Source organism: Camellia sinensis, chromosome 15 (genome assembly GCF_055761805.1).
Source record: "Camellia sinensis isolate YWXY chromosome 15, ASM5576180v1, whole genome shotgun sequence".
Taxonomy (NCBI): Eukaryota; Viridiplantae; Streptophyta; class Magnoliopsida; order Ericales; family Theaceae; genus Camellia; species Camellia sinensis.
In genome coordinates this window covers 91682996-91755084 of record NC_138975.1, presented here as the reverse complement: position 1 = coordinate 91755084, position 72089 = coordinate 91682996, and the positions used below count along the sequence as shown (strand labels likewise).

The window sequence follows — 72089 nt, the reverse complement described above, 5'->3', positions numbered from 1 at the left end:
GTTTATGAATCTCTTGGGTTGGATTATTCTCCTTATTTTGAGGGCATTACAACTTGGTATCAGAGCTGTCACGACCCCATTCCGCCCCTAGTAGAATGGTGTCGTGATGGCCAGTAATCCGAGATTACCGAAGGCCAACTTTCAAAATTCACACACAATCAGAGTATTACATATGAGCAATATATATAAATCTAATTAGTCCATAAGAGCTGTGCATAAGTCAAATGAAATGGCATACATCTTTACATAGCTTTACAACTTGATTATAAGCAAAATAAAATACATATTACATCTTGACTAAAAGGCTTCTCAAGCCGACATATACAAAATATATGAAATACAACTAAGAAGCATAATCTTCCAGATTGCTTACATCCTCACTACCGACATAACATACATACAAAACACACATCTCGGCGTAGCCGACTTCTTGCTTGTTACCTACATATATATAAAGGGAGGGTGAGCTTGGATACTCAGTGAATGGTATAAATAATAAAGGTTTTAAATGAATGATAACTGAGATCTTTGCAAAACATACATATCATAGCTTGTACAAAACATGGGATGAATCTAGTTCATCAACCTTGATCTTACAAAACTTACTTACTTACTTTGGATGTTAATAACATCTACATGATACAAGGGATGACATTCCGGACTTACAAAACCCACGCGGTAAACCGTCAGTGGCAAAACAAGGGAATAATCAACCTGAAATCGATTAGACAAACACCCACACAAGGCTGTCGGTGGGGCCATCCGTTCATAGACCGTCGGTGGGGCCATCCGTTCTTAGACCGTCGATGGCAGAGATCTCTCATGCTTAGTACTGCGAAAGTTTGGAGTCCTCCAGCACAAGGGACTTTAGTACTGCGAAAGTTTAGAGTCCTCCAGCACAAGGGACTTTCCAGGAATGTCATCAAAACAAAACTTACTTGATACATAAACATAGGGATAATCATTCATGCTTAACAAATACTTTCAAAACAAAGCAAAGCAAAGCCTTTATCAAAACGTATAACATAGCTTTATTAAAAATACCACTCACTTAGCTCTTCGGACGTCGGGATCAAGGCAAAGGTCCAAGTCCTACAAACACATGGCAAAGTCTACTGAATGCACTTCTCAAAACAAGTCTTACATGCATGCAAATGATCTCGGAAAACATGCTGGAAGTCAAAACACTGTTTTACATGTCAGGAAGACATACTGGGTACCAACCAGGTCTTTGCCGAGGTCCCATACCTCCTGGCCGAGGTGTGGTTACCTAGGCTTCGGCGTGCGGCTACATGCCGAGGTGCGCACAAGACAAACTAAAGGTGTAAGTGATCATGCAAGGTAGGCCAAGGTGAGATACGATGCTTGGCCTAAGTGTGAGGTCTAGGTAAGAGTGATCTCGGCGACTACACTTAGGGAAGTGAGATCTGGAGATCTGGGTTTCCACCCGTGAAGAACATGAAGAACATGAATGCTAAAATCATAACTTCTTTATTACAAAATCTGGGATTTCATGCTATGAGTTCGAAAACATGGACCGGGTACCCATACTTGAAGATCATATGGAAACAAACACAAAAACATGGATCTTGGCATGAGCTTTCGGATCAAAACATGACTTTTCTTGAAGAACACATGAATACTATTTTCTCTTTCTAAAACCGAACTTCAAAGCAATGCATGGCTTACAAATCATATTCAATCATGCAATGCAATAACATGAACATAAAGAACAACATGCGCAGATCAAGAATCTAACCTTAGAACACGGATCTAACGGTTCGATCTCTAGGGATCAAGCTTGGAAATCTACTCCTCTCTCAAGAACTCCTCTTCCTCTCCTAGAGCTTCTCTCTCCTCTTCAAAACAAGGGTATAGCAAATGATAGGTTTCTCTCTCTGCCAGCTGATTTAACACTCAGCTCGGACACGTGACAACGGCTGGTTGGTTCTCCTAAAAAAGGTGATAGATTGACAAGACATGTGTAAGACAAAACGTATCTAACAAGCTACCCGACAAGGCACTTCGGCAAGTGATGACATCGGCTAAGGACAAAGCTTCGGCAACTAAGGTGGCAATGACCTCGGCTAGGAAGGATAACACTTGACTAAGCTGTGCCATACCTCGGCCTAGATGTGCCACACCTCGGTCTAGGTCATACCACTCTAGGACAAGATCACTTAGGTGCAAAGGTAACATCTCGGCCTAGATAATACACATCTCGGCCTTGGTGATGAACACCTCGGCCTAAATAATGACATCTCGACCAATATGTCAGGGTGAAGGTGGAGGTCAAACAAAGTGGTTCCAAGATAATTCTAGACTGAAGATGACCTCGGCTTAGAATGATCTAGGCTTAACATAACTTAGGCTTGAGACACCAATGAGGGAACAAAACATGCATACAACACTTAGACAAATCACATGAGCACAAAACAAGGCAAGATTCATGAATGCAAACTTAACAAGACCACATGATGTGAATGCACATGAACATGACTAAGCCATAAATGTGGGTTGTTACAAGAGCGTACCGGGTTTGAATACTTTTAGTACGTGGGAAGTGGTTAGTACCACAATAGGTTTGTCTCGCTTGTTAGAGACTTAAGTATGATGTTATGTGTTTATATGATAATATGCTTATGTGATTATATGGGTATGGAATTTAATTTCTAGGATGTTGATCGGGTCCATGGGTTTCTGGGAGTCTTGTTGGAAAGGCACTTGATTACTGCCGTTTCTAACTGGAACTCTAGCGACGCCATGGGACGGTCATTATCCGAAAATGAAGTTCGTATGTGCTTATGTGATTACATGCTTATGTAGAGTGAATTACAGTTGTCCATCGAATTAGGACGCGAGTGAGATAGCTTCGGCATATTTGTAAATGTGCTAATCTCTTTTTGTTACCTTTATTAGGATGTTAGGACGAGGTCGTGGTGGTAGGTGTGGTAGGCCTAGGAGGCACGAGATGCCTATACCAGATGAGATTTTGGCGCAGGAGGAAGGAGTTGGTCAGGCCAATGTGGTCGAGCCAGTAGGTCAACAGGCCATGAGCGCCTTAGCCCGCGAAATGGCAGGAGCATTGAGAGATTCCATGGACATTCTCAGGGCTGAGAATTAAGTCCAGGCCCATGTAGCTGAAACAGGGTCATTGTTCTTGAAGAGGGAGTTCTTCCGATCGAATCTGGACGAGTTTTGGGTGATCCCAAGGAGCCACTGAAGGCTGACGAGTGGTTGGAGCAGATGGTGAAGACGCTTGAGATGTTCGGCATCGAAGATGGAGGTTTAAGGGTGACCTTGGCGCCCTTCCAGTTGAAGGAAGACGCGGGTCAATGGTGAAAGTATGTATGGGGGCGCATTGGAGGAACTTGGAAGCCTTCGTTGACGCTTTCCAGGAGAAGTTTTTGCCTCCCACGGTGAGAGAGAAGTTGAGGGATCAATTCTCCAAGTTGGTGCAGTTGAATACACCAGTGGCTGAGTTTGAGGCCACCTTTACTAGCTTGTCTAGGTTTGCACCGGAGTTAGTGGCGATTGAGAAACGCCATTGTTCGGAGTTCGAAAAGAGATTGAGGACCAGACTCATATTTAGAGTTGTCGGGTCCATGATTAGGGACTATGGGCACCTTGTGGAGGCTGCAGCCCATCTTGAGACTATTATGCATGCAAAGGAGGAGAGGATGAGGGGCTCTAAGAGAAGTCAGGATGGCTAGGGAGACAGTAAGAGGCATAGGGGTTCTATCCCCCAGCAGTCCCAAGGGGCACACTCAAGGTCTACCTTTCCAGTACCGAGGTCGGGTTCTGGGAGAGGTGGTTAGGGAGACATTACTTGTTTCAAATGTGGTCAGTTGGGCCACAAGTCTCCAGCTTGCCCATAGAGGGGAGGAGGGCAGCGAACAGCTTCATCTTCGGCTCGTTCTCAGGGCCAGAGTCAGGGCAAAGGCCAGCCGTTCACTTGTTATCAGTGTGGGCAGGTGGGGCACTTAAAGAGGTTTTGCCCATAGTTGGGTGGAACACCTAGTGCGTCTGGTTCGAGGCAGACACAGAGTCACCAGCCAGCGCAGTCAATACAGGCCTCGAGGGCTAATCAGAGAGCCTTTTCAGCTCAGTCAGTGCAGCAGTCTTATGCTCCGAGGGGTGAGCAGGTAGATCAAAGACCTACGGGGAGCGTGTATACTATTACTGCGCCAAATCTTGTACTGGCTCCATCTGTTATGAGAGGTACCTTTTTGTTTTGTAATTCGGTTGTTAATGTGTTAATTGATACAGGTGCATCCCATTCCTTTATTTCTTCTGCATTTGCATCTGTTTTGGGTTTGGAGGTGGCATAGTTAGTATCTCCTATTTGTATAGAATCACCTATTGGTAGTGAGGTTATTCTGAAGCAGGGGTGTCGGGGTTTTGACATCGAGGTTGCAGGTCGTCAATTACCTTTTGCATATGTTTTGCTTGATATGACTAGTTTCGATGTTATTTTAGGTATGGACTGGTTATCGTCATACCGGGCTATTACAGATTGTTACCGTCATAAGGTTACTGTATGTACCTTGAGCGGTGATTGCTTTTATTTCTTGGGGGACCGGGTGGATAGAGTCATATCACCGGTGTATGATCCGCGTGGGCGGAGTGAACTTAGTTGTCTTCTTGCTAGCTTTTTGAGTAGTGAGTATGATGAAGTTCGAGTTGAGTTGCCAAGAGCGGTTTGTGAGTACTTGGATGTCTTTCCCGAGGTTCTTATTAGTTTACCACCCCACCGAGAGATCGAGTTCTCTATTGATCTAGTGCTTGGCACGGCACCTATTTCCATGGTACCGTATCGTTTTGCACCAGCAGAGTTGAGCGAGTTGAAAACTCAACTCCAGGAACTACTAGATAAGGGCTTTATTCGCCCTAGTACTTTGCCTTAGGGAGCACCGGCCCTCTTTGCTAAAAAGAAAGATGGAGCTTTGCGACTTTGTATTGACTACCGAAAGTTGAACCGGGTTACGGTTAAGAACAAATATCCTATGCCTCGTATAGATGACCTGTTTGATCAGTTGAAAGGGCCACGTGGTTTTTCCAAGATAGACCCAAGATCGGGCTATCATCAGTTGAGAGAGAGGAAGATATCCCGAAGACGGCATTCTGTACGCGGTATGACCACTACGAGTTTCTTGTTATGCCTTTTGGGCTAACCAATGCCCCAACTGTGTTTATGGACTTGATGAACCAAATCTTTCGAGAGTTCTTAGACCGCTTTGTAGTCGTCTTTGTGGATGACATTTTGATTTATTCACCTTCTGAGGAGGATCACGAGGAACACTTGCGAGTAGTGCTTGAGTTGCTTAGAGCCCATAAGTTGTATGCTAAGTTTGGGAAGTGTGAGTTTTGGCTAAAAGAAGTTATGTTTTTAGGCGATGTGGTATCTGGGGAATAGGTGACTGTAGATTCATCCAAGATAGAGGCAGTGCAGGATTGGGCACAGCCTAATAATGCTTTTGATATCCGTAGTTTCTTGGGTCTAGCTGGGTATTACCGTTGGTTTGAAAAGGATTTCTCCAGATTAGCTTCGCCTTTGACTAGATTAACGAGGAAAGGGGTCAAATTTATGTGGAGTGAGACTTGTGAAAAGTCGTTCCAAGAGCTTAAAGTTAGGCTAACCACTACTCCAGTATTGATTATTCTGGAGAGGGGTTTGGGCTATTCTGTGTATTGTGATGCTGTAGACCGCCCGAGCTCCGCTCCCCGCGCGAGGGCGCGAATTGGGTTCTTAGCTACTACAGTTCAAACTCCTGTCATGATTCTGAATCTAATCTCACAAAGTGCAATGTAAGATTGATAAATCACCAAAGAGTCCAAATCCGGCAATTGGTTTTGAAAAATCAATTTTGAATCGAAAAGCGCCAAACATGGACTGCTTTGCCAGATTTCAGAGTCGCCACCTAAATATTTTGTTTGGAAAATTTAAGAAACCCTGACTCGTGCCTAAGGCCACGTGTCCGTCATCACCAAAGTTGCCTCGGCTCGGGAACTTAGGTACGAGAGGGGAAGGTCCTGAATGAGCACCCACGTTCGCCCGATCAAAGATCGGCCTCTACTAACATGATATGATGTTTTTGAAAACACATGCGTTCTTATTCCGATTTATTAATCTAACTTACTATGTGATGCGCACAACACACAAGTATAGACTAAATCACCCGATTTGGAATCTCATGTTCGTTTTTGAAAATGGTTTGGAGTTGCTACTCGCAAGTAGGCTAAGTCGCGGATTTGCCACCCTCAAATGGGCTTAAAACATGACAATTTGCCACTTCAAGTGGGCTTAAAACTCGCATTTCGATGAATTGTTCCAATTCAAACAATAAAGCCTTCATCCATAAGCATTCATGCAATTATAGCAATTAAATAGCCTCATGGCAATCATGCTAACATGGCAACATACACATCTCATACAATATGCTAAAGCGTAAAGACTCACCGAGTACTCCGAGCCAAAACAGAAAACTAGTTAGTAATCGATGCATGATTCTAGCTATGTTAAAATGCCTAATGTAACACATGCAAAAATGCAACTAAGTAAGCTCGGCTATCTAAGATGGCATATAAGTTGCAATACTTGATAACATGCTGTTGAACACGTATTCAAGAAAGTGTATTGAAATACAATGCAGTTTGTATGATGCGTCGAGCTCGGTGCATGCAAGACAAATGAATGAATGCAAACATGCGAAGCATAAGGTATGCTAATTGAGATATGCCCTAAACTAACCATCGAAAGTTGATAAGTAAAAAGGAGAAAGAAATGGGGTTGGAAGACATACATCACACACATGCACCCTTATTACAACTTTGCCCTCTCGACGGAGGGTCTGAATAATAAGCTAAGCTAAATCTAAGCTAAGCTAACAACTAATCTAATTTTGCTAATTAGACTAATTATTACACAACATAAATTGAATAACTAGCTACAACTAATTACTAATCATTACAACACTTTAATTAATTAACAAATTAACTAATCATGGTAACTAACTAAGCGTGTGAGGTATGTGAACTAGGCTGCCACAGCTCTGCCTTGAACAATGAAGGATGCATGCTCTCGATTGCCTTGCTTAGAAATCCATTACTATGCCCGGAATTGCCTCTGTTTGCATTTGATTTGTTCTTTGAAAAGTACACAAACCTCCAGATTGCTTCTGCTCCAACATGGGGACCTCCTGGTGGGCTGCCCACTAGAAAAGGTGGCTGTAGACCACTTGTAGACCAGAAAAACTGACTGTAGACCACTTGTAGACCAAAAAAATTGGCTATAGACCAGAAAAACTGGCTGTAGACCAGAAAATTTGCCAAACTCCAGTTTTGCTGCAGCAGAGAACAACAAGGGGCATAGCAGTGTATTTGCAAGATATGTGTGCACAACCACTCTCCCTATCATTTTTCAAGTTCAAAGGAGTGCGGTACTTGACTCTCGGGCCACCAACCGAGCATCGCAATGCACGATGGCCGAGAAGCCAGGTTTGCACAATTCAATGTTAATGAATGCACAAATAACACATAAGGGCCTCCACCTCTATCAGGCTTGATCAAGAGGGTCAGCGACCGAGAAATGAGACGCGTTTCATCACTTCAAGTATGAAACGTCCCTCGTTTCTCATGTTTGGATCAACATCCGATCCAAACACAATGAATGCAACACACATGCAAACAATCATGCTTATCTATCAATGCTAGCAATGCATGCACAAGGTTCTAACATATGAACAATGCATGCATGGCATGTTCGGAGGCCAAGAACATCCTAGCAAGTAAAGAGCATCATACAAGAGGCATGCAATACAATGCTCAATGGACTTAAACCAACCCCAAATAGACCTCATGCATGCCCAAACAATGGCCAAAATGCACTAAAATGATGGCATGAAAGGCAAGATAATGGTGCTCGTGTAATGGCTCATCAACAAGGCATAAGGCCACAATTCTCAAACACATTGAAGTAGTGGAAAATGCGAGAGTGTGGCAATGAAATATACTCTGAAATCATGTAAGAAATGATGCCAAATCATCCAAACAACACAAGCATAGCATCCTAAGGACCTTGAATCATTAGGCTAGTCAAAGCTATTGCACTACAACCATGCATAACAAATCCCATATGACCCAATCTACTCAAAAGAGAGCTGAGGCATGCTAAAACATAGGATCAAAAGGAAAGCAAAACATGTTCATTCATTGGCTTACAAACAAGGCATAATGCATAACCCTCAAAAGCAATGAAAGAGTGGTAAACATGGGAGTATAGCAAAGACAAAAGCTCTAAAATCACATTCCAAATGATGCCATATCATGCATATATCACAAATAAGGCATGCTAAGAGGCTAAAAGCTTAAGGCTAGCAAAGGCACTTGTACCATGGCCATATCAAGCAAGCCTCAAAGGGCCAAGGTGACTCAAAACAGTCCCAAGGCAGGTCAAAACAATGCCAAAAACATGCTTGAACATAGCCAACACATGCTAGAATGGGTGGCATAAGGCATAAAGCATAAAGCATGACGCATGCAAGGCCAAAGAGTGGGATTACACTACACATACCAAAACCAAGCATGAGGTGACTTCACCAACAAAAATTAGAGTTGTAATATGGCAAAATAACACCAAAAACATGCTGAGATGATAGCCCAAAAGCTTAGGCAAACATGCATACGTATTGGCTCATAAACGAGGCATGAGGCTCAACTTCTCAAAAGTGATGAAAGAGCGATACAGATGAGAGTATGACAGTGAAACATGCTCTGAAATCACATACAAAATGATGCCAAGGCATGCAAACAACTCGAGCAAGGCATGCTAGAAGCCTTAGACAATACGCTAGTGAAGGCATTTGCACTATAGCTATACAAAACATGAGCCATATGACCAAGAAAACCCAAAACAATCCTAAAACATCCTAAATGAAGTTCTAAAACATGCTTGAAATAAGCTAAGAATGGCTAGACTTAGAGGCCAAAACAATAGCACATGTTAGGCAATTTAGCACAATTGCACTACAAGCATAAAAAACAAAGCTCGAATGATCAAACTAGCTCAAAAAAGAGTTCAAGCGTGCTAAAATATGAGCAAAAACATGCTGGAGTGGAGCCTACATATGCTAGATTAATAGGCTAAACCACCAAGTAAGCTAGGCTAGCATGCAAGTTTACACTACAAGTGTATAAAGCATGCAAGAGGTGACCAAACCAGCCCAAAACAGAGTTATGGAATGTCCTAAAAGTCACAAAAAGGTGCTTGAACTAAGCTTAAAAGAAGGAGAAATACATGCTCTTTTGATGGGACATCAACACAAGTAAACAAAAGAAGATGAGGGGGGACAACCCCCTCCTATTTGAGGCCTCAAAACCACCTTTTGACCACTGAAATTCCTCTGGAATTTAGTGGTTTAAAGGCCAAAAAAAGTTGGTTTGAAAGGTGGTGAAAGATGGCTCAAAAGGCTTTACAAGCCAAGGAGCAAAAGGGAGGAAAACCCCCTAGCCAAACAAGGCATAAACCAACACTTTTAGGACTGAAAAAAAGAGGAAAAATAAGGGTTTTTGTAGTTCAACACCACCCCAAAACAGCCCCAAAGTAGTTGAAAATTATAGTAAAATAATAGTGCACAAAGAGCTTGAAAGGTTAGACTTTTACCTCTTGAAGCATAGCAGCAAGAACAGCCCCAATTCTTAGCTAAAATCACCTTTTGGAGCTCAAACAAAGTCCCAAAGAATCTTAGCCCAATGGTGGTTAAGTTTGATAGAGGGTCTCTTTGCAAAAGTGCAGGGGATTCTAAGCTTAAGGCTTAAAACAAGAAGAGTGAGAGGCTTCTAAAGGGAGGGGCTGGAATTTTTGCTCTTCAAAATTCTAGAGAGAGAGACTTTAGAGAGAGAGGCTCTCCAAACTTGCCAACCCTTTCAAAAAGATGAGATATAGCTCAATATATAGCAATATATGAGCATTGGTCGAAATATCTCAATTTAGAAATATCCAGGACAACCTGGAACAGCTGGAGCAAAATATCTGTAGATTCTAGACTTTCTAGAAATTTTTGGTCAACCGACCACCTCAACTGGTCGACCGACCACTTTTTCTAGTCTGCAATGATCATTTTTGGTAGGCATATGGTCGGCACGCTCCATTTGTGGTCGGCACACTCCCTTAGTGCTCTGCAGCAAAAATCAGTCCTGGTCCCCAACTTGAAGCAAGCATAACTCCTTCATCTGGATGCCTTTTGTGATAACCCTGTTTTGTATTATGCTAATTGGTCCTTATTATGAATGTGATTATGTGTTTGATATGATTCTGTGTGCCATTTATGTGAAAATATGTGATTTTGAATTTCTATCTGTTCACCGTAGGAATATTTATTTGATTATCTGTTTTGGAATTTAAATTGAAGGCCTTATCGGCCACAAAATCCGAAATTGATTACGCCATTGTGATTAGCATAATTTTTAGAGCCTATGGTGAAACTTAATTGAAAATTGATTCGGATCAGATTAAATAGATTAAATTAATGAATTAAGTGCTCAATTATTTTATATTAAAATAATGTGATTTAGAGGCGCTATATATGGGCCATTACATATTCAATATTTCTCTTTTATTCAATTTGGCTGATGAGAAAAGAGAGAGGGTCGGCTAGAGAGAGAGAAAGAAGAGAATTGTGTGTTTGGGCTCAAGTTTGGGAAATTGGAAGGTTGAACTCAAGGTTCAACTAGAATTTGAGAAGATTAAAGCCTCTAGGTAAGTAATTCATGGATGTTAACTTGTAATTTTGTAAATTTAAGGTTGAATAATGATCAAGAGCATGAATTAAATTGGTTATGATGAATTTGAGTTGGTTTTGTTGAATTGGAAGCCAATAGATGCATACATGTAGGAAATTGCTATGTATTTCCATGTTTGAGCTTGAAATACATGATCCATGTTGAATCTCTGATTGAAGTTCATGTTTTTAACCACCTCTTCATCATTTAAGTTGAGAATGAGGGTTATATCTCACATGCATGTACAATTCATAAGAGTATAAGCTTTGAATGCATGAGTTTGTTATGTTGGGTATAAGTTTGGTGTAAATTGGGTCATGCATGTGATTAATTTGTGAAATTGAGCTTCATAATGTAATGAATTGGGTGTTAGATCATGTTAGTACAAGTATATGTGAAGTTTGGGTCATAAAATGCGAGATATGTTGATTTGAATGTTGAATTTGAGCTCAAGAACATTGCTGGAAAACCCAGAAGTTTCGATGTCCGCTCGAGTGGGGGAACCGCTGCTCGAGCGGGAAATACGAACTCCCAGCATAATTTGCAGACATGGTGTCCGCTCGAGTGGGGAAGTTCACGCTCGAGCGGGGAGCCATGTAGTGAGGTTTTCAGCTCAAGCGCCCGACTTCACGCTCGAGCATAAATTTGATGTATCCAGTACTTTTGCAGACCTCATGGGTCTGCTCGAGCGGGGACCCTTGTTTCTGAAATTTTGTAATTAGGTTATGTGTTTCATTTTCCGTTCTCTTTCATTTCTAAGCACTCTTAGGCATGCATTGAACATTGTAAATGAGTTAAAAGGATAAGAAAGAATCCTAAAGAGGAATATATGTGAATTAAGAACGGATTGAACTATTTATGACCCATTGTGTTCATGGAATGTGTAGGGTCGAGCTCCAGGGCAAATCATTCGGCCGATCACTGTGAGTAATATCTTAATAAAGATATTTGAAGTAGGTTATTTTTCCTATTGCTTACTTCTATGTAAGTCTTATAAGTCTGTTTATCTGACTGGTGGACAAATGTTTGCTATGCCAAATGATAGAATGAATGGGCCAAAGGTCAGTATGATCTGAATGATAGAATGAATGGGCCAGAGGCCAGTATGATCTGAATGATAGAATGAATGTGCCAGAGGCCAGTATGATCTAAATGATGGAATGAATGGGCTAGAGGCCAGTATGATCTGAATGAAAGTATGATTGGGCCAAAGGCCAGTTTGACATGAAAGAATAATTGGGCCAAAGGCCAGTTTGATATGAAAGAATGAATGGGCCGAAGGCCAGTTTGACATGAATGAACGAATGGGCCAGAGGCCGTATGACACGAATTGGGCCCGAGGCCGTATGATGTGTTTGGAACCGCAGTCACTTGACCTGCATTTATATATATATATGCTAGATAGAATATGAATTGGGCCCAAGGCCGTTTGAAGCACGTTGTTCTAAAAACCGTTTGTGTAACTTCTTTATTTGATATTATTCACTGGGCTTTTGCTCACGCTCATTCATGTATTTGTAGGTGAGCCAAGAGAGGTCCAAACCCAGCCTCAGTGAAGTTTGTGTGGAACAACCGAAGTTTGAAGAGTCAGCCCTTATGTAATGCCCTCAAAATAATAACATTAAACCCATCAAATAAGACATGCATTTACATATAAACTAACCACATTCTTTTATTCATTAGAGTTCCATTACATAAGTATTACATGTTAACATCAAAACAAAATGCCCTACGGGCTTACAGCTTTCCAAGTTAACACTTGGTTACAACAAAAGAGTACTAACTCGTTTACACATAAAGCCCTTGGCTTGAAGTTACATGTAATACATCAAAAGTAAAACGACAAAACATGTCCGCCTCTAGCCTCCCAAGCTATGTCCTTGGAGGTGGCATGCTTCCTGCACCTGAAAATGATATTCCCATATAGGGTGAGCCACAGCCCAGTAGAAATACACTAAACCAACCATGAACAATGACTAAAATATTAGCAATTGATAGATGGCCAACACTGATACAATCACATAAATCACATATTTATGTCATACGACTTATGAGTCCAAGTTTCCTTTCATTTTCCCTTTTTCAACGGATAGGCATATAAGCACTAACCACATTCTCGACAGATATGTATAACAACAATATCCACATTCTCAGATAAGCAAATAAGCTATATCCATATTCTACAACAGATATGTATAACCACAATATCCACAGATAAGCATATGAGCTATATCCACACATCACAAAGATAAGCATATAAGCTCTATCTTCACTTCTAGACAAGCATATGAGCTGTATCTACGGAGTTCATCCCCTATCTTCTCCCAACACTAACCGGTTTAGAGGTACATCCCCTATCTTCCCCTAAACCGCGGAGTACCCCTATCTCCTCCTCTACACATAACGTATATAAACACATTGGTTCTATATACAATCATCCAATACATACAGTTAATGTATTCTATCAACCGTCAAGTTCCATGACACATTTCATTGATTAGTTTCAGTTTGCCTAATCATCATGCATTGTCTACAACAATCACGACTATCCTCCACCGATAGCCCAAAGCAGTTATTTCTAAACAGAAAATAAATGCACAATGGATATTCAATCAACATTTCATTTCTTCATTCTTTTCAATTAATTATCCCAATTAATTAAACAATGTAATTAGGTCAATTCCCATAATTAACATTTCAACCCTTAGGTCCCATTTTCATCAATGATTCAACAATCATTCCATTTCTCTATGCCAAACATGCATCTAGGTTTATTATGAATAAAACCCCAACTTTTGTAAAATTACACAAAAGCCCCAAACTTTCACAAAATTACCAAACCAAGCCCAACATCTCAAAATACCAAAATTTAAAGACAAAATCCATAGAGAGGAGTAGGATATCCCTACCTCAAAGTTTTAGCCAAAAAGGAGATGAAGACTCGAAGATCAACGTGCTCCAAATCCAAACTTTTTCAGATTAAATCGAAGCTCTCAACACCCTCTATCTTTTTAACAAAGGCCCTAGGCTAGATTCACACCCTAAGGAGATCAAATCATAGAGAGAGTGTAAGTTTAAGGAGAGAGAGTGTCGGATTAAGGGTTTTGGATCAAAAAGAAAGTGAAAAAGTGATGTTTTAGACGCTGCTGTCTGCTGATATAAAACACTCTCGCTCGAGTGAAGGCTTGGTCGCTCGAGCGACCAGACACAGAAAACTCTCGCTCGAGCCAAGAAGTTCTCGATCGAGCGAAGAAAAACCCAGACCGCTCGAGCGAAGGAAGCTCGCTCGAGCCAAGAAAGACAGCTCTCAGGTCCAGAACCAGGTGCAACCGCTCGCTCGAGCGAGCCACTCTGGCTCGACCCACCAGACACGAACCCCACTCTCGCTCGAGCGACCAACTCCTCGCTCGAGCGAAGGTCCAAAATTCTGGGCAGCAACACTAGGCTCCCGAACACAACCAACCTGCAACAAACCTGCCCAACACATCCTATAACTCAAATATGAAGAAAAAGGAATGTAAACACGATAAGAAACAACTACCAACATCCACGGACACATGTCCGGATCACTGTACGACAAGGGTAAACCCGGGATCGGTATAACCTCCCCCCCTTAAAGAATTTCGCCCCCGAAATTAAGCACAAGTTTTCAAAACAAGTTTTTCTCCATTTTAGACAATGTTACATTTTAACATTCAACAATTCGACCCATTACCGGTCACCCCATCCCTTTAACAAGAGACATATCACAATATGTAAACTACATATGTATTTTCAACATGCATCAACATTATGCACTATCTTTCCAATTTCAACAATATATTCAACATATATAGTGTCACATTCAACTTCCATATGAGGCAAGTTCCAAAACATACTTCCAATAATCAAAACATTTTCAATGTTTCACAACTTAAGACATATAAAAAGCTCTTAAGTTCAACAAAATGAAAAATTTAAATACAAGATCACATATCAACAAACAAGTCCGGATATTCCTCTCGGACTTCCAACTCACGTTCCCAAGTGGCTTCCTCCACTCCGTGATGTTTCCACAAGACTTTCACCAAAGGAATGGTCTTGCCACGCAGGACCTGATCCTGCCTATCCAAGACCCGAACCGGTCTCTCCTCATACGAGGCATCCTCATCTACCTCTAAATCAGTCCAATCCAACACATGTGATGGATCTGGCTCATACTTCCGAAGCATACTCACATGAAACACGTCATGCACTCCGGACAACTGCGGCGGTAAGGCTAACCGATAAGCAACCTCACCTATCCTCTCAAGGATCTCAAAAGGACCAATAAACCGAGGGGATAACTTCCCACTCTTCCCAAACCTCATCAGGCCTCGTCTAGGTGATATCTTCAGAAAGACATGATCACCTACCTCAAACGCCAAAGGCCTCCTCCTACGGTCGGCATAACTCTTTTGTCGACTCTGGGCTGTAACAAGCCTCCTACGGATAAGCTCAACTTTCTCCGTCGTCTCCCTAACCAACTCCGGACCCAACAAAGGTGCATCACCCACCTCGGCCCAACACACTGGAGACCTACACGGTCGGCCATACAAGGCCTCAAACGGTGCCATACCGATGCTAGACTGGAAACTGTTGTTGTAGGCAAACTCTACCAACGACAAGTGCCTCTCCCACGTCCCACTGAAATCCAGGACACAACCCCGAAGCATATCCTCGAGGATCTGAATAGTACGCTCGGACTGCCCGTCAGTCTGAGGATGATAAGCCGTACTAAAGGTCAACTTAGTGCCCAAGGCACTCTGCAAACTCTGCCACAACCTAGCAGTAAAATGAGGATCTCTATCTGAGACGATCGTCACTGGGACCCCGTGCAATCTCACTACGTCCCGAATATACAAGTCGGCAAGATGATCTACCGAATCTCTCACGCGCATAGGAATGAAGTGCGCCGACTTAGTCAACCGGTCTACAACCACCCAAATAGCATCACTACCCCGCTGAGTCCTCGGAAGACCTACAACGAAGTCCATAGTGACATGCTCCCACTTCCACTCGGCAATAGGCAAGGGTTGCAACAAACCCGCTGGCCTCTGATGCTCGGCCTTCACTTGCTGGCAAGTAAGGCATTTTGATACGAAAACAGCCACATCTCTCTTCATACCCCGCCACCAAAACTGGCGACCCAAATCCTGATACATCTTAGTACCTCCCGGATGCACCGCAAGGCGCGAATGGTGAAACTCTCGGAGTACTTCCTCTCGGCAAGACTCCGGTACAAACAAACGGTCTCGGTATCTCACACTCAGGTCGGGATACACCGTCAAACCCTTCTCAACTTTCCCACTGGAGATCTTCTCTCGGAGGGACTCTACCTCAAGGTTACCTCTCTGTGCCTCTAACACTCTAGTCACAAGTGTAGGTTGCACAACAACAGAAAACAAGGCCGCAGCCTCAACAGATTCGCCCAGTAGCAAATCAAACTCGCCAAGTTCTCCCAACATCTCCCATTCCCGGATGGCTATACAAGCTACATCACCAATGGATTTCCTACTAAGGGCATCGGCCACAACATTGGCCTTTCCCGGATGATAATGCAACTCAAAATCATAATCTTCGATGAACTCCATCCATCTCCTCTGCCTCAGATTCAAGTCTCTCTGTGTAAACAGATACTTCAAACTCTTGTGGTCCGAGAACACCTCGAACTTCTCACCATAAAGATAATGCCTCCAGATTTTTAAGGCAAAAATCACAGCCGCTAACTCTAGGTCGTGTGTGGGGTAATTCTTCTCGTGAATTTTCAACTGACGTGAGCCATAAGCTACCACTCTCCCTTCTTGCATTAACACACAACCCAAACCCTCTCGTGAGGCATCACAATAAACTGCATAACCCAACCCTCTCTCCGGAATAATCAACACCGGAGCGGTGGTCAATCTAACTTTCAACTCTCGGAACGACTTTTCACAAGTCTCACTCCACACAAACTTGACTCCCTTCCGAGTCAGTCTAGTCAACGGTGACGCTAACTTGGAGAAATCTTTCACAAACCGACGGTAATACCCAGCTAATCCAGAAAACTGCGGATCTCAAATACACTCTTAGGCTGTGCCCAATCTTGCACTGCCTCAACCTTGGATGTATCAACAGACACCCCTTCCCCGGATACCACGTGGCCTAAGAATTTGACTTCCCTCAGCCAGAACTCACACTTCCCAAACTTGGCATACAGCCTATGGGCTCTCAGCAACTCAAGCACCACTCTCAAGTGTGCCTTATGCTCCTCCTCAGAAGACGATTAGATAAGGATATCGTCCACGAAGACAACCACAAATCGGTCTAAGAACTCCCGGAAAATCCGGTTCATCAAGTCCATAAAGACCGCCGGTGCATTGGTAAGCCCGAATGGCATCACCAAAAACTCGTAATGGCCATACCGCGTACGGAATGCCGTCTTAGGAACATCTTCCTCCCTGACCCTCAACTGATGGTAACCCGATCTCAAGTCTATCTTAGAGAAACAACGAGAACCCTTCAACTGGTCAAACAAATCATCTATACGGGGCATAGGGTACTTATTCTTAACCGTAGCCCGATTCAACTTCCGGTAGTCAATACACAATCTCAAGGCACCATCTTTCTTTTTAACAAAGAGGGCCGGCGCTCCCCACGGTGAAACACTAGGGCGAACAAAGCCCTTATCGAGCAATTCCTGGAGCTGAACTTTCAACTCAACCAACTCTGCTGGAGCAAAACGGTAAGGTGCCATAGAAATCGGCGCCGTACCAGGCACTAAATCAATAGAGAACTCTATCTCTCGGTGAGGTGGCAAACTAACAAGATCTTCGAGAAAAACATCCGAATACTCACAAACCACCCTCGGCAACACAAGCTGGGTCTCACCACTCTCACCACTCTCAAAGCTGGCAAGTAGACTACTAAGCTCACTTCGCCCTCGCGAATCATACCCCGGTGGCAAAATACTACCAACCCGGTCTCCCAAGAAATGGAACCACTCCCCGCTCAAGGTACATAACGTGACCCTCTGGCGGTAGCAATCGATAACAGCCCGGTATGACAATAGCCAGTCCATACCCAAAATAACATCAAAACCCTTCATGGGCATGACAACAAACGGAAAAGGAAGCCTATAGTCGGCGACCTCTATATCACATCCTCTAACACCCTGTTTCAGAATCAACTCACCACCCAAAGGCGATACCACACAAATAGGAGATGCTAACTGTGCTAACTCCAATTCCAAAACAGATGCAAATGTAGCAGATACAAAAGAATGAGATGCACCCGTGTCTATCAACACATTAGCAACCGAGTTGCAAAACAGAAAAGTACCTCTCACTACTGATGGAGCTGGTACTAAATCCTGCGCGGTAACAGCATACACGTGCCCCGTAGGCCCCTGGTCTACCTGCTCACCTCTCGGAGCAAAAGACTGCTGCACAGACTGGGATGACGAAGCTCCCGGATTGGCCCTCGAAGCCTGCACAGACTGAGCTGGCTGAAAACCCTGCGTCTGCCTAGAACTAGATGCTCCCGAAGTGGCACTCAACTGTGGGCAAAACCTCTTCAGGTGCCCAGGCTGTCCACACTAATAACAAGTCAAGGGCTGCCCCCTGCCCAAACTCTGACTCTGCGGTCTAGCTGAAGAAGAAGCAGCCTTCTGACCCCCACCCTTCTGCGGGCAAACTGAAACCTTGTGACCCAGCTGGCCACACTTGTAACAAGTGAAATTCCCCTGACTGCCTCTCCCCGAGCCTACACTCGGCACTGGAAAGGTCGATCTAGAGACTGCACCCTGAGACTGCTGAGGGTTATAACCCTTCTGTCTCCTGCCATCACTCTGACTATCCTGGCTCCTCTTGGAGCCCCTCTGTTCTTCCTCCTCCTCCTGCATCATAATCTCCATATGAGCAGCAGCATCAACTAGGTGTCTATACTCTCGGATGTAAGACCCACCAACTCTCAACTTGAGGCCCCGCCTCAACTTCCGCTCAAACTCATAGCAACGGCATTCCTCAGACGCCACCAGTTCCGGTGCAAACCTGGACAGACTGGTAAAAGTAGCCTCAAACTCGGCCACTGACAAGCCCTGCTGTTTAAGCCGGCTAAACTGATCCCTCAGCTTCTCCCTAGCTGCTGCCGACAAAAACCTCTCCTAAAAAGCATTTATAAACGCCTCTCAAGTACCACCAACACGAGCCTTCTCGTACTTCCACCATTGACCCGCATCTCCCTTCAGTTGGAAGGATGCCAAGGTCACTTTCAGTGCTCCGTCCTCAATGCCCAGCATCTCGAACGTCTTACTCATCTGTTCTAACCACTCATCAGCCTTCAGTGGCTCCTTCGGATCCCCGATAAACTCATCCGGATTAGACCGGAAGAACTCCCTCTTCAAGAAAGAAGGCCCTGTCTCAGCTGCCTGATTCCCAGCTCTAAGAATACCCAAAGCTCCTGCTATCTCTCTGGCCAAGGCACCCATGGCCTGCTGACCTACTGGCTCAGCCACATTGGCCTGCCCAACTCCTTCCTGCACTGCCGGAATCTCACCCGGTAACGGTACTTCCAGCCTCGCAGGTCTACCACGCCTAGCTCCTCTTCCTCGTCCTGACATCCTAATAAAGGCAACACAGAACGTTAGCACATTCATAAATGTGCCGAAACTAAACACTCACGTCCTAATACATGGACAACTGTAATTCACTCCACATAAGCACAAAAACACATAAGCACTTACGAATTTCATTTCCGGATAATAATAGTCCCGAGGCGTTACTAGAGTTCCGGTTAGAAACAGCATTGATCAAGTGCTTTTCCAACAAGACTCCCAGAAACTCAAGGATCCAATCAACATCCTAGAAATTAAATCCCATACCCACATAGTCACATAAGCATGTTAGCATTTAAGCACATAGCATATGATACTACATCTAAGTCTCTATCAAGCGAGACAAACCCATTGTGATACTAATCACTTCCCACGTACCCAAAGTATTCGAACCCGGTACGCTCTGATACCAAGTTGCAACGCCCTCAAAATAATAACATTAAACCCATCAAATAAGACATGCATTTACATATAAACTAACCACATTCTTTTATTCATTAGAGTTCCATTACATAAGTATTACATGTTAACATCAAAACAAAATGCCCTACGGGCTTACAGCTTTCCAAGTTAACACTTGGTTACAACAAAAGAGTACTAACTCGTTTACACATAAAGCCCTTGGCTTGAAGTTACATGTAATACATCAAAAGTAAAACGACAAAACATGTCCGCCTCTAGCCTCCCAAGCTATGTCCTTGGAGGTGGCATGCTTCCTGCACCTGAAAATGATATTCCCATATAGGGTGAGCCACAGCCCAGTAGAAATACATTAAACCAACCATGAACAATGACTAAAATATTAGCAATTGATAGATGGCCAACACTGATACAATCACATAAATCACATATTTATGTCATACGACTTATGAGTCCAAGTTTCCTTTCATTTTCCCTTTTTCAACGGATAGGCATATAAGCACTAACCACATTCTCGACAGATATGTATAACAACAATATCCACATTCTCAGATAAGCAAATAAGCTATATCCACATTCTACAACAGATATGTATAACCACAATATCCACAGATAAGCATATGAGCTATATCCACACATCACAAAGATAAGCATATAAGCTCTATCTTCACTTCTAGACAAGCATATGAGCTGTATCTACGGAGTTCATCCCCTATCTTCTCCCAACACTAACCGGTTTAGAGGTACATCCCCTATCTTCCCCTAAACCGCGGAGTACATCCCCTATCTCCTCCTCTACACATAACGTATATAAACACATTGGTTCTATATACAATCATCCAATACATACAGTTAATGTATTCTATCAACCGTCAAGTTCCATGACACATTTCATTGATTAGTTTCAGTTTGCCTAATCATCATGCATTGTCTACAACAATCACGACTATCCTCCACCGATAGCCCAAAGCAGTTATTTCTAAACAGAAAATAAATGCACAATGGATATTCAATCAACATTTCATTTCTTCATTCTTTTCAATTAATTATCCCAATTAATTAAACAATGTAATTAGGTCAATTCCCATAATTAACATTTCAACCCTTAGGTCCCATTTTCATCAATGATTCAACAATCATTCCATTTCTCTATGCCAAACATGCATCTAGGTTTATTATGAATAAAACCCCAACTTTTGTAAAATTACACAAAAGCCCCAAACTTTCACAAAATTACCAAACCAAGCCCAACATCTCAAAATGCCAAAATTTAAAGACAAAATCCATAGAGAGGAGTAGGATATCCCTACCTCAAAGTTTTAGCCAAAAAGGAGATGAGGACTCGAAGATCAACGTGCTCCAAATCCAAACCTTTTCAGATTAAATCGAAGCTCTCAACACCCTCTATCTTTTTAACAAAGGCCCTAGGCTAGATTCACACCCTAGGGAGATCAAATCATAGAGAGAGTGTAAGTTTAGGGAGAGAGAGTGTCGGATTAAGGGTTTTGGATCAAAAAGAAAGTGAAAAAGTGATGTTTTAGACGCTGCTGTCTGCTGATATAAAACACTCTCGCTCGAGCGAAGGCTTGGTCGCTCGAGCGACCAGACACAGAAAACTCTCGCTCGAGCCAAGAAGTTCTCGATCGAGCGAAGAAAAACCCAGACCGCTCGAGCGAAGGAAGCTCGCTCGAGCCAAGAAAGACAGCTCTCAGGTCCAGAACCAGGTACAACCGCTTGCTCGAGCGAGCCACTCTAGCTCGACCCACCAGACACGAACCTAACTCTCGCTCGAGCGACCAACTCCTCGCTCGAGCGAAGGTCCAAAATTCTGGGCAGCAACACTAGGCTCCCGAACACAACCAACCTGCAACAAACCTGCCCAACACATCCTATAACTCAAATATGAAGAAAAAGGAATGTAAACACGATAATAAACAACTACCAACATCCACGGACACATGTCCGGATCACTGTACGACAAGGGTAAACCCGGGATCGCTATACCTTACGTCTCACGCATGAGACTCATTTTCGCCCTTTTGCCATCTTAGTTTATTTTGTCATGTTAGCGAGGACTTTGGATATGTTTGTATATAGTTTTTGATTGGCTGACTTAGACTTGAATGATCCTGTATGTACAGTGCTTTGTGTTAGTACATTTTTTGATGTGAGTTATTAACATGTATGTGTATGGTTTGTTATGATATGCCATGTAAGCACAACTCTATGGACAAAGTTTTAAAAATAGCTTCCGTTTGGCCCCTCTACTCTGATGAGTTATGTCTGGTTTGGTTTGAGGCCGTAGGTAATCCCTTGATTACTGGCCAGTTATGTCCTAAACCCATAGGGGCGGGTTTGGGTCATGACACCTTTTCAGGTCATTATTGAGCCTAAACTGAAGCCTCGGAAGTAAGATTTCCAAAGGAGCAAGCCTTGCATCAAAATTCGAAGTGTGCCAAGAGATATCTCTCTTTTAGTGAAGACTGCTCAGTTTCAGTCCAACCGGATTGATGCCTAATTTCAACCAGCTATATCTCCCTCATTCGGACACGGCTTTAGGAGATTCTTAAGTGAAAAATGAAGCCCCAAAAGTAAGCTTTCCAACGGTGGTGGCGTCATAGCTGAAATCCAAGTATTCAAAAGGATAGGCCTGATTTAGCGAGGGATACTCGACTCTCTGTTAATAGTTCATGCCCATATTCTTCCCCAACTTGGTTTTTTCCCTCTTCTCCTCTTTTCTTCAACTCCAAACCCCTAAATAAGGTGTTTTGAAAGATTATTCAAAGATTTCATCTCTCTTTCATTCATTTCCACTTTGTTCTTACTCGGTTTACCGAAAAGCGCAACATTTAACAAAATGCGAGCGTCGGAACATCGTAGGAACATTTTTCAAAAACTATTTTGAAAGAGAGGGTTTCAAGGTCTAAAATCTATTCAAAATATTTTTGGTCCAAAAAAGGGGTGTGAGGTTTGGATTTGATGCTCTTCTTGCCAAAGAAATCGACCATTTGCATAGCATAGCCTGCATCACTAAGTAAGCAATCAATAGTGCCCAAGTCTTAAGGGCGGTCAAAAATGGGGTGTCTACAGATGGCTTACGAGAAGGTGTGGGTTGTGTGCTGATGCAAGAGGGGAGGGTAGTAGCCTATGGCTCACGACAGTTAAAAACCCACGAGAGGAACTACCCTACTCACGATTTAGAGTTGGCAGCTGTGATTTTTGTCTTGAAAATTTGGAGGCATTATCTGTATGGTGAGAGATTTGAGGTGTTTTTCAATCAAAAGAGTCTGAAATATCTGTTTACACAGAAAGACTTAAATTTGAGGCAGAGAAGGTGGATGGAATTCATAGAAGATTATGACTTCAAGTTACATTACCATCCGAGGAAGGACAATGTTTTGGCTGATGCCCTAAGTAGCAAATCCATCAATAGTGTAGCTTATATTGCTATCCGAGAATGGGAGATGCTGGGTGCCCTTGGTGGATATGACTTGCATCTGGGCGAGTCTGTTGAGTCTACAGCCTTGTTTTCTATAGTCGCACAACCTACACTTGTGAACCGAGTGTTAGAAGTGCAGAAGGGTGATATTGAGGTAGAATCCCTCTGGAAGAAGATCTCCAGTGGGAAGGTAGAGAAGGTTTTGACTGTGTATCCCAACCTGAGTGTAAGATACCGTGACCGCTTGTTTGTGTCGGAGCCTTGCTGAGAGGAAGTACTCCGAGAATTTCATCATTCACACCTTGCGGTGCATATGGGAGGCACAAAGATGTATCATGATCTGAGTCGCCAGTTTTGGTGGAGGGGTATGAAGAAAGATGTGGCAGTGTTTGTATCAAAGTGCTTTACTTGTCAGCAAGTGAAGGCCGAACATCAGAGGCCAGCGGGTTTGTTGCAACCCTTGCCTATAGCTGAGTGAAAATGGGAGCATGCCACGATGGATTTTGTTGTGGGCCTTCCGAGGACACAATGGGGTAGCAACGCCATTTGGGTGGTAGTTAACCGGTTGACTAAGTCGACGCATTTTATTCCCAACAATGCTAGGTGGCTCAAAAAATCATGGCTCGAAACATCCAAAACGACGTCGTTTTGGGTGTAAAACGACGTCGTTTTGACACATTCGAGCCGTTCGAGACACAAAAATTCAGGCCACCAAACATTTTCCTTTTATTCCTATGTGCATAAGAGATTCGGTTGATTATCTTGTTAACTTGTATATTCGGGACATAGTGAGGTTGCACGGGGTCTTTGTGACAATTGTCTCGGATAGAGATTCATGTTTCACTGCTCGGTTGTGGCAGAGTTTGCAGAGTGCCTTGGGCACTAGATTGACCTTTAGTACTGCTTACCATCCTCAGACTGACAGGCAGTCCGAGCGTATTATTCATATCCTAGAGGATATGCTTCGAGGCTGTGTCCTTGACTTTAAGGGGTCATGGGAGAGACACTTACCCTTAGTGGAGTTTGCCTAAAATAATAGTTTCTAATCAAGTATTGGTATGGCACCGTTTGAGGCCTTGTATGGCCGACCGTGTAGATCTCCAGTGTGTTGGGCCGAGGTGGGTGATGCACCTTTGTTAGGTCCAGAGTTGGTTCGGAAAACGACAGAGAAAGTGGCACTTATCTGTAAGAGGTTGGTTACAGCCCAGAGTCGCCAAAAGAGTTACACCGACCATAGGAGGAGACCCTTGTCATTCGAGGTGGGTGATCATGTCTTTTTGAAAATATCACCTAGACGGGGTTTGATGAGATTTGGGAAGAGTGGAAAGTTATCCCCACGGTTTATTGGCCTTTTTGAAATCCTTGAGCGGATTGGGGAGGTTGCCTATCCTTTGGCATTATCACCACAAATTTTTGGGGTGCACGGCGTGTTTCATATTAGCATGCTTCAGAAGTATGAGTTGGATCCATTGCATGTGCTGGATTGGACCAACTTAGAGATAGACGAGGATGTCTCGTATAAGGAGAGACTGGTGCGAGTCTTAGATAGGCGAGACCAAGTCTTGTGAGGCAAGACAATTCCCTTGGTCAAATTATTGTGGAAACATCACGGGGTTGAGGAAACAACTTGGGAGCATGAATTGGAAGTCCGAGAGAAATATCCGGACTTATTTGTCGATGTTTGAGTATATGTTGAAATTTTAGTTTTGTTTATGAACTATAAACACGCTGTGTACGTTTTGGATTATGAAAGCATTGTATATGTTGTTTGAATTTTGGGAAATGCAAATATATTATAAACATTGAATATGTTTTGGAAATATGGAATATATATATTGAAATTAGTTAAATTTCAGAAAATGCATATTGGTAAAATATGTTGGGCTATATACATTGTGGTTAGTCCTCTTGTGAAGGGATTGAATGGCCGGTGGGTGGGTCATGATGATGAGAGTTGAACTGTTATCATCTTGAAAATTGGATAATCGTGGTTTTGAAACTTGTACTAAAATTTCAGGGACGAAATTCTTTAAGGGGGGAGGTTATAACGATCCCGGTTTTGCCCCGACCTTCATTGTGTTCCGGACTTGGGTTCCATAATTGAATATTGTATCCATGACTTTTTTTCCCCTTTGACCCTTTGTATTAAGTTTTGGAACTTGTTGAGCGAGTTTGGAACAGGTTGGTTGTTAGTTGGTTTAAATTGTTGTGGCCCAAATTTTGGCCTCTTCGCTCGAGCGAGGCTTCTTGTGCTCGAGCGAGCTTTTTGTAATTTGCTTCTTTGCTCAAGCAAGGTTTCTTGCTCTCGAGCGAGAATTGAGAGTCTTCAGGTTTCTTTCCCAAACATAGAATTTCTGGAAAGGTAAAGTGCTTTGCTCGAGCGAGGCTTCTTGCGCTCGAGCGAGCGTGTGCGTCTGTAAAACTTCTGAAGCTTTGCATTTTATGCTCGAGCGATGTCACTTGTTGTGTCTGGTCGCTCGAGCGACAACGTCTTCACTCGAGCGAAGATCGCGTATATCAGTTCGCAACAGGGTGAGTTTATATCACTTTTGAACTTCTTTTTCCCTAAGAACCCTAATCTGACTCTCTCTCTCTCTCTCTATAAATACATCTTGATTTGGGGGTCTCTCAACCCTAGCTCCTTTGTTAAAAAGGTAGAGCACCTTGAGGGCTCCGTGTTGATCTGAATAGATCGTGGTGTCGGCTTGTTTGAAGTGTCTCCATCTTCTCCTTTGCTCTCATAACATTGAGGCAGGGATATTCCACTATTTGATATGGTTTTTAACTTAGGTATTGGTTATTTTGTATAAATGGTGGAGTTGGGAGGTTTTTGGTGAAGCTAGGGTTTGGGTTTGAATTTTGAAAGAGGGATTTTCTATATTTGGCTCCATATGTGTAGGTGAGGACTTGATTATGATGTTATATGAAAATAAATTGTGAGATTAGGCCTTGGGGATGATATTGGGAAAAAGGGGAAGGTTTTGCCCTAATTTTTGTTTAAGAACTATTTTGAATTAATAATGAAATTGATGTGGGAAATATGAAATTGGAAGGGTGTATAATATAATGGTGTAGTTGGATTTGTTAAATCACTTACCTATGGAAATTTGATAAATTATATGTTTGATGGATTGTATATCTGTTTAGAATTATCTGTTTTGGGCTATCGGTGGAGGATAGCTATGATTGTTGTAGAAACTGCATGAGGATTAGGTGAATTAAAACTAATCATTTGAATTATGTCATTGAATATAATGGTTTGATTAAACTATTGAATATGTGATTTGGTTAGTCATTGTATATGACAGCGCTTTTAAATATATTGTATATGTATCAATGTTTGGGAGGAGATAGGGGATGTACTCCATTGTTTGGGAGGAGATAGGGGATGGACTCCATTGAAAACTAAGTTGGCCGGAGTGTCTAGGTTGAAAGTCCCAAAATCTTATATATATATATATATATATATATGGGTGCTGATTCTCTCGGATGTGAATTCCGTAAAATGGCAAGAAAATAGAAGTGTTGGATTGATGAATGCATTGAATTGTGAACCATTGAGTGTAATCTCATTTTGGTTGATTGGATAATAATGAATTTGGCTAATAAATTAACCCGAATAGATGAATGGAAATGGATTGAGGTATGGTTATCTATATTGAATGGTCTGGGAAAGGATTTGTGTTGGTTATGATTATTGAACATTTATCTTATCCTTATATCTTTGTTAAATCTCATATATTGTTTTAGCATATCTCTACTGGGCTTTGGCTCACCCTACTTGGGAAACCATTTTCGGGTACAGGTGACATGCCACCTCCAAGAACATAGCTTGGGAGGATTTGGGGCTGAAGGCTCCATTTTTGTTATTTTGCCTTGTGTTAAATGTTTATTCAAGCTGAGGGCTTTATATGTACAAAGCTTAGGACTCTTTTGGTTGTAACCAAGTAATATTTGGAAAGATATAAGGCGGTAGGGCATTTATTTTGTTGTAATTAATTAGTGTTACATGCTATAGTTTCAGAATGAATATTTATAAAAGTATAATGGATGTAATCTCTTTTGTAATATAAACTCTGATGAATAAAAGTAATACATTTCCTATTATGTTTATGAATCTCTTGGATTGGATTATCCTCCTTATTTTGAGGGCATTACAAAAATTAATAAAATCAGAATGAGAAATCGCGATTAAACCGGCGAATAAGTCAAACCCAAAAATGGTTCAGCCTTATTGGTTAGCTCAAATGACTAACCAACTTATACAAAAATTAATTAATTAAAATTTTTAAATGTTATTTTAATTTTAAAATTTAAAATGTCTTGAATTGAAATATACACAATACTACACTATTAAGATACACTTTATATCAATGAAACAACTCATTTTTTTTTTCTTTTTTCTTTTTTTGATGTGGAATTATAAAATTAAAGTTAATAATTATTTGGAAGGAAAGTTAATTTTTAATCAAGCAATCTTAGTCTTTCAATCTTTAAAAAGATCAATCTTTAGTTTATTTCGATTCAAACAAATCTAATCAATATATTTTGATAAAATCGCTAAAATTGCGGTTAAACTAACAAATCAATCAAATCAAAAATGATGTAGGCTAATCGGCTTGGTCGTAATTAATTAATTAAAACTTTTAAAATTTAAACTATATTGAATTGAATCATGCACAACACTAGAATATTAAATGGAATGGCAATATAAGATTGACTTTATATGAGTAAAATAACTCAACTTTTTTTTTTCTTTTCCTGATGTTGGATTATCAAATAAAAGCTAGCCAATGAAGATTTTCTTAATTTTTTAAAATTAAAAAAATCGAGAAAATTGGTATGAGATATTGAAACTCTTACAAAACTCCTCACTAAATGGGATGTGAGTATAAGATTTCCCTTTTTCAATGTGGGATTATCAAATAAAAGCTAGCCAATGAAAATTTTCTTAATTGTTTAAAATTAAGAAAATCAAGAAAATTAGTATGAGATATTGAACCTCCCACAAGGCTCCTCACTAAAAACCTTATTCAAGAAAATTAGTATGAGATATTGAAACTCTCACAAGGCTCCTAACTAAATGAGATGAGAGTATAAGATTCTATTTATATGAGTAAAATAACTCATTTTTTTCCCTTATTTTCCAGATATAAGATTATCAAATAAAAGCTAGCCAATGGGGATTTTCTTAATTAAGAAAATCAAGAAAATTAGTATGAGATATTGAAGCTCTCACAAGGCTCCTCACTAGAAACCTCATTTTCCTTATATAATATATTTGTTGTAATAATCCTCCATGTTTAGAGGTTGTGTCCTTTCTTTGTGAGGGTTTTTTCTCCTCCTCTATGGAGGCTAGGATTCTTTCTTCTATGAAAGTTTGGTATCTCTTTATGAGATCTTTTGCTACCACTGTATGAAATTAATTCGACTTTTTTTATTTGTTTTGCAATGAAGATTTTCTTCCTCAGTAAAGTGTGGCATTTTAGTTGAAAGGTCCTCAACAGATAGAAGTAAGTCCTTTGTAAAAATCCATAAGCTAAGTGAAGCTTGGTGGTGCATGGATTCATAGTGAAGAAATTCTCATGAAGGTATCTTCAAGAGTGGACGTAGGCCGGTGAGACCATTATAAATCCTTGTGTTTGAGCTCTTCTTTCCTTCTCCTTTATTTTCTGTGTATTAATTGATTGTCTACTACATTTACTTACTTAGTCATTTGAAATCTATTTTCTGGTCATATTTTTTTAATTACCCAATTCACCCCCCTCTTGGGTTGCCTTCCTGTGTAACAATTGGTATCAGAGCCTCGTCTCTAGTATTGTGACTTAATCATCTTAGAGTGATCTATGGCAACCCCTAGCTCCTCTCTTCCTGGAGGTTAAACCTTAAATAGACCACCCTTTTTCAATGGCACAAATTTCAACTATTGAAAAACCCATATGATTATGCATATCCAATCTATCGATTATGAGGTGTGGAAAATCATCTGTGATGGTCCCAAAGTTCCCACAAAAACATAGATGGTTTGATAGTTCCCAAACTTGAGAGTGAATGGACTAGTGCTGATTATAAAGATATTCAAGCCAATGTCAAAGCTGTTAATATGTTGTATTCTGCACTTGATGCTACTGAGTTCAACAGAATATGCACTTGCACAACGGTGAAAGAAATTTGGAATAAACTTATTGTAACTCATGAGGGAACAACTCAAGTCAAAAAGTCTAGAATTAGTTTGCTTATTCACAACTATGAGCTCTTCAAGATGAAACCTGATGAAAATTATCTCAAATGTTCACCCGCTTTACAGATATTATAAACAGTCTAAAATCTCTTGAGAAGACTTATACTAATGCAGAAGTTGTTAGAAAAATCCTCGGGTCATTGCCAAAAAGCTGAGAAAACAAAGTTATCGTAGTGATAGAAGGAAGGGACTTATCAACATTAAGCCTTGATGAGTTAATGGGATCTCTCCTAACCCATGAGCTCATTATGTAAGAAGGAAAAGAAGAAGAAGACTAGACTAAGAAGAAAGGAATAGCCTTTAAGTCTATCTCAAAATTTCAAGAGGAAAAAGAAGATGCTTCAGAGGAAGATGAAGAAATGACATTCATTACCAAGAGGTTCAAAAGGTTTGTAAAAAAAGAAACAAGGTGTAAGGAAATTCTTTAGAAAAGACTTCAACAAAGATTTTCAAAAAGGTGAAAATCATAAAAAAATTTTTGAAGTTACCTGCTATGAATGCAACAAATTGGGACACTGCAAATCGAAATGTTGAAGCTCAAGAAACAATTCAAGAAGGACAAAAAGAAAGCCATGATCGCAACATGAGGAGAAGACAATGACGATAGCGACTTAGAAGCTGAAATTTGCAAAAATGAAGTTGCTAATCTATACTTGATGGCACTTGAAGATGAAAATGAGGTAAATGATGAATCCTTTACTTTTGATGAATTACAAATTGTCTTTGATGAATTGCATGCTGAATTTAAAAAATTGAGTGTGAAAAGTGGTTGTCAAAAGAAAATGATTTCGAGTTTATCATAAGAAAAGGAATCCTTGACTTCTAAGATGAATACTTTAGAAAATGAAGTCTTAACAATGGAAAAGGAAAAAGAATTTTCAACTGAAAAAGAATCTTCCACTTTTGAAAAGAAAAAAGATGATTTGCAAAAAGAAAATGAAATTCTAAAAAAGGAGGAAATTGTTTTAAATGATAACATAGAAGATTTAAAAAAATTTCTTTTGAAATTTACTCAAAGGTAGATACCTAAGATATAATTCTCAAAATTCAAACTCGAACCTATGGAAGAATGACGATTTGATATAAACCTTTTTCAAAAGCATAAAAATTCAAAAAGACCTTTGTTCATGCTTCATCTAATCGCTCTAATCTCACATGTCATTATTGTGGGAAAAAATGTCACATCTCTCCTTCATGTCTTGTTAAGAGAAACTCGTTTGTTAGAATGAAATAGGAGTCGGTTCCCAAAAACACTTCAAATCCTTACTCTTATGGACCCAAGAAAGAATGGGTACCAAAAGGCCAACAAAAATTTGATTTTTGCAGGTGTGCTTTACGTCAAAATCCAGCAACAACCGGTGGTACCTCAACAGTGCATGCTCAAGGCACACGACCGACGATAAAGCAATGTTCTCAACCCTTAAATCCAAAGAAGGAGGTCATGTAACCTTCAGAGACAATAGCAAGAGAAAGATCATCAGCATAGGTAGTGTTGGTAAAACTTCTTCACCCATTATCGAGAATGTGTTGCTTGTTGAAGGATTGAAATATAACTTGCTTAGTATTAGTCAAATGTATGATAAAGGTACTCATGTCACGTTTGAAAATCTCACTGCACCATTAAAAATTCCGCTGATAACGAAGTGCTTTTTGTTGGTCATAGGCACGAAAATGTGTATGTATTTGATTTGCATAGTTTATTTCCTAATCATGATGTTAAGTGCTTATCTGCTATTAATGAATCAAGTTGGTTATGGCATAGAATGTTAGGACATGCTCATATAGACTTGTTTTCAAAACTTTCAAAATTTGATTTAGTTATTGGTTTACCAAAAACTAATTTTGAAAAAGATAGACTTTGTGATGCTTGTCAACAATGAAAACAAACAAGAGTTTCTTTCAAATCCAAAAATATTATTTCCACATCTAGACCTCTTCAATTGCTGCATATTGACTTGTTTGGACCATCTAGAACTTTAAGTCTTAATGGTAAATCTTATAATCTTGTTTGTGTGGATGATTATACTAGATTTACTTGGGTGATTTTCTTGGTACATAAAAGTGATACTTTCTCTGCATTTTCAGCTCTTTGTAAATATATTCAAAATGTGATCAGTCTTGTTATTTGTAGCATTAGAAGTGATCATGGTAGAGAATTTGATAATGACAAGTTTATTCTATTTTGTAATGAGCATAACATTGATCATAATTTTTCTGCTCCTAACTCCTCAACAAAATGGTGTGGTAGAAAGGAAAAACAGAGTTCTTGAGGAAATGACTCGTACTATGCTTTGTTAAAATGATTTGCTGAGATATTTTTGGGCAAAAGGCGTTAATACAACTTGTTATGTTATTAATCGTGCCATGATTAGACTCATACTTACGAAAACACCATATGAATTGTGGAAAGGTAGAAAACCCAACATTGGTCATTTGCGTGCATTTAGTTGTAAATGTTTTGTACTCAATAACAATAAAGAAAATCTTAGGAAGTTTGATGTTAAATCTGATGAAGCTGTGTTTCTTGGCTATGCAAATTCTAGTAAAGCTTATCGTGTCTTTAATAAAAGAACTTTACTTGTTGAAAAATTTGTACACATTGCTTTTGATGAATCTAACTCCTATGCTTCCAAGAATATTGTTAGTGATGATGTTGCAGATTCTAATCTAAGAATAGAAGGCATTTACTTATGAGAAAATGATAAACTTCATTCTTCGGAACCCAATATTGAAGTCTCTATGGAAGATCTCCAAAAGGAGTATGCCCATCCAGCGAAGGAAAATGATCTACCCAAATAATAGAAGTATGCTCATGGTCATCCCAAAGATCACATTATAGGAGATGTCACACAAGGTGTAAGAACTCGTTCTTCTATTCATAATGTTTGTGGTAATTTAGCTTTTGTTTATCAAATTGAGCCAAAAGCTTTTTCTGAGGTTGAACATGATGAAAACTAGATTTTTGCTATGCAAGAAGAGTTAAATGAGTTTGACAGAAATGAAGTCTGGTTTTTAACTCCTTGTCCTAAGGATCATTCCTTTATTAGAACTAAATGGGTTTTTCAAAACAAAATGGATAAAATCCAGTGTTGTTACTAGAAACAAAGCTAGACTTGTAGCCCAAGGTTATAACCAAGAAGAGGGCATTGATTTTGATGAAACTTTTACACTCGTTATTCGTCTTGAAGCCATTCGCATGTTGCTTGCATTTGCATATTTTAAAGATTTTAAACTTTTCCAAATGGATGTGAAAAGTTCTTTTCTAAATGGTTTCCTGTCGGAGGAAGTGTATGGTGAACAACCTCCCGGTTTTGAAAATCACAAACAGCCGGACCACATTTTTAAACTTTCAAAAGCTTTATATGGTTTGAAACAAGCTCCTAGAGCTTGGTATGAACGCTTGAACAATTTTCTTATTGAAAAAGATTTTTCTCGCGGCAAAATTGATACCACTCTTTTCATAAAAACCAAAAATGATGATATGTTTATTGTTCAAATTTATGTTGATGATATAATATTCGGTGCTACTAATGAATCTTTGTGCAAGGATTTTGCTGAGGATATGTAGAGCGAATTTGAAATGAGTATGATGGGAGAGTTGACATACTTTCTCGAATTACAAATAAAACAAACCCAAGATGGAATCCATCTATCTCAAGCTAAATATATCAAGGATCTCCTCAAAAGGTTTGAAATGGACTTATCCAAACCTGCAGCAACTCTTATGAGCACATCGATTAAAATCAACAAAGATGAGCAAGGTAAATCGGTAAACGAAAAGAAATATCGAGGCATGATTGGTTCCTTACTCTATCTAACTACTAATAGACCTGATATAATGTTTAGTATTTGTATGTGTGCACGTTTTCAATCTGCTCCAAAAGAATCACACGTCACTGCAGTAAAACGCATTTTTAAATATCTTGTTGGTACTCCACATGGGTCTTTGGTACCCTAAAACAAATGCTTTTGATCTTTATGGCTACTCGGATGCTGACTTTGCGGGATGCAAACTTGACCGAAAAAGCACTAGTGGCGCTTGTCATTTCCTTGGAAACTCACTCACTTCATGGTTTTGCAAGAAACAAAATTCTGTTGCTTTATCAACTGCTGAAGCAGAATACATTGCTGCCGTTAGTTGTTGTGCTCAAATGCTTTGGATGCAACAACTTCTTGATTTTGGATTTCACTTTGATCACTTTCCTATTAAATGCGATAACACTAGTGCCATTAATCTTTCAAAAAATCCAATAGAGCATTTGCGCACTAAACACATTGAAATAAGACATCACTTTCTATGAGATCATGTACTTAAAGGTGACATCAAACTCAAATTTGTGCCTACAAGCCAATAATTGGCTGATAGTTTTACCAAGCCTCTTAATGAGGAGCAATTCTACTTTATTCGAACTGAGCTTGGCATGTTAAATATTTCTATGCGATGTTAAAATATGTGTTCATATGCTTCAATGTGAAATTTGCTTTGAAAAACACTAGATTTGGTCTTTCAAGATCCTTAAGGGTCAACCCCCTGCTCTATAGGGTCGACACCTTGTGAACTTACTTCGTCCTTTTTATTGTTAAGGGTCGACACCCTTCTTTGCTAGTGTCGACACCAGTTGGTTTTTGGTTCACTGCTTTTTAGGGTTGACACCTCTCTTCGAAGGTGTCAGCATTTGATGGTGTCTGAGGATTCTATTTTTTAGTGTCAAACTCTCTTCATCTTAAGGGTTGGCACTTGCTTTTGGTTAAGGCTTTGTCGCGCGACCTCTTCAGCTTTTAATGGTCGACCCCTCTCTTCGCGAGGGTCGACACCTTCTCGAGGGTATATATACTTGGCGACCCTTCCTTTTTCTCTTGTGACACCACTCAAAATTCTAGCCCTAGACCTTTTCCTATACTGGCGACTCCCACCATCGATTCCTATTCCAATCTTCATTTGTTTCTCTCGCGACCTTTTTTCTTCATCATCCATGGATCCACAAGCCTCTCCTTCTTTTCCAACAAGGAAACGACCTTGCACCTCTACCTCTTCCACCACCATCGCTGTGACTCCTCATGTTCTTCGATTCAAGAACAATGACTGCAAATCTGCCTTCAACAAAAACTTTAATTTGCGTAAGGTACTCTCTGGTCACACTATTGACATTGCCTTCTTTGAAAAACATTTCATTCCTGTCAAAGCATGGTTTGATAATCAAAAATGGTCTTCTCTTTTAAAACTTGATTGTGATGTTTATCCCACCCTTATTAAAGAGTTCTTTGTCAATCTCTCATATGATGAGGAATATTTTCCTCATACATTAGACTGTTTTGTAAATGGTCTCTTTCACTCTGAAACCCTCTGTTATTAACTTCATTTTAAAAACCATAAATGATGGTCATAGAGTCACTCAATCTGTTGCCATTAAACCTCCAACCTATTCTCATCTCACTGGTCTCCAACTTTTAATAAATAACCTTGACCTAGATCATCATATTGCTGTCTCTAGCAAGGATCTTTCCCTTGAAATAAGACTTTTACATCATATTATCACACACAATATCATTCCTCGGTCAGGTCATTTTGATGTTGTTACTTATGGTCACACTTATCCTATCTGGGCCTTATCCACTGGCTTTCTCACAGATTTTGGGTTTTTGGTGTGTCATTGTATTATTAAAGCACACAAACAAAACAATCAAGCCCTTCCTTCTGGGATGATTTTTACAAAAGTTTTCAAACATTTTAAAACCGATCTTAAAAGTGAGGAAAAAGTTCCTAGAGACGCTTCTGGTTATGGGTCTGAAACACTGAGCCACATGGGTTATTCCTTGATCAACAATGTCTGGACCAAGACAAAAAAACCTGGTTCTTCCCCTGGTCTCTCTACTCTTGGCTTTACCCTTCCTAGTCTTTCTTCCCTTCATTTCTCCATGCCTGGTCTTTCTACTCCACCACCTCCATCTGACATCTCCTTTCTTTATCTCAAAATAGATTATCTTCACTCCCTGGTTTAAGGTCCTTTATTGGATGGGATTGCTGCATTGAATTTGAGGCTTAACAACCTTACTTTACATTCTGTAATGCCCTCAAAATAAATACGTAAATCAGACATTCATACTAACCGTAAACGTAAGAGAATAAAACATATTCATTCATTAGAGTGTTCTTTACAAAAATATTACATATTGACAACAAAAGTAAATGCCCTATGGGCTTACAACTTTCCAAGCCAACACTTGGTTACAACAAAAGAGGGTCGGAAGTCCTTTACAATTAAAGCCCTCAGCTTGGAAATAAAAACATATACACATAAACAAAACAACAAAAGAGACTTCAGCCTCAAAACCACCCAAGCTAAGTCCTTGGAGGCGGCATATCACCTGTACCTGAAAATGATGTCCCATAAAGGGTGAGCCAAAGCCCAGTAGAGATATGCTAAACCAGATATGAGAAATAACTAAAACCTTAGCATTTGATAAATGTTCAACTCATACATATCGGTTTACATCAATTCTATATTCCATCAACATTGATAATCATCTTTCAAACCGGTTTAATTTCTATTTCCAATTCATCTTATTGACATGGTTCGTTTATCCAAATGATTCAAATGAGACTTCAACTCATAAAGACAACACTTCAATTCATCAACAATCTAAAATGAGACTACAACTCATACTATCAACACTTCAATTCATTAACATCATTCAGATGTATAAAAGATTTCGAGACTTTTACCCTGGACACTCTGGCCAACTTAATTATCAATGGAGTTCATCCCCTATCTCTTCCCAAATCATGGAGTACATCCCCTATCTCCTCCTAAATCATGGAGTACATCCCATATCTCCTCTCAAACCATGGAGTACATCTCATTTCTCCTCCCAAACAGAATACATATACAATGTATTTAAACATTTAATCATATACCATGATCAATTAAAGCACATATTCAATGTGTCAATCCAACTGTCATATTCAATGACATAATTCAGTTGATTAGTTTCAATTTACCTAATCATCATACAGTTCTACAACAATCATGGCTATCCTCCACCGATAGCCCAAAACAATTATTTCTAAACAGATAATAAATTTACCAAATAGATAATTTATCAATTTTTCCATAGGTGGGTGATTATTCAATCCAACCACACCATCAATTCACAATCCTTCCCAATTTCATAATTCCACAATGAATTTACTATTTATACCAAATAGTTATTTAATTCCTAATTAGGGCATTTTTTCCAATTTCCATAACATTGACCCAAAAGCCCAAATCTCACCATTTCAACATTTATACACTAATTACTCCATCTCAAGACCCACATATACAAATAGAGTCTAAAATTGAAAACCCCTCTTTTAAATATTTCAAACTACAAACCCTAACTTTTCCAAAATTTCCATAACCCACCACTTATACAAAATAACCAAAATTTCTGTTAAAACTCATAAGAAGGAGTAGTTTATCCCTACCTCAAGTGGAGAGACTCAAAGGAGAAGATGAAGAAACTTGGGAGTGCTCCAAATCAACACTTTCTCGGATCCAACGATAGCCCAAGAGATGCTCTAACTTTTATACAAAGAGAGTAGGATAGAAACCCTCTAGATTAAGTGTATTTGTAGAGAGAAGTAGTATGTAGAGAGAGAGAGAGAGAGAGAGTTGGATCTAGGGTTTGGAAAGAAATGGGGATGAAAAAGTGATGTTCAAACCCGCTGCTGCAAACTGATATATACAGGGCTCGCTCGAGCGAAGGAATGGCCGCTCGAGCGACTAGACACAAACAGACCTCGCTCGAGCGCAAGAAGCATCACTCGAGCGAAAAACGAGGAGCTTCAGGTTTGTAACTCAGATGCACGCTCGAGCGCAAGAGTTCTCGCTCGAGCAAAGGACCACAAAACATAAAGCGAGCTCTCTCGAGCGACAAAAGCCTCGCTCGAGCGAAGATCACCAACCTTCAGGTCTAACTAGACGCTACGCACGCTCGAGTGCAAGAGTCTTCGCCCGAGCCAAGAGACAAATAACACAGACCTCGCTCGAGCGTAAGAAAGCTTACTCCAGTGGAAGGGGCGTCTGAAAAGAAATCTGAAGACCCACAATACTCGCTCGAGCACAAGAATGCTCACTCGAGCGGAGAAGCAAATACCCAGGCCTCACTCGAGCGCAAAAAGCCTCGCTCGAGCGAAGAAGCCAAATTTTGGGCAGCGACCATTTGTTATAAAACATAACCAACCTGTAACAAGCTTACCTAACACATTCCAAAACTCAAATACAAGGAATTAAAGGATGTAAAAAAGATATAGACAAAAACAACAACAACAACAACAACCACAGAACCTAAGTCCGGAACACAATACATAATAGAGGAAAAATCGGGATCGCTATACATTCCCAATCCATTCCTATTTCTGACATTCCATCATCATCCCACTCTGCTCCTACTTTATCCTCCTCTGCTATGGAACAAAAAATGGATCAGTTGGCCTCCATGGCCCAACACCTTCTCTTTTAGCAAGTTGAGATGCAGCACGATATTGATCGAATGAAGATCCAACAGGCCCAGGCCATTGAAGTTGCCAAAACAAGTGTGGAAAACATGGTGGTTGCAATGTATGGAATCAAAGACTAGTGGAATGAATCTAGTTGAGAGGTCCTCAACAGATAGAAGTAAATCCTTTGTAAAAATTCACAATCTAAGTAAAGCTTGGTGGTGCATTGATTCATAGTGAATAACTTCTCAAGGAGGTATCTTGAGAGTGGATGTAGGCCGGTGAGCCGAACCACTACAAATCCTTGTGTTTGAGCTCTTCTTTCCTTCTCCTTTATTTTCTGTGTATCAATTGATTGTCTACTGCATTTACTTAGTCATTTGAAATCTATTTTCTGGTCATATTTTTTTTAATTACCCAATTCATCCCCTTCTCGGGTTACCTTTGTGTGTAACACCGATCTAAAAATAAATAAATATCACACACAATTTTAAGGAGTGGATTTGAATTTTTTTATTTTATTTAAATAAGATAAAATTAACACAATAGAAAGATAGTTTTAACCTTATCTTCTCCAAACTCAAAATTAGATTAAGATGTTTATTAAAATTAAATTAAATTAAAATATAAATAACAATTTATCTTAAAGATAAATTTAATTAATGATTGGTTTTAAAATATAGAACAAAATAAATAATATTTAAAATTTGATCTAAAATATAACTAAATTAAAATTAGATTAAAAAGATAGATATTAAAATAAATAATTACGAATTTAAAATTAATTGTGACTTAAAATATAATTAAATTAAAATTAGATTAAAAATTAAAGAATTACAATAAATAATTAAAAAAATATGATTAATTGTGATTTAATTGAATTAATGTTATAAATTATAAATTGTTTATGAAATAGGACAAAGAAAGGAAAAAGAAAGTATAAGGTTTGAGAGTATTACAATAATTTCACACATATATAGTTAATCGATATGTTTTAGTCTAAAATCACATCGGTGAGGCTTTCTTACAATATTTGAACTATAAAAAGTAACGTATTCGGAGTTTAAGTCACAATGTATTCGTAGTTTAAATTACAAGAGGATAAAATAAATTTTACATTTTATTGGTTGCGTGAATTTAGCTTTATGGATTTCTATATTTTCTCTACAAACAATACTGATGTCGAGAAATTCAGGAGAATTGAATATCTGATGAAAGAGTGATAATTTGGTTTAGTAAATTTTGTTACAAAAAATTTAAAAAATATACTTTTAGTGACAAATTTAAAAAATGTCCCTAATAAATAGTATACTTTTAGGAATAAAATAATTTCATCCATTTACTTATTGGGAGATTTACCAATAAATCCCAAAATGTAAACTTATGAACCAATTGGTCCCATTTTTATTCTAGTAAACCGTTTAGTCCTAAAAAATTCTGAGGGACGTAATTACCCTAATTTAGACACTACTCATCTCTCCCAGCATTCTCTCTCTCTCACATGGAGACCCAGCTACACACGTATCTCCTTTCTCTAGCAGACACAAGACACCATGCACACAAAACACCATTAACACACACACCCAGCAGCCACACTCATACACACCATACACACAACACACACACACACACACACACACAGAGCACACACCAAACCTAGCTCTGTCTTCTCTTTCTAAGACACACCCAGCACATAACACACACACACTGATACACGCACACACACACACACCAAACCCAACTCTGTCTTCTCTCTCCAAGACACACCCAGCGCATAACACACACACACTGATACACGCACACACACATACACACACACACAGAGCACACACCAAACCCAACTCTGTCTTCTCTCTTTAAGACATACCCAGCGCATAACACACACACACTGATACACGCACGAGCGCACGCGCGCGCACACACACACACACACACACACACACACACACACACACACACACACACACACACACAGAGCACACACCAAACCTAGCTCTGTCCTCTCTCTCTAAGACACACCCAGCGCATAACACACACACACTGATACATGCACACACACACACTGATGGCTTCAATACACATACACACACACACACAACACACACCAAACCCAGCTCTGCCTTCTCTCTCTAAGACACACCCAGCGCATAACACACACACTGATACACGCACACACACACACACTGATGGCTTCAACACACATGCACATACACACACTGATGGCTTCAACATCAGTGGTAGACATCATCAAACATCAGGGCCATGATCAACATCATCAACATTAGTTCCATCATCAACATCAGCGACATCCACCACCACCATATCCACCCTCACGATGACGGCCACCACCGCGGAACCCGCCGCCCTCGCCACTACCGCTTCCGCGGGACTGGGCGTCGTTGACAGTGATGTTGTGCCCGTCAAGATCCTGACCGTTCATTCCCTCGATAGCGTCCCTCATCGACTGTTCATCCTTGAACGTCACGAACCCGAACCCCCCGGATCTGCAGATTTTTGCTCATTGACTGCTCATCCTTGATGTTGTCAGTGATGTTTTTATGATGTTGCAGATTTATAGGAAACAAACCTTCCACAAAAAGGGTACTATTGTAACCTCCAGAATAATGAAAATTAAATAAACAACATTACTAAAATAAAATGGACTAAATGGTGCATAAGAAAATTTTTAGGACTAAATGGTTCAACTTTTCAGAAAATAGGATTTATGGGTAAATTTTCCTTACTTATTTTAGAGGAAAATTTTGGTCCCAAATGGATAAGAATTCATTATTAAATGTCCAATTTTTTCACTAAAATTTAAAACAACAAATGATATTTTTTAAAACTAAAATATTATGTTATTAAAAAGTGATTTTGTTGCTAAATTTTTTTCTCTAAAATTATATTTGTTGTAGTGTCATTGGATATTGGTTCAATAAAAAATTTTTTAAAAAAAATTACTCCATAAATTTTAAGTTTATGGCTTAATAAATTGGATTAATTGAAATTTCTCATTTTATGGCTTTATAATGGATTAGATTAGTTGAACGCGTTATCGTATAGAAGGAACCTTTTCTTAATCCAAAATTATATACTTGAGTTCACATCTTTTCTAATTATAAAATATATATTTAAAATAGAAAAACTGCAAATAAATTGGCTTAGCAATTTTGTTCCTTGCATTTGCGGAAGATAGAATTCTTCTCCATAAAGAAAGCGAGATGACATGTCCTTTTTTTTTACTCTGCCGAAAGAAACCCAAACGTCAATGATCACCCCCGATCAGGATTAGTCGAGAGGACCCTCCGACGGTCAAGTGAGAATATTGTTCGGCCATGAGAATTTGTATTTAAAGGAGGGTTCTTGAATTACCTCTAGTATGTCCTTTTTTGCTTCACCTATTTTGCCTTTTATAATTTTCCAGACTTGAATCCCATTTATTGGATCAATATTTGATTTGAGGGTTCTGTCCACTCCTGACTCTGATTGGACGAGTAGTCAAGTTGCCTTTGACTTTGATCGTTGGATCATCCTCCTATAGACAGCATAGATTATGTCAGATGTTAGTGGCCAGCTTGCCAAGTGTTACGTTTGTCGGATCAAGTTGATCAGACAGACTTACCGTCTAGTAGGCCTAATCTATACTCTTGTACTTACTACTTTGATGTTTGTACCGTTGAGTGAAGATAAATCCGACGTTCCACTTTCATTCCGCAGATCTCTTTTTCAAAGGAGATCTTTTACTCTTCATTGCTCTTTACGCTCCTAGCCACGTGTCTTTATCTTGCCAACTATCTCTAATGGTCTCCTTAGAAATTTATTTGGGACTTTCCTTTCTTTTGGTCTGCTTTTCCCAATTGCTTTGGGTTTGGGCCAATATTTTACCCCTCCACAACATTTATTTCAAATGTTGCCTTTTAAAAGGATTTATTGGTGAAAGTCTATATTTACGGAGATACAACATTACATTCAATAATTAATCTTTTTTGTTGATAAGACATGTTGAATTAGATTTCTGTGAGGTTTAGGATGTCAGGATAAAATTATATAAATTTTTGGAGGAATCAAATTAAAATTATACAGCTTTTCAAGGGACCAAAATAAAACTATATAAATTTTGTATAGGCCAAAATGCTTTTTTTTTTTTTAATTTTTTTTATAATTATAAATACTTAAAATAGGATTGGCCAAATAATATTTTTTGGGAAGTTTGGAAAGGGGTCACTGCCACCAAACTCTTTGTCTGGTCCATCTATATCCGGTAATTACTCAACTAAAATTTGTAATTGTCCAGGAGGAGAGAAAAATATAACATTTAACTATTGATCACTCTTTTAACTAGCAACTTTTATGATAACTTATACTCTCCTCTTTTGAGGTTTAAAAAAAAAAAAAATATATATATATATATATAATTACTATCATACTTTTGATATAATTACTGAAATAAAAAAAATAAATATATATTTCAACAAAAAAATAGATAAAAACAGTTGTTTTTTCCCCCTAATTATATGATTGACAAAAATTTGATGGAAGTGACGTGAATTAGAATCTCAAAACAGATAGCAAACACAGATCAATTGAATATTTAGTCATTGATATTTATTGATTATGATTATTCAATGATAGTAAGACCTGTATTATGTCTTCATTCCAATCCACTGTACAAGTTGTGAAAGTGATTGAAAATGATGGACCCTTTCTTACTGGGTTAAAAACTCAACTTCTCCATACGCATATGCTCATTAACATTGCACTAAAGCATTGCACTACAAAATAAAAATATAGAAAGTGACACAAACAGGTGTTGATCACCAAATAAAGAAAATGTGTATGCATCATATTTAAAGAATGCTAGACCCCTAGCAAGACAAAACTGAGACAGACCTCTGTACATTTACCAATTGTTTTCGTGGAAATTTCGGAAAAAAGTTACATAGCTAATGACAAAAATGTGAAGTTCAAATAAAATACAGGTATGAATATGATGATATTCCCCAATACTTTGCTAAATTCCTAGTATAATTATAAAGCTTACCCATAAATCTAAGACAACAACAAAAGTGTATGAATTCTCTCAACAGATCAGAAAATGCCAAGTTGGTACTGGTGACAAAGGTCAAGCAACATTGCAAGATCGTCCTCCTCAAAATTGTCGATCGCACTCGTATCATCAAACCAACAAGCTTCCTCTGTTTCTTTCCCCATTACGATTACTCCTCTGTTTTTCTGCAAATTCGTATCATCAAACCAACAAGAAGTTTCCTCTGTTTGTTTCCCCATTACCACTGCCCCTCTGTTTTTCTGCTCCTTCATCATCTTCAAGAACTCGATTCTTGCTTTCAAAACCTCCAATTTTGACTCCAACTTTCCCAAGAAACTCATCGCCGACTCTGCCGATAACCCATCAAGCCAACCATAACCATCCTCATTCCCCACCAAAACTTTCTTGGCAACTTTCTCAGCACCCAAACAGCAATCAGAAAAAGAAGATTCACAAGTTTTCCTAACCGGGCTTTTCTTGGCAGACTCTTTGTACATCTTGATCAGAGCTTTCACTTCGTTTGGGTTTTGGGGCCACGTGTCGACCTCTCCATTGGGGCCGAAACAGAGTGTGAAGGCATTGATAGCGCAGAGAATCGACAGCTCCATTGTCTTCTTGATAACACAGTCCTTTCTCTTCTTGTAAGTAACTCTCAGAGCTTTCTTGTTCTCAATTCGCTTCATGGGTTTCTTACCCTTTTCATCACCCTCCATCGAGATAACCGAAGCACTTGCAAATCAACCAACAGACACAAGTAGAGTGAAAGAGAATTAGATGATACAATCTAGAGAGAGAGCAATACCCTAGTTATAGATTGGAAGACTCAAATCTTTTGGAAGATATTCTTCATTGCCATATTTGATTTAAGGGAACAGCTGTAGCACGCAAATTTTTGTTTTATTTATATATATTTTTTTTTTGATTCAAAGCTTTATTTATAAATTTGATTCATGTAAGATATTATAATGAACCCTAATGAATTATAATCATAATAATGAAAATCAAATACAAAGTCTAATTACCGTACAAAGAATAAGACCTACGCAGGTGTGAAAATTCGAACTACTGACCTCCTATTGAGGTGTAGGAATTTTGGCTAATCAAACTTACCCCATTTATTTGAATTACTCATCTCGCGAGGTGCATCCAATTAATTGAAAAAATCAGCTATTACCCTTTCAGTTATATAGCACATTATTCCAAATTAACTTCAATTTAATCAAATTAAGTGCAAAATAATTATTTTATTATTTTAATAAAATCAAACAATTTAAGTTAATTGTCTAGCCATTATAATTAAATCAAGGGGTATACTAATAAATCCTATATTCATGACTTATGGATCATTTAATCCTATAAATATTTTTATAGACTTACAAGATTAAAATCTCTCAAATGAAGCATACCCACATTTGAAAACATAATAAGACAATAAAACTAAATCAATTGAACCAAATTCATGAGACTTACTTTTTTGATATATGATTTTACTTGTCATTCATTTTTGTTTTATTGAACAAAATCAACCATTTGTCCACTAAACATGATTTTACTTGTCATTAAATTTTTTTTTTTTTGGTGCAATAAATAGATATGTAAATAGGCTACTCCACCTACTCGTCAAGAAGTAATGCCTCCTAGCACCCCACAACACATCCATAAAGAGTATAAGAAAATTAATTAGATGAGACTAAATGCTAAGTAATATTAGAATTATTGTAAGTTTTGTCATACTAAATAATCATATTGAGTGACAACTACGTACTAAAAACGTTCTGTGATGACCGGTGCGAACTTTGCTTTGTTCTCCTAGGTTATGTTGGATTTACCTTCGTTGAAATGTCGGATTTCCAAAGTGTGGTCCAGTTAACAGTTGAGCTCGCTGTTTTTGAAAACTTTTCTTGAAAATCTTCTATAGCGATCCCGGTTGTCCCTTTACTGTTTTGTTGTATTTCGGACTCGGTTCCGTGATGTTGGTGGTGGTACACCTTGTTGTCGTCCCTTAATTCCGCTTGATTGAGTTTTAGGATGTTTTGGGTGGGGTTGTTACAGGTTGGTTAGGCCTTGGTTTCAATTCCTTGTTGTCTAGTTTTTAGGCGTTCCGCTTGAGCGGGTCTTCTTGCGCTCGAGCGGGGATTTCATACCCCCAGTATTTCGTGTCCCTGCAAAACTTCTGCAGGTGTGATTTTTACGCTCGAGCGGGTTTCTTTATGCTTGAGCGGTGGCGCTCGAGCGGGTTTGTTGGTGCTCGAGCGGGTAGTACCTTTGGGTGTAAGTTCTGGGAGTAGGAAATCTGCGCTCGAGCGGACTGGTTTTCACGCTCGAGCGGGTTTACTTTATTCTTGTGTCTTGGTGCTCGAGCGGGTCTTTTTGCGCTCGAGCGGACCTAGTTTTTGTTCAGGACGCTTGAGCGTTGTGTTTTCCGCTCGAGCGGGAATGTCGTATATCAGTTGGCTGTGAGGCAATTTTAAATCACTTTTTCTCATCCTTTCTCTCTCTTACTTTTTCGAAAAGGCCATTTGAGAGCCTCTCTCTCTAAAACCTTGCCTTCTCTCTAGATGTTGACCTAGCTAGGGTGTTTTCCTCACCTTTAGCCTTTACAAAAAGGTTGTTGATCGTCGAGGACTATCTTTTGATCTGAGAAACTCGTGGTTTGGAGCAACTTCGTTTTCACCATCTTCCTCGTTGGGTCTCATCTTTTGAGGTAGGGATTCCTACTCACTCTTATGGGTTTTAACCTAGATTTTGAGCCTATTGTTTAAATGGTTGATTTTGGGACTTAGGGTTTCAAAATGTGTTAAAGAGGGTTTTATGATTTTGGGCTCATAATATGTATTTTGGGTTTCAAAATGATGATATTGTTGTTGGTTAGTAATATTGGAACCTTTGGGTTAATATCGAGAGTTGGGGGGGTAAAAGCCCTAAATTGTTGTTTTAAAAATTAATTGGTATAATTAATTTGGGAAAATTGTGAACTAATGGAATTGAGTTGGAAATAATGAAATTGGCTCATTATGTTGTGAAATGATGGAGTTGGATTTATAAATCGCTCACTTTTGAAAATATTGATATTTTATCTGTTGGAGCTTTTATTACCTGTTTAGAAATAATTGCTTGGGCTACCGGTGGAGGGTAGTTTCGATTGTTGTAGACAATGCATGATGATTAGGCAAACTAAAACTAATCAATTGGATATGTCATAGAATATGACGGTTAACAGAATACATTAACGTTATGTATTGACTGATTGTGTATATGACCTTTGTGTATATATGCATTGTGTGTGTGGGGGAGGAGATAGAGGATGTACTCCACGGTTTAGGGGAAGATAGGGGATGGACCTCTAAACCGGATGTTGTTTTGGAGGAGATAGGGGATGGACTCCACTGATACAGCTCATATGCTTGTCAGATAATGTGTTGATACAGCTCATATGCTTGTCATTGGAAGTGTTGATACAGCTCATATGCTTGTCATTGGAAGTGTTGGTATAGCTAATATGCATATCTGTTGAAATGTGGGTACAACTTGTATGCTTAACTGTTGAGATGTTGATACAACTAGTATGTTTATCTATTGTGATAATAAGAAATGTTTAATATGAGTCACTGTCTCATATAAGTAGTTGGCCAGGTTCTGAGCCATTGATGTAAATTGTGAAATTGATAAGACATGGAAAACTGAAATGAAACATGAACGTAGTGGTCATGAGATGGAAATGGGTTATGAATTGGTTGATGAAAATTGAACAATTATCAATTGCTGATGTCTTAGTTATTGCTCATACTGTGTTTAGCATATCTCTACTGGGCGTTGGCTCACCCTTTATGGGACATTATTTTCAGGTACAGGTAGTATGCCACCCCCAAGGACATAGCTTGGATGATGATGAGAGTTGAAGACTCTTTCTTTTGTTTATTTTGATGTATTACATGTAAATTCAGGCCAAGGGCTTAATATGTTTTGAGTTAGCACTCTTCTTTTTGTAACCAAGTGTTAACTTGGAAAGCTGTAAGCCCTTAAGGCATTTGCTTTTGTTGTTAACATGTAATACAGTTGTAAGAATTACTCTGATGAATAGAAATGGTCGATTTCTTTGGTATCAATGCATGTCTAAAATGTTGGTTTAATGTTATTATTTCGAGGGCGTTACATCTTCGTTCTTGTTTGTTTCAATTCTGAGTTTTCACTTGTCCCGGAGGGTGTGAGGTCGACTCCGGAGTGTAGGGAGAGAAGCCAAAGTTTTTCCGGACTGGAGGGCCAGAGCCACATGTGCGGGGCCTTGGGCCGCACATGCTGCAGAGGGGCCGCACGTGTGGGAATCAGGGGGAGGTTGTGTGTGACACTACATTATGTGCAGGTGCGTGAGAAGAGTTGTGGGATAGACCGCACGTGCGGGGGTGATAGCCGCACGTGCGGCCAGGAGGGTGCTCAGCATCGTTTTTCGTGCTTTTCAGCTATATTTTGCTCTTTTGCTCATTTTCTTCTCATTTTCTGACTGTGTCTCTCTCTCTCTCTATGCAACTTTTCTCTCTTTTTCTCTCATCTCTCTCTATCCAAACCCTTAAAACTTTGCATTTTCTTTTGATCTCAAGAATCCATTGAGATTTTGGTACTAGTCCCTTATACCAAAATGATGAGCATATCGAGGGCTTTGTCTTGACCGGTGGAGATCGAATTTCGGCAAAGTTGATTTTTGGGCTTTTCTCCTCTCCTCTCTTGAGGTAGGGATTTCTTTGATCTTTTCCAATACGTTTTTCTAGATAGACATGTGGTATGTTTTTATTGCATAAAAACCATGTTGTTATGGAATTTTCTTTGAAAATCATGATAGGCGATCTAAGGTTTGATGTTGAGGTTGAGATTTTGTGAAATAAATTGTTGTTGGGTTAATTTGAGGTGTGGTTTAACATATTCATGTTTAGAGAGAAATAAAGTCCCAATTTTTTTTTTATAACAATGCTTAATGGGTAAAGGGGGTGGAATTGTGAAATAACCATGCTATGAGTTAAGGGATGCAAATAAAGAATTGTTGATTAATTTGAGATTAATTGAGTTTTGCGAATTTTGGAATTTAACTTGTGTTGTTTGTTCATTGTTGGGTACAACAAATTGGAAATTGTAAGTCACTAAAAAAGGGGTAATCATGAGATTAGAGTGTTTGGGTAATACTTTTGATTGAGTTGAAATTGAGGGAGTTATGATTTGGTTATCCATGGATTTGGGACCTTGGTTAATTGATGGAAAAAGAGTTTCATTCTTATATAGATATAATTGGTGTACAGTGAATTGGAAATTTTAGAAATTGACATTGGAATGTAGAGACAATTATAACTCTTCTGTAAATTGAGAAAGAACCATGGTAAAAGTTGAAAACCTTGGAACATCATTGTTGTTGTTGGACATAATGCCTCATAAGAATGGGATGAATGTGTTTCGTGCATATAATACATATTGTTTAGAGATTTTGTCCTTGGTCATCGGTGGAGGATGACATTGTAAATGTTGAAAAGGTTATGTGTCTGTAGTACACTTGAGTATTCTATGATTGTTGTAAAATGTAATGGTTGGAAAAATGTATAATGTGCTGAGAATGAGAGGTACCATTACCTTCCAGCTAGCGCCTGGAGAATTGGTTGCGCTGAGAATGAGAGGTACCATTACCTTCTAGCTAGCGCTTAGAGAATTGGCAGAGGTACCATTACCTTCCAGCCAGTGTCTCGTAAATTGGCATTTCATTGTGAAAAGATGTATCATTGGCTTACCGTGCTAGAGGCAGGTAGAGTAGAATTTATTTATTATTATTGCTTCGGTATATTTGAGCATGTCATGTGTTATGATGGTTGTGGTTTTTGGAAGGCCGAAATGCTTAAATTTTAAAAGTAGATAGTTGTTGGATGCTTGTCGTGTTTCCTTTTGTACTAAAGGTATACTTGCACGGGCATGGATGTGTGGGAAGTAGACGTGAGTAATGTGTTGAGATTGTAAGTAATGTGAAAGTTATCAGATATTCGTAAACATGTTTTTGAAAAGTCAAATCAGGTGCAAGTTTAAAAAGGGTAAGAAAGTGTAAAAGGTTTTTGGTGAAAGTCTTTCTTTTGAGAATTTGTTATTTGTCATATAAAAATTTGTAAAATGGTGTTAAGAGAAAGGAAAGGTGAGTTGCCTACGTTAATGACAGAAATGAATGTTTCTGAGAAAAGTATATATGTAAGTATACTTTGGTTATAAATTGTCATATTACTTATACAATATGAGACTAAGCATTTATGATCATAGCTATCTATAGGTTGTTGTTGTTGAGGATCATGTTGAGATCCCTACTGGACTATATGTTCATCCCACATTGCTAATCCTTTTCAGGTGAACATCGAGAAGTGTTTCAAGGGCATGGATCTTCCTTACCTGTTGGCCACGGGGCCTTTTATTTGTTGGTGGAATGCCTTTTTGTAAAAGGGTCAAACCTTTTCTTTTACTTTTAAAGATGTAAGCCTTTGAGTAATTTATTTGGATAAACTCTTGTTGCATTCATTTTATATTCGAATGAGAGAATTATTATTTATGTATTCCTTGTAAGTATAACGAGCTTCTGTATGCTATCTCTGAAATTGAGTTTATAATAATGGTTTTGGTAATGAAATCCAAGTAATAAAAAAGTGGGGCATGACACGTTCCAATCGTTGTTCTTCTTATAGTAAATATACAAATATATATATATATATATATATAAAATAAAATAGAAGTGATAAGTAGAATTATAATAAATAGTAAATAGAATCAAAATAAATGGTTAAGGTAGCGTTTGGTAACGTTTACTCAATAAAACCGTACTTACTATTTTATCAGACTTGACTTACCACTCATTTGAATCAGACTTACTACTCAATGAGATTCTACTTACTAGGTGTAAAATGGACGGTAAATGGTAAGTTGAGTCACAAAGAGTTGCAAGTAGAATGAGAATGAATAGTAAGTATTGTGTTTTTCAGTGGTAATTAAACTCATTTAAACCACACTTATTACTCAATAAGACTGTACTTATTACTTTATCAAATTTGACTTACTACTCATTTGAATCACACTTACTACTTAATGAGACTCTACTTACTACTTTATCAAACTTGACTTATCAGTCATTTAAACAACACTTATTACTCAATAAGACTCTACTTACTATTTTATCAGATTTGACTTAACACTCATTTAAACCGCACTTACTATTCAATGAAACTGTACTTACTACTTTATCAGAATCACACTTACTACTCAATGAGACTCTATTTACTATTTTATAAAACTTGACTTATCAGCCATTTAAACCACACTTACTAGTCAACGAGATTGTACTTACTATTTCATCAGACTTGACTTACTGCTCATTTAAACCGCACTTACTACTCAATAAAACTGTACTTACTACTTTATCAGACTTGACTTACCACTCATTTGAATCACACTTACTACTCAATGAGACTCTACTTACTATTTTATCAAACTTGACTTATCAGTCATTTAAACAACACTTACTACTCAATAAGACTCTACTTATTATTTTATCAGACTTGACTTAACACTCATTTAAACTGCACTTACTACTCAATAAGACTGTACTTACTACTTTATCAGACTTGACTTACCACTCATTTGAATCACACTTACTACTCAATGAGACTCTACTTACTACTTTATCAAACTTGACTTATCAGTCATTTAAACAACACTTACTACTCAATAAGACTCTACTTATTATTTTATCAAACTTGACTTAACACTCATTTAAATCACACTTACTACTTAATGAGACTGTACTTACTACTTTATTAAAATCATACTCACTACTCAATGAGACTCTACTTACTACTCTATCAAACTTGACTTATCAGCCATTTAAACTACACTTACTAGTCAATGAGACTGGACTTACTATTTCATCAAAGTTGACTTACCACTCATTTGAATCACACTTGCTGTTCAATGAGACTCTCCTTACTACTTTATCATACTTGACTTACCACTCATTTAAGCCACACTTACTACCCAATGAGACTATACTTACTATTTTATCAAACTTGACTTATCACTCATTTAAACAATACTTACTACTCAATGAGACTCTACTTACTACCTTATTAGACTTGACTTATCAATCATTTAAACTAAACTTAAAACTACATTTACTATTTCATCAAGCTTGATTTTTTTTTTTCTTACCACTTGAATCTCATAATTTTTCTTTTAACTAGGTGAAATGTTGTTCCAACAAAATATAAAAATTTATAAATTCAAAATATAACGGAAGTGAAAGTACAAATATAGAGACTTACCTAAGGAGTTCCAAATCAACAACAATTCTATTTTAAAATCATCAAAATTTTAGAAATGAACATCAAATTTTTTTTTATGGAATCCTCAAATGAATTTGAAATTTTCCTATATTTTGTTAATCATATTTCTCATTAATTGAATTTATTGTGGTAGATGAAAAATATACTAGGTTTCATTTATTACCATTCATTGCCATTAAGTATATAAATAAATAAAAGTCATATTCCATAAAATGTAAAAAATTATAATAAAATTTATAAATTTCATATTTATTTTGAACATTTTTTTTTACATTCTATTTTATAAATTTTATATTTATTTTATAGGTTAGGTGCATTTTATTAATGTTTGAATGGTAAGTGTAGTTATGTGGAATAGTAAGTACAACCATATTTATTCACCAAAAAAAAAAAAGTACAACCATATCAAGTAATATGTGTTTAGTTGTTGTAGTAAGTTGGAAACCACTCATTTAAACCATACTTACTATTTTATCATACTTACTTACCACTCATTTAAACCACACTTACTACTTAGTGAGACTCTACTTATTATTTTATCAGACTTAGGGGGTGCTTGGTGGGGCTTTTTTAGCCAACTTATGGCTTCTGGCTTTTAAAAAGTTATTTTGGACTATTTGGTTAAACTTATTTCAAACAGTTTCTGATTCTAACAACTTATTTTAAGTCAAAAAAGCTGATCTTGAGAAGTTGCTCACCCCTTGCTTCTGATTATCAGCTTCTGCTGTGGACATGTTAATTCACGGTTATACTCTTAAATTTTTTTGTTTTTTTTATGTTTTTTTAAAATTGAAAAAGACCCAAATGGACTATAAAATATTATTATTATTTTTTATGAGAAATGTAGACAAATAGTGAATAATAAAAAATAAAAATTAATTGAAAAAGCTCCTTCACAGCTTATTTAACAAACACTACTCATCAACTTAAATATATAATCCAACAGCTATACCAAACAGGTTAACAGCTTCTGATTAAAGTCATAATCTATAATCTGTTTTAACAGCTACACCAAACAGTACCTTAACTTACTACTCATTTAAATAACACTTACTACTCAATGAGACTATACTTACTATTTTTATCAAACTTGACTCATCACTTAAACAACACATACTACTCAATTAGACTCTAATTACTACTTTATCAAACTTGACTATCACTTAAGAAATACTTATTACTCAATGGGACTCTACTTACTATTTTAGTAGACTTAATTAATTAATCATTTAAACTAAACTTAAGACTATACTTACCGTTTCATTAAACTTGATTTTTTTTTCTTACCACTTAAATCTCATAATTTTTCTTTTAACTAGGTGAAATGTTGTTCCAACAAAACATTAAAATTTATAAATTCAAAATATCACGGAAAGTTAAAGTAAAAAAAGAGATAGAGACTATAGGGACATAGATTACCTAAGGAGTTCCAAATCAACAACAATCTTATCTTTAAATCTTCAAATATTCAAAATTTTTAAAAATAGACATAAAATTTTGTTCATGGATTCCTCAAATAAATTTTAAATTTTCCTATATTATATTAATTATATTTGCTCATTAATTGCATTTATTATTTTTAAGTGTGGTAAATGAAAAGAAAACTAGGTTTCATTTATTGCCATTAAGTAGATAAATAAATTAAAAAAAAATCATATTTCATAAAATGTAATAAATTATAATAAAATGTATAAAATTCACATTTATTTTGTATATTTTTTTCTTAAATTCTGTTTTATAAATTTTATTTTTATTTAAGAGGTTTTGAAAATATATTATAACTTAATTTTTTAACTTTACTTGTTACTTGAATAGCAGGATAAGTGTATTTTATTAATAATTGAATGGTAAATATAGTTATTAAAAATAGTAAATATAATCATATCAAATAGTAAGTGTACTTAGTTATTGTGATAAGTTGAAAACCACTTTTTGGTTTCAAAACCATTGAAAACTATCTTATTTTTTACGAAACTACCTAGATTTCTTAACCTGGTTTTAATTATTACCAATCAATAATTAGATTTATTTTACTTTTAGATCTAATGGTCCAAATTTATTTATGTATGGTACATGAAAACCACCTTCATGTATCATGGAAAAATCCTTGATTTGAGATTTTATGAGCTGGGTTTTGCCTAATAGATTTTTTTTTTAACAAAATTAAGGTCAATAAAAGAAAAGAAAAAGGAAAGAAAATTTATGTTTGGTAAATTTTTAAAAATAATTTTTTTGCATTTTTAATTCGTATTTTTATAGTTTAGTGATTTTTTATTATTTTTTTACTTGTTAGATCTATTTAATTTTGATATACTTAAAAAACATAAAATTTGTACAATTTAAAAAAAAAATCATTAGAATGTACTAAATTTTTATTTTAATTTTTTTTTTGTATTTGGTAAGTTTTTTTTTTTACAAATATTATATTTTTAAGTGTATCTAGATTAGATGTATTTAAAAAATAAAAATAAAAAAATTGCGTAAATATTTGAAAAGATCACTAAAAATAAAAAAATACCGAAAACAAAAACTTAATTTTTAGAAAAATGAGTTGATCCAGACAATTATCCCTAAGTTTTCGTTATTTTTCTATTTCATTAGTAAAATATTAATTTTATCTATTTACTTCCTATTGTTTATAATCTTAGATTGCATATGGTTGTCAAAATGTTGAAGCCTAATTTAATAGACAAAAATATTATTTTAAAATTTAAATTATTTAAATCATACAACAAAATACTTATATTTTTTTGTTCACTATTTTGAAATGATGGGCGGAGGGGAAGTTACGTATTTGGTTGTAAGGTGTATAATATGGTGTGAATAAGATGACATGTGTTTAGTTGCATGATTTTTTATTTTAATTTCTTAATCAGAAATCTCAAAACTTAATACATTGTATATTTGACGATAAATCGTTTAATAAAATATATTAAAATACAAAATTGATGGAAAAATTACTTATAAATCCTATTTTAATACATGTTGCTCTAGTTAGTCCTAAATGTTTTTTCTTAAACCATTCAATCCTTTTTATTTTTTATATGATATATATTTTTAATATATTATATACAGAGTTTACATTTTTACCCATAACAACATCATCAACATCAACATAAACATAACATCAAATACATCATCAGCATCATCAAAAACATCATCAACGTCTTCCTCGCGCTTTGTATACAAACCATAGCCTGCCGTTGCTTTCCTTCGTCTCCCTCAAACCACCATAGCTGCAACTCCTTTGCAGCCATCTCTCTCTCTCTCTCTCTCTCTCTCTCTCTCTACATCTATACATACATATATCTATATAGCTATGGAGGCTCTGTGTTTTGCTCCGCCGCAACAGCCTCGTCTCGGCCCCAAATTCACAAACCCAATCATATCCCCCAACAATGACGCCTTCAGGACCAACACCAACGTCGCCAAAATCAAACCGTTCGATCACTAGTGTTGTGTCTCTCCTTCCCCGTTCGATCTAATTGATGGGTTCGATGTTATGTGTAGAGAAACCTCCATCTCTGATGATTTAAATCAAGGATGTCTCAAGCTCATTGATCTCTCTCTACTTTCTCTCTGCCTAGATCCTCCGCCGATCCACACCGATCCAGTACCACCGCCGTGAGATCGTGCAACGTTTGTTCGATCCAACATTATTGGCGGCAACGATCAAGATCTAAGAGGAGATATTGAGAAGGCTGCACAGCTTAGTGTCGTAGGAGCTTTTCCTCTCGGCCTTGGAAGCTGTCACCACCATTGTTGTAGACCTTAGCGTTAGGGTTAGGGTTTCAGAATGTTGATGATGTTCAATATTTTTTGATTATGTTTGTTGATGTTTTGATGATGTTTGATGTTTGTTGATGTTTGAACATTGTCTTCATGCTGGGTAGAAACAATGTTTGTTCTGAATGTTCTTGATGTTTGTTTTTGTTTTGAACATCGGACACGTAAGCTTTTTGGGCAATGTTTCAAACAATAGAGTAAGCTTTTTGTTTCAAACATCAGACGCGTGAGCTTTCTGGGCAATGTTTCAAACATTAGCGTAAGCTTTTTGTTTCAAACATCAGATGCGTAAGCTTTCACCACCAATGTTTGTTTCTGAATGTTCTTGTAGATGTTGCTGATGTTTGGAAAATGAGGGAATTCTAAAAAAAGGTCTATAATAAGCTTTTTGGGTAATTCGGTAAATTACACATAAACACCAACCCAAAATAACCCCCTCAATTACTGACCCAGAAGCCTAAAAAAATGAGTACTAATGTCTTTACACATAAAATAAGACCTATTAGTCCAACAAAAAAAACGTCGAGACTAAATGGGTTAACATTCCCAAATTAGGGATTTAATGGTGCCTTCTCCAAAATAGATCTCAAATTGTAAAATTACCCATTTTACTCATTAAGTTTTCACCATTATTAATTTAGACATGTTATTTCCAATTAGCTCGTGTGAATTGAAATTTAAAATTTTTAAAAAATAAAAATAAAAAACTCTAATGACGAACGCCCATTTGGCAATTTAAATAATAATAAACAATTAACAAATTATTAAAAATTCTAATTCCGAAAACGACGCTTACAAGATTAAATTGATAATTTAAAATGAAAAGGAAGAAAAACATAAATAACAAATGCATCTCTTCAAGCTTGCTTAAAATATAAATTAGTTTTTGTAGTTTTAAAAATTACAAATATTTTCTTGTCAAAATTTTTTATTTAAAAAAATTAATAGAAAAAAGAAGAAGAAGAAGAAAAGCATTAAATATTCTATTCTATTGGGAGGTTCTAAAAAATTATCTTAATTATTAATTAAAATATAATTTTAACATTATTAATACCTGTTAATTGACTTGATAAAAAGTAATTCAAATTTTAAACATTTCATTTATAATTTACCTAAAGAATAAAAGTTAAAGGAATAAAGTGAAATTAACACTTTTAACATTAAATTACTTCATTTGCTCTGAAATATTTGTTCCTTGTTTCATTTTTTATTGTTTCAAAATATTAGTCTCTTTTCAAAAATCAAGAAATTAAATAATATAAATTTTCTATTTTGCCCTTCTTTTAAATTCATTAATAACATAAAAAATATAATTATGATAATTGATATTCTCAAAAAAATGTACTATCAAAGGGTAATTTTAAAAAATTAATATTTTTAAAATGTAATAATTGTAATATCAAAAAAAGTTAGATTCCTCAAAAATTATTATTATTTTGAGACAGGGGGAGTAACACTTATACCGTTAAAAATAATAATAATACTCCATCTGTAACAACCCAGATTTTTCGTTATTCTGTAGAATTTATATTAATATTATTTAATCTCAGTTCAGAAAATATATAATTTATTATATATATTATTATGTGTAATTTTGTAAAATAATATAATTATTAAAAGTTTAGGGGTCAAAATATAAATAACAATAATAATAATGGACATAATAATAAAATAAATAATTAATTTTCTGTTAGTATGTGATAATGTGTAATTTAATTAAGAATTAATCAATTTATATAATTATATTAAAATATTGGGTCAAAAAAGTAATTATCTTAAATATCTATTAAGGATAAGAATGAATCTTTGTAATTATTATCGAAAACTGCCACGTATTGCTCTCTCCCCCTATAAAAGGCGGAGGCGTCCGCAGAAAGAAAGAAAAGAAAAGAAAGGAAAAGAAAAGGAAAAGAAAGAGAGAAAGAAAAGAAAGAAAAGAGAGGAAAGGAAAGGAAAGAATAGTGGAAGCTAAAAGGGTTTTTGATGGTGGAAAGAAAGAGTAAGGTATTAAAGTTAAGGTGAGTTATATTATACCTTGAGTTACCAAAATGTGTTTTATTTATGTTTTGACTTACCAAAATCTATTTTATACTAGTTATATTTTATTAGTACCAAAATGTGTTTTATTTATGTTTTGACTTACCAAAATCTATTTTATACTAGTTATATTTTATTAGTATATTAATAAAAGTTATGTTTTATAAAGGTTTCAGTTACGTGGTTTTATTTCTGAACCCTATTTGCTTAAAAGGAAACCCATGGATATGTTTGTTTTACTCTTAAAGAATATTTGGCTATGACCTTATATGAAAATATGTTTTGTAAGTACCACCACGGGAGTCCTATGCCTTGGGGGACTTAAATAACCATTGGCTTAGTGAGTCCCATGCCTGGGGGATTTAAATAACCATGGGCTTAGTGATTGACCACTTTGTGGTCCAGTGTTTGTCGTGGATCCATTGACCAGTGTAGTGCTTGGCACTTAGTGATGTACCGTGGTTATGGTTGTATAGTGATTTCCGTATTACATATTAAATGATCTAAAGTATATATCAAATGATTTTCGTATTATATGTAACAAGCTCTTTTTGGCCTAACTAATTATCCATGGTGAATTTTATGCCTTATACTCTTAGTATAATATTTCTCACTCTGCCATGAGCTTATAGTTTTTTTACCACTTTCAGGTGACATGTCGGGACCAGCGTGTGGAGTAGGCACAAAGCACTTTTATTGATGTATTTTTTTTATGTAAAAATCGACCTTTTTGGTCAATACCTTTTGTAATAAAAATAGACGCTCCAATGATTATTTTAGTACCCTTATTTAAACATTTCTTCCGCTTGCGTTTATTAATTTGTTTAAAGATTTGGCCGGAGGTAACCTCAGTTACTGGCCATCACGATGCCTAACCCTTGGGTACGGGGAGCGGGTCGTGACACCATCTGTCCTCAAATAATAGTCCTTTTTGGAGAATTTAACTTTTTTTTATAGTACAATTATTACATTTTAAAAATATTAACTTTTCAAAACTAACCTTTGATAGTACATTTTTTAGAAATATCAATTGTTATAATTGTACTTTTTGTATTGTTAATGAATTTAAAAAAATGGAAAATTAAAAAAATTATATTATTTTTGTCCTTAATTTAAAAAAAATGACTAATATTTTGAAACAATAAAAATAATAAAATAATAATATTTTAAAACGGAAAGAGTAATAATAATAATAAGGGTAAATTACAAATACACCCCTTGAAGTTTACTTAAAATACAAATTGTCCCATTTGGTTTGAAAAATTACAAATACCCTTTTATTAGAATTTTTTAACAGAATTAACTAAAAAAATGAAATTCATAATTGCTCTCCTGTACAATAATAAAATTACCTGAATTATTAATTGAAAAATATTTTTAACATCATTAAAAACTGTTAATTGATTTGATGATTTATTAATAAAATGAGCCATTTATTATGAAATTAGGAATCTCAGGGGTGGAATGTAATTTTCAAAACCATAGGAGACGATTCATATTTTAATCAAATCTCAAGAAATGTATTTGTAATTTACCTTAATAATAAATACTAAATACTAGGACACAAAGTTGTCCCGGTATTTGACATAACCAGACAAGCATGACAAGTTAACACCTGTTCCCAAACAATTCCAATTCAGAAGTAACTTGTCAGCTAGCACTAGATCTACAACATTAGCTCCTAGACCTGATGATACAGTCATAAATGAAGAAGAACATGAATTCCAAGATGTTAAAATAGATTTAAGTTAGAATATCCCTAAAGTACCTATTAAAGAAATTTATAAAATCAGTTTTTTAAAGGCATCCTTTAATATTGATTTGCAGTAAAAACTGTCAAACAAGTTTATGCTTTAACTAAAATTCAAGAAACATGTCATCTGCTAAGTAAAGAATCAATTAAAAAATATATATCCGCTGGTCATAATTTTATCCATATAGGATTAATCCAAGCAGCGGTCAAACCTTTAACACAATGAGGACTTAATTCCTCTATTTTATTATGTTTACGCGATGCCCGATTTATTAATTATCATGAAAGTTTAATCGGTATGATAGATTCAGGACTTCAACAAGGACCTGCCCATTTTAATTGTTTTCCTGATTTTACTTTAAGTCTTCGCGACCCTCACATCTTAAAAGCCCTTACATTAAGCATACAACTTTCTGGCACATTTACTAGAATACTTGGTGGTGCCCATTTTATTTCTTTAATATAATGTATTTATTATAAATTTATTAAAACAAATCTTAATGTACATGCTTTAGTAAAAAGTCCAAAAGACAAAACCTTACTTATTCAAGGTAGTACTAGTCAAACAAATATCAAAGTCTGTAAAACCATATGTTGGAATGATATAACTCTTTCAGATTAATGGGTTACAGTCAATGAAAATTATTCTTAACCACACCAATCTGATCAAAATGATGTCCAACAAATCCAACAATTCAATGATGGTTCAGTTCACATACGATTTAATCGCCTAACTAGTCACTCCTCTCGCCGTAGTACCTCTAGTATCCCTACTGATGACGATGAAATTTTAGTACCTCTTTATTTACTCGCAAAGATTGAAAACTTTTTATTGGTCAAACCCCACATACTGCTAATAGTAAATTAAAAGAATCGATAATTCCTCTACATTTCAAATTAGTAAGCCTGTTTATTCAACACACACACATCTTCATGAAGAAGATACCACTTCTCAAGATTCACCCACTCAAACAGACTTTGAAGTCATTCCTCCAGTTAATCCATAATTGTTAACTCTTTGTAAACCTTTTATTCCAGATCTTAATAAATTTCATTCTGAATTTAAATCTAAAGATAATAAATTAAAACGACAGATTTATAGGCATACTTATAGTGAACGACAACAATCCAAAATAATTAAGACAGGGTATAAATTTATGAATGAAATCAGTACTGAAGTCAATTTCTTTGATTATCTTGAAAATTATTAACAAAAATTAAATACTATTACAAAAACTAAATGGAAAACTTCCCCTAATATTACTATTTCTTCTAGTCATCCTCCTTTAGAAACCATCCTCATTGAACATAAAGGATCGCTTGTACATGTTTCTCCTTTTAAACTTCCTGGTGATGAATCTGAAATTAAAAAAGTGATTGAACAAAATAATTATACAAAATGTTTAAAAACTATTGGTAAACAATTAGATAAAATTGAAATTCATTTTGATGATTATTCAACTAGCCATACATCAACTAGTAAACCTTTAGACAAACCTCTTATTAATTTTCCTATTACTAGAAAAAGGTTAAGTCTAGTTACTCAAGATACTAATACTGTTGAAACTATTGAACATTTATTTACTAAGTTATCTACCCCTTCTAACGACAAAGAAATTACTGTCTTAACACAACAGCCACCTTTAGAATTTACTAGTGACTCTGACACATCTACTAATGAAATTAGTCAATTAGCACAACAATTTCAAACTGCTCATCTTAATCGAATCGTACATCCAAAAGTTAATCCTACTACTCTTACAAAAAATTGGTATAATAAACCAACTCCACTTGATCTTCAATTTGACGAAACTAATATTAGCAATCAATTTTCTGTTTCTACCAAAAAATTGTATGAATGAAATATTGATGGTCTTAGTGAAAATCAAATTCTTTAAAAGTTAAATCACATGTCTATGGTAGCTAATAGTTATCTTAGTAATTATCCTGACTACACTCAACCTGAAATCGTCTCTTTACTTACCTCTGGTTTTACCGGTCTGCTTAAATCTTGGTGGGACAAATATCTCACTCGGGATATGCATGAAGATATTCAAAATGCAATCCAAGTCGATGAAAATGACTTCCCTGTATTTGATAAAGACATAGGAACAAGTAAACTTGATGGCATTAACACTTTAATATTTACCATAATCAAACATTTTATTGGAACACATACTAATATTCATTCTCGCATCCATGATCAACTTAGTAATTTAACTTGCCCTACATTAAGTGATTTTCGTTGGTATAAAGATGTCTTTACTTCTAGAGTTATGCTTAGAGATGATTGTACTAAATTATTTTGGAAAGAAAAATTTATTAATGAATTACCTAGTCTTTTTGCCCATAAAGTAAGAGATGTCCTTAGTCAACCTACTGGTATTATTGAATATGATAACTAACTTATGGTGATATAATCAGTACTATTCAGAAAGAAGGATTGAAAATATGTATTGATATGAAACCTAGTCAAAAAGCAGCTAGAGATAAACATAAGGCTAAATATGAATTAGGTAACTTTTGTGAACAATATGGTTTACCCCCTATAGCCCTATAGCGATCTCGGTTTTGACTCGACCTTTATTATGTTTCGGACTCGGGTTCCGTGGTTAAATATTATGTCCATGTCTTGTTTTCTCCCTTAAATTTGAGTTTTGGAATATATTGGGCGTGTTTGGATCAGTTTGGTTGTTAGTTGGTTTTGATTGTTGTTGCCCATATTTTGGCTTCTTCGCTCGAGCAAGGCTTCTTGCGCTCGAGTAAGCCTTGTATAAATTGCTTCTTCGCTCAAGCGAGGTTTCTTGCGCTTGAGCGAGATTTGAGAGTTCTCAGGTTTCTTTCCCAGACGCAAATTTTCTGGAAAGGGTGAAGTTCTTCGCTCGAGTGAGGCTTCTTGCGCTCGAGCGAGTCTTGTTAAATTGCTTCTTCGCTCGAACGAGCATGTGCGTTTATAAAACTTCTGAAGCTGTGCATTCAGAGTTCGAGCGAGGTCACTTGTTGTGTCTGGGCGCTCGAGCGACAACTCCTTCATTGGAGCGAAGGTCGCGTATATTAGTTCGCAGCTGAGTCTTTTTACATCACTTTTTGATTTTCTTTTTGCCAAAAACCCTAATCCGACTCCCTCTCTCTCTCTAAAACTCTACTTCTCTCTACAAATCCCCTAGAATCTAAGGGTTTCTACTCTACTCCCTTTGAGAAAAAAGGCAGAGCAACTTGTGGGCTTCCATTTGATTCAAGAAAGGTTGAGTTTTGGGCATCTTCAAAGTTTTTCCTTCTCTCCTCTGGGCTTCTACACTTGAGGTAGAGATATTCTACTCTTTAATATGGGTTTTAACCTAGGTATTTGTCATTTTGTATAAATAGTAGAATTTGGAAAGATTTGGGTGAAGCTAGGGTTTTGGTTCAAATTTAAAAGAGGGATTTCTATGTTTGTTTCCATAAATATATATGTGGTATTGAAGATGATGTTACATAGGTTAAAATGGTGAAATTTGGCCTTGGGATTGATATTTGGAAAAAAGGGAAAAATAGCCCTAATTTGTGTTAAATATTATTTTGTATGAATAATAAAATTGTTATGGTAAATATGAACTTGGGAGGATGTGTGAATGAATGGTGTAGTTAGATTGATAAATCACTCACCTATGGAAAATTTGATAAATTATCTGTTTGATAGATTCTATATCTGTTTTGGGCTATTGGTGAAGGATAACTATGATTGTTGTAGAAACTGCATGAGGATTAGGTAAACTGAAACTAATCATATGAATTATGTCAATGAATATGACGGTTTGATTAAATTGTTGAATATGCGAATTGGGTAGTCATTTTATATGACATGTTCTTAAATACATTGTATATGTATCATTGTTTGGGAGAAGATAGGGGATGCACTCCATTGTTTGGGAGGAGATAGGGGATAGGCTCCATTTAAAATTAAGTTGGCCAGAGTATCTAGGGTGAAAGTCCCGAAACCTTATATATATATATATATATGGGTGCCGATTTCCTCGGATGAGAATTCCGTAAAATGGCAAGAAAAGTGAAGTGTTTGAATAATAGTTGCTATTGAAGTGTTAACAAATGAGTTGTAGTCTCGTTTGTGATTGTTTAGATAACAAAGGACTATATTTATGAGTTGGTTTGAATGTATGAATGGAAATGGAATGAGATAATGATGTTATTGATTGGTCATGAGAAGATATCACTTGGTTTTTAAGTATTGAACATTTAACTAATGCTTACATCTTAGTTAATTCTCATACATTGTGTTAGTATATCTCTACTGGGTTTTGGCTCACCCTACTTGGGAAACCATTTTCAGGTACAGGTGACATGCCACTTCAAAGGACATAGCTTGAGAGGACTAGGGGCTGAAGGCTCTATTTTTTTTTTTTTTTTATTATTATTATTATTATTATTATTATTATTATTATTATTATTTTTATTTTTATTTTTTGGTGCTAAATGTTTATTCAAGCCGAGAGCTTTACATGTAAAGAGCTTATGCCTCTCTTTTGTTGTAACCAAGTTATTTCTTGGAAAGATTTAAGCTCGTAAGACATTTTCTTTGTTGTTGTTAATCTAATATTACATGCTATAGATTCAGGATGAATATTTATGAATGTATAAAGCATGTAATACCTTTTTGTAATACAAACTTTGATGAATGAAGTATATTATTTTATGATGTTCATAAGTCTTTGGAATGAATTATTTGTACTTTTTTTAGGGCGTTACAAGCCCCATCACGTAAAAAACATATGAAAAATAAAATTTTTCCAAAACCATATAAGAAATATCGTAAAAAACATTCATCATCTTAATCACATGATCAATATTATGCTAAACCTAACAGAAAATATCACAAGAAAACTAAAATCTTTAAGAAGTCAAAATCTACCCAAGATGTTACTTGTTAAAATTGTGATAAAAAAGGGGTCACTATTCTAACAAATGTAAAGCTAAAGCCAACCTAAAGAACAAACTTAACCAATTACACATTATTGAAGAAAATCAACGTCAAACATTTGAAATATTCAACTTAATTAATACCCCGAATCACTCTCCTCATCCATCTAATACCTCATCAAGTGATCCTAATCTATCTAGTATTACTTCTGGGTATTATTCTCCCACTGATAATACTGATGATGATCCAATTGAACTAGGATGTAATGATACCTGCTGTAAACAAGTCACTGTACTTAATAAATCCCAACAAGAAGAAGATATATTAATTGAATTAATTCATAAACTAGACAATCCTGACTTAAAAAGAAAATATACTAATAAATTAAAATCCTTACTAATGAACAAAGATTAAAAAAAAAAAAAAAACAATTACAGTTTAACTTCTACTTTAGAAATATTCAAAAAAGCTCACCATAAATAAGTAACCTTACAAGATTTACAAAAAGAAATCAACCAAATTAAATTAACAATTAAAGAATTAAAAACTAAAGACAAATCAAATCATTAGAAGAAGAAATTGCAATATTAAAAATCAACAAAAGTCTTAATGATTTCCAAAATAATAATGATACTTCCTCCAATGAATCTAGTTCTAATCACAATCCCAACCGTGTCATCTTTGATAATCGATCAACTAAATCTCATCATGACAGTGATAATCACGATGACAGTAATCGTTTAAATATTATTAATAGAATTAATATTCAAAAATGGCATTCAAAATTCAAATTAGTTATTAATGATTTTGAAACAGAAGTCATAGCCCTAATTGATACTGGCGCTGATTTAAATTGTATGCAAGAAGGTTTAATCCCCACAAAATGTTATCATAAAACTAGTGAACAATTAAGTTATGCTAATGGAAGTCAAATGTATATTAAATATAAATTACATAAAGTACATATTTGTCAAAATAATGTTTGTTTTAAAACATCATTTGTTTTAGTTCAAAATATGACAGACAAAGTCATTTTAGGAACACCATTTATCTTTTTATTATACCCTTTCACTACCACAAATCATGGAATAACAACACAGGCTTTTGGTCAAACAGTAATCTTTAAATTCTTATCTCCTCCTGAAATCAAAGAATTAAATCAATTAAAAGAATGTTCCATATCCCAATCTATCTACCGATTAACCAAACAACTTAAGTTTCTTAAGGAAGATGTCAAATATAAAAGAGTTGAATCTCAATTAACAAATCTCATTCTTGTTTCTAAAATTGAACAATTCAAAACACATTTGGAAACTACTGTCTGTTCTACTTTACCTAGTACTTTCTGGCATAGAGAAAAAAACATATAGTTACACTTTCTTATATTAAAATTTTTGATGAAAGACAAATTCCTACTAAATCTCGTCCAATTCAAATGAATAATGAATTAGTCGAAATGCGTAAAAAAGAAATCAATGAATTACTTAAAAATAATATCATTAGTAAAAGTAAGTCACCTTGGTCTTATCCTGCCTTTTATGTTAATAAAAATGCTAAACTTGAACGTGGTGTTCCAAGATTAGTCATCAATTATAAACCTTTAAACAAAGTTTTAGAATAGATACGCTATCCAATTCCTAATAAAAAAGATTTAATTAAACATTTTAGTCAAGCCATCATTTTTAGTAAATTTGATCTTAAAAGTGGATTTTGGCAAATACAAATTCACCCTAACGATAGGTATAAAATTGCATTTACTACACCCTTTAGTCATTACGAATGAAATGTCATGCCTTTTGGTTTAAAAAATGCACCTAGTGAATTTCAAAATATCATGAATGAAACATTCAATCCCTTTAGTCAATTTTCCATCGTTTACATTGACGACATTCTTATTTTTTCTAAATCCATAGACGAACATTGGAAACATCTTCCTTCCGCTCTCCTTCTCTTCGTAATGGTATATATTAAATAATATAAATAATATTTTTTATTAATTTTTTTATTTAAATAATATAAATAATACTTAAAAAAAAATTATCGAGCCAAGCCGAGCCGATCTAAGCTCGAGTTCTATTAATGTTAATGAGCCGAGTCGAGCTTGAGCCTAGTTTCTTATCGAGCCGAGCTCAAGCTCAATAAACGAGCTCGATAAGTAAACGAGTCGAGCTAGAGCTTAGAAAAGCTTGGCTCGGCTCGGTTTGTTTGCAACCTTACATATAAGTTAACAATTATGTTTTAGTCTAAAATCACATGGGTGGGGCTTTCTTACAATATTTGAACCATAAAAAGTAACATATTTGGAGTTTAAGTCACAATGTATTCGTAGTTTAAATTACAAGAGGATAAAATAAATTTTACATTTTTTTGTTGCGTGAATTTAGCTGTATGGATTTTTGTATTTTCTCTACAAACGATACCGATGTTGAGAAATTCAGGAGAATTGGATATCTGATGAAAGAGTGATTATTTGGTTTAGTAAATTTTGTTACAAAAAATTTAAAAAATGTCCCTAATAAATAGTATACTTTTAGGAATAAAATAATTTCGTCCATTTACTTTTTTTAGAAGAAAATTTTGGTCCCAAATGGATAAGGATTCATTATTAAATGTCCAATTTTGTCACTAATTTTTTTTTTTTAAAAAAATGATATTTTTTAAAACTAAAGTATTATGTTATTAAAAAGTGATTTTGTTGCTAAATTTTTGTCTCTAAAATTATATTTGTTGTAGGGTCATTGCCATAAATTTTAATTTTATGGCTTAATATTTGATGATATTTGTTGGTAGTGTCATTTAACTATTGATCACTCTTTTAACTAGTAACTTTTGTGATAAATTATACTCCCCTCTCTTGAGGTTTAAAAATAATATAATTACTATCATACTTTTGATATAATTACTGAAATAAATAAAGATAAATATATATTTTAATGAAAAATAGATAATAATATTATTTTTTCCCCTATTTATACGATTGACAAAAATTTGATGAAAGTGACGTAAATTAGAACCTTAAAACAGATTAATATAATTATATCAAAAGAATGAAACTAATTATATCGTTTTCAAATTTCAAGGCAAACACAAATCAACTGAATATTTGTAATTGATATTTATTGATTATGATTATTCAATGACCCTAAAATCTGTATTATGTCTTCATTCCAATCCACTGTAGAAGTTGTGAAAGTGTCTGCGTGATTTTCCGACCACAATGCCCGCTTAGTAACCACCTGGAGAGCACTGGCAGAATAGATGACACCTGACTGACCTGCAACAGAAATATAAGAATCCCGCGGTGGTTTCGACCACCCGGGGGCACTCCGACGATCAAGTCAGTATATCTCTCAAAGATAATCAAGTACTAAACTCACAAGTTTGAGTATCAACAGCATACCTTAGACCCATGGGGGGTGCCTCTCTTTTATAGCCAACACAATCCTAGTCCCAAAAGGAGCCTGGCCCTAATGGACTTAGGATTACTGCTAATCTGGGACTCCCAGTGGGATTAGGATAAACTCTCTAAGAGTCTTATCTTTACCCAAACTGAAGTCTTCTCCCAATCTAGGACTATTGTCCATATCCAAGTTAAGTTCCCTCTTCATTCTAGGATTCTTGTCCCTTATCCGTTTATCTCGGATTCTGATATCTTCGGAGGCAACCTCGGCTTAGCCGAGATGACCTCGGCACAATGACCAAGACACGTGGCACCTCGCCTGACACGTCGACTTCAACTTGCCACGTATTGGTACTCAGAAAATATATCCCCACAACTGCCCCCTAGGTTCTATTACCTCGGCATTCTGAGGTGATGGAACCTACACTGTTCGTCCATCTGTGCCCCTCTGTCCGAGATCATACTCGCCGACCTCAAAGTTCCCTGGACCTTACTGTCCACTTCTGTCAAGTGTCAAGATTCATGCCTTCCAAGCTGCTTGAAATTGCACCTCCTAGCCGAGGTTTTGGTTCCATTAATTCGTAAACTCCAAGAGCTTATGTAACTGTTCCACTCATACTCTCTGGTGAGTTCCCGATTTCCAGTCATCTATTCGACTCCGGCGATTTTCATATCGGCGTTCATTTCACTTTGTAGGTTCATAAACTCTTTACTTGCTATTAAGCTCAATCTTTCATAACTCTTTTGATTTACTTTAAATCTGTTTATTTGCCATCTGTTGCCTTCTATTTTCATCTATCTTCAAGTCTTGAATTGTTTGAATGCTTGGCACTGTTCTTGTCATATCCGCTTTCTGTTGCTAGCATCGTGTCTAGGTCATTACTTTTTTGTTCTTCACATACTTACTTAGTGCCTGTGCATTTGACTTTATTCTTGAACTTTGTCGTCTTCTTGACTATTTTTCTCTTTTTTCATTTAATCCTCTGGCTTCTTCTCTTTCTAGCTCTTTTGCTTAAATCCGTCATTTGTTCCAAGCTTTCAAGCTTCTGCAACTGTCTTCGTTTCTCTCCTCCGGTGAAGCTTTACGTCATTCTGTCATTGTCGTCAGACTTCGGCGATTCTCATTCCGGCTTCCCTCTTTCTGGTAAGCAACTGTTCCTCCTGGTTTTATTTCTTGTTGCTTTCCAAGAAGCTCTGCTTCATTATTAATCACCATTGCTTGTTTTACCCGTTATTTTCAAATCATCTTCTTGAATACACACTGTTCACACATCTGTTGATTTCTACCACTGTTCTTGGCTTGACATACTTGTGTAATCTTTTGGTCTTGATTTCTTGATAGCTTTATCATCATTCTTGATTACGAATTACATTCATGTTTCTGTTTTCTGTGTCTTTTTCCAGATTCTTGCTTTCAATCTTTGCTTTCAAACTCCGAGGTGCCAATCGCCGAGAAGAGCCTTGATCAAACTCTTCAGGAGATCGAGGCTGAGCTCGAGGCCGAGAAGGCTGCTGAGAAGTCTTCCCAACTGTCTTCTATATCTTGCCATTGATGCCAAGTAGTTTTGTTTTCAATTCTCTTTCTTCTTCTTCGGCTAAGCCTGAGCCGAGAAGAAAGAAGTGCTCTTCGTTACCCTCTTGGACGAGGATTTTCTTCAGTGTCTCTTCACTCTCTTCGGCTGGCTCCTTGCCGACATCATCTAGGACCTCCATGTCCTCGTCTTCAATTTCTGCCTTCCCTGGTTCCCGAATGTTTGCAGGTAGTTTTCATTGCTGCCATGGAGCAATTCTTTGCCTGCAGTTGGTCTCCTTTGACTTCTTCAATCCCATGTTCTGTGGGGAACCGCAATAGTTGATGCAACGTTGAGGGAACTGCCCCCATTGCATGCAACTATGGCCTTCTCAAGATGATGTTGTAAGGTGAAGGCGTGTCAATCACGGCGAATTCTGTTTTGATCTTCTTCTAACTGCTCTTGCATGATTCTATACTTAGAATATTTTGTATGCCTTTCATATTTTGCCTCCTTTGTGCAATCTTCTTGGGGTTACATACCTCGGGTATAATAGCTACAAAACTTTTACTTCGGCAAGACACTGACCTGTAAACTTTTCATAAATTCTAACAAGTGTGAAACATATACTACCCAATGTTGACTTTGCAAACTTTTTCTCAAGTTTCAACAAGTGTTTAAACGGTGATCTCGGTCTAGCCTACTTGTAAATTGCTACAAATTTCAATAATGATTAACATTTACTGCAACAGGGATCAACAAGGATTAACATATACAAGTGTTAAACAATAATCTATTTGTAAATTGCTACGAATTTCAACAAGTGTTTAAATATACTTAGCTCCTTCCTCAACTTGTAAATTGCTGCAAATTTCAACAGATGATCATATGTCGGCTTAACGTTATCTTGTAAATTGCTACAAATTTCAACAAGTGTTAAGCATCTTCTTTGGTTTAACCAACCTGTAGATTGCTACAAGTGTCTAGCAATAACCTCGGCTTTGCTTCAACTCGTAAATTGCTATGAATTTAAACAAGCGAAGAGAAACAGTAATCTTGGCTTAACTTCAACTTGTAAATTGCTACAAATTTCAACAAGTGAAGATAAGGAACCATCTTAGCTTAACTTCAACTTGTAAATTGCTACAAATTTCAACAAGTGAAGGTAAGGAACCATCTCAGCTTAACTTCAACTTGTAAATTGCTACAAATTTCAACAAGTGAAGATAAGGAACCATCTCAGCTTAACTTCAACTTGTAAATTGCTACAAATTTCAACAAGTGAAGATAAGGAACCATCTCAGCTTAACTTTGGTTAAGCATCATCTTCGGCTTAACTTCGATTAAGCATCATCTCAGTTTAACTTCGGTTAAACATCATCTTCGGCTTAACTTCGATTAAGCATCATCTTCGGCTTAACTTCGGTTAAGCATTATCTCGGCTTAACTTTGGTTAAGCATCATCTTCGGCTTAACTTCGATTAAACATCATCTTCGTTTAACCAACTTGTAAATTGTCCACAAATTTCAACAAGTGGCAAACGCATTCTTCTTCTCTACGCCCCCAATGTAAACTTAAAATCCACTTGGGTTCTCATCATATATGTAGCTTCGACCTTGTCGCCGAGGTTGAATTCAAGCCGAGGTTGTCGGCCTTGGTTTCTCTATTGATCTTACTTGGCTCCAACCTGAGTTTAATTTTCGGCTTCACATTGGCGAGCCGTTTCTCTTTTCTTGTTCTGACGCCTTTGTTCCCGGTATGTCCTTCTCGACCCTAGTATACTTCTCAATTCTGGCCAACTTTAGTCTGATCTTATGTGTTTCCTTTTTATCTTCTGGGATCTGAGATCTGCTCATTGTGCTCTTCTCTTCTCGTACTCAGGTGCCGAGATCTTATCTTCTGGAATCTTGGATCTGCTCACTCAGGTTGAGCTCCTCTTTTCTCGAACCTACTCATCTAGGCCGAGATCATGTCTTCTGGGATCTAGAATCCGGGATTTGCTCACTCAGGTTGAGTTCTTCTATACTTGAATGTTATCTCCTTGGGAGTGCTCATGCCCACTGTCTTTGCATCCCTTCTGGAAGGGTCTTCGTTCCTCCGCAGGTATCTATCCTTCCATATCTGGAGGTTGTCTTCGTTGCTTCGATCTGTTGTTTTTGGTGCGTCACCTTCCTGGCTGGCTTCTTTCACTCCGTGACTCTGGTCACGAGTTTCTGTGTTGTGGTTGTCTCCTTCAACGTCAAGGTCAATTGGTCTGCCACTCCCAGCAGGAGTGTCGCCCCCAATGTTTTCCTTCTGTCCGTTACTGGCCATCTATTCTTCTAAGATTCCCACAGACGGCGCCAAATTGTGTGGGTGATTTTCCGACCACACTGCCCGCTTAGTAACCAGTTGGAGAGCACTGGCAGAATAGATGGTACCTGACTGACCTACAACAGAAATATAAGAATCCCGCGGTGGTTTCGACCACCCGGGGGCACTCCGACAATCAAGTCAGTATATCTCTCAAAGATAATCAAGTACTAAACTCACAAGCTTGAGTATCAAAAGGATACCTTAGACCCATGGGGGTGCCTCTCTTTTATAGCCAACACAATCCTAGTCCCAAAAGGAGCCTGGCCCTAATGGACTTAGGATTACTGCTAATCTGGGACTCCCAGTGGGATTAGGATAAACTCTCTAAGAGTCTTATCTTTACCCAAACTGAAGTCTTCTCCCAATCTAGGACTCTTGTCCATATCCAAGTTGAGTTCCCTCTTCATTCTAGGACTCTTGTCCCTTATCCACTTATCTCGGATTCCGATATCTTCGGAGGCAACCTCGGCCTAGCCGAGATGACGTCGGCACAACGACCATGACACGTGGCACCTCGGCTGACACGTCGGCATCACCTTGCCACGTATTGGTACTCAGAAAATATATCTCCACAGAAAGTGATTGAAAATGATGGCTCGTCAACATTGCACTAAAGCAGTTATGCATATAATATGAGGCAATGTAGAAAGTGATACAAATATATGTTGATCACCAAATAAAGAAAATGTGTATACATCATATTTATCATATTTAAAGAATGCTAGACCGCTAGCAAGACAAAACTGAGACACACCTCTATACATTCACCAATTTTTTTTGTGGAAATTCCTAGAAAAAGTTACATAGCTAATGACAAAAATGTTAAGTTCAAATAAAATATAGGTATGAATATGATGATATTCCCCAATACTTTCCTAAATTCCTAGTATATTATAAAGCTTACCCATAAATCTAAAACAACAAAAGTGAATGAATTCTCTCAACAGATCAGAAAATGCCAAATTGG

At 36.8% G+C, this 72089-nt stretch overlaps 1 protein-coding gene across 1 annotated transcript; it reads right to left on the bottom strand.

Moving 5' to 3' along the window:
- Positions 1-43060: 43060 nt before the first annotated feature.
- On the bottom strand, positions 43061-43732 carry LOC114312331 (agamous-like MADS-box protein AGL63). The gene has a single exon (XM_028258568.2). The coding sequence runs from the start codon at positions 43730-43732 to the stop codon at positions 43061-43063; it is 672 nt and encodes a 223-aa protein (XP_028114369.2).
- Positions 43733-72089: the final 28357 nt, after the last annotated feature.

Excerpts from the sequence above, each read along its gene's own strand:
- LOC114312331 (XM_028258568.2), bottom strand. The coding sequence starts at position 43,732 with ATGGAGGGTGATGAAAAGGGTAAGAAACCCATGAAGCGAATTGAGAAC.